Below are 72,089 nucleotides of genomic sequence, written 5' to 3' on the forward strand. Positions count from 1 at the left end.
CGGCTTGCCATGCCATTTCCACCTGGCGCCTCAGTTGGACCAGCGTTCGTGCTGGACGTGCAGACCGCGTGAGACGACGCTTCATCCAGTCCCAAACATGCTCAATGGGGGACAGATCCGGAGATATTGCTGGCCAGGGTAGTTGACTTACACCTTCTAGAGCACGTTGGGTGGCACGGGATACATGCGGACGTGCATTGTCCTGTTGGAACAGCAAGTTCCCTTGCCGGTCTAGGAATGGTAGAACGATGGGTTCGATGACGGTTTGGATGTACCATGCACTATTCACTGTCCCCTCGACGATCACCAGTGGTGTACGGCCAGTGTAGGAGATCGCTCCCTACACCATGATGCCGGGTGTTGGCCCTGTGTGCCTCGGTCGTATGCAGTCCTGATTGTGGTGCTCACCTGCACGGCGCCAAACACGCATACGACCATCATTGGCACCAAGGCAGAAGCGACTCTCATCGCTGAAGACGACACGTCTCCATTCGTCCCTCCATTCACGCCTGTCGCGACACCACTGGAGGCGGGCTGCACGATGTTGGGGCGTGAGCGGAAGACGGCCTAACGGTGTGCGGGACCGTAGCCCAGCTTCATGGAGACGGTTGCGAATGGTCCTCGCCGATACGTCCACCCGGCCTCCCACATGCCCACTATACGCCCTCGCTCAAAGTCCGTCAACTGCACATACGGTTCACGTCCACGCTGTCGCGGCATGCTACCAGTGTTAAAGACTGCGATGGAGCTCCGTATGCCACGGCAAACTGGCTGACAATGACGGCGGCGGTGCACAAATGCTGCGCAGCTAGCGCCATTCGACGGCCAACACCGCGGTTCCTGGTGTGTCCGCTGTGCCGTGCGTGTGATCATTGCTTGTACAGCCCTCTCGCAGTGTCCGGAGCAAGTATGTGGGTCTGACACACCGGTGTCAATGTGTTCTTTTTTCCATTTCCAGGAGTGTATTAGTGTAGTTACCGGGTAAAAGAATAAAAATTACGAAACAATTGGCAGTCTTTGGAGCAGTACATCATAGAAATGTACACGCTTTAATTTTCAGTAGATGATGCCCCATAGTGTCTAATAAGTATTTACTGAAAGTCTTGTTTTACTCTCATGACTCGTACCCGTGAATAATACCATACAGATGTTAAGCAACTGAAGACAACTTCTATCTCTATATTTACGTTATTATGATTTGACTACGTTGCTAGATCAACGGAATTTTAATATCTACAGTTTCTTATATCTCCACATATTGAGGGGGGAATAACATCATACAGTTACATTCTCGTGATTGCTGGGTAGACAAACGCACTTTGCGTGTTACAATTCATCTCAGACATAACCTCTTGGTTCGTTCATTTTTGTAAAATTAAAATCTATAGTAATTATTTAACAAATTTTTATGCTGCTTATACAGGGGGTCTCAGGGGAAGTGGCCACTATTCACAGGTATGACAGGGACGGTCATTCGAAACTAAACGTCCACTAAACATGGGGTCTAAAATGTACACCTTAAGAGCCTTAAGCACCTGTTCAGTAGTAGTCGTCATGTGTTTCAGAGAAGCTAAGATGAGCAAGTGCTCAGAGGTCTTAAGGTATGCATTTCAACTAAACTGGAATGTATTGGATACTGGTGCTGCACAGCGACCGTTCAATATTCAACTATAAAGAATGACAACAGTCAGTCATAGAATCCGTAATCATTGCACATCTCGATTTCGACTATAAGATAGTCACCATCGGGACATTACCAGAATAGTTATATAGGCATAACAATGTAAGAGACAACTGACGACACCATTTACATGGCATGCCATTCTAGCGTCAGTTGTCCTCGCTTATGCTCTGAAATTGTTATGCCTATATGATTCTTCTGGTAAGGCATCGATGATTGTATTGTAATCGAAATTTAGATTTGCAATAAATTATTATGGATTCTTCGACTGACTGCTGTCCTCTACATTTGAGTGTATAGTTTAGAAGCCACGCTTTCTCTTTTTTCGAATAATCGTTCCTCTCATATCATTTTCTTATCATCCGCGTCTCACTTTCGTACAATGCTACACTTCAGACAAATACCTTCATATAAGGCTTCCTAACGCACAAATTTATATTTAGTGGTAAAGTCTTTTTCAGAAACTCTCGTCTCATTATTACCAGTCTACATTTTGTATCCTCTCTACTCTGGCCATTGTCTGTTATTTTGCTGCCCAAACAGCAGAACTCGTCTATTATTTTTAGTGCGTCATTTCTTAATGTAACTCCCTTAGTATCGCCTGATTTGACTACATTATACGACTCGTCTAGCTTTGCTTGATATTTATTTTATAACATCTTTTCAAGACACTATATGTTCCGTTTAACTGCTCCTTAAAGGGTCCAACAGAATTACGACGTCCTAGGCCAAACTCACAGACGTTAGTTCTTCCCCCTGAACTTTAAACTTCCTTTGCAAATTTCTCCTTGGGTTCCTTTACTGCTTCCTCCTCAAATAATGTTTCATGTCCTTTGATTCTGGTAACTGCAGTCTGGTTTCTGTACAAGTTGTAGTTAACCTTTTTCTCCCCGCATTTTTCCCTTGCTGCAACCAGAAAAGAGTAGTGAGAACTGAAAAAAATGGCCAGATGAGAGTAGGGCTCGCGCACTGAGGGTTCCGTACAAAATTTTGTAAGAGGAGAATTCAGTAAATAATGCAAAGTTTTATTTTCGGCCAAATTCGATTGAAAAAATTTGTTGTTGTGGGGCATCGTGGAATATTCCCGCATCAGCCCCTATAGTTTCATGAAGTGTGTGTGTGTGAAATCTTATGGGACTTAACTGCTAAGGTCATCAGTCCCTAAGCTTACACACTACTTAACCTAAATTATCGTAAGAACAAACACATACACCCATGCCCGAAGGAGGACTCGAACCACCGCCGGGACCAGCCGCACAGTCCATGACTGCAGCGCCTCAGACCGCTCGGCTAATCCCGCGCGGCCAGTTTCATGAAGTTTCAATATGAGTTGGCACTATACACAGTCTTCATAATGGCTTTTGTAATGGAGGTGCGTTCCGAGCAGAGAGTTGACTTCTTTTGGCGGAAAAGCAGAGCACCTCTGATATTCGTAGGAGGTTGCCGAATGTCTACAGAGACCTGGCCGTGAACAAATTAACGGTGAGTCGGTGGGCGAGGCGTCTGTCATTGTCGCAGCAAGGTCGCGCAAACGTGTCCGGTCTCCCAAGTGCTGGCCGGCCGCAGGCACCCTGAGGAAACTGAACGAACGATTTCAGCGTGTTCGTCGCCACAGAAATTCAAACGAACCCTCTCATCCTCAATGACAACGAAGGATGCACTCCGCCGGATGATGTGGAGGTTATTGATACAGCAAGACATTGTTGACTCCGACGTCGACCAACACAGTAGTACCATGCGGGCATACAGGCCCTCCCGGTAAGGTGACGTAAGACCGTCGCACTGAACGGAGATTGTGTTGAAAATGGGGTTTTGTAACCATGAGATCTGTGAATGATGATGATGAAGCCCCATACTCCTTCACAGAGCGTAGGGGACGATGTGGGAGACCCGCACCGCTGTACTAGGCAAGGTCCTAGCGGAGGCGGTTTGCCATTGCCTTCCTCCGACCGAAATGTGGATGAATGATGATGATGACGAAGACGACACAACAACACCCAGTCATCTCGATGCAGGTGAAAATCCCTGACCCCTCCGGGAATCGAACCCGGGACCCCATGCTCGGGAAGCGAGAACGCTACCGTGAGACCACGAGCTGTGGAGTGTATAGGACACACATCAGAAAACTGATGAAGTAACGGCATAAATATCGAAGACCGCAAATTTTATGTAGCAAACATGGTAAAGGATCCTAAAAGGTAACCTTGTGAACACTGAGATATTGTGTCTGTCTCTTTTATGACCCTGCACTATCAGTGGTCCAAAACAAAGTATTAACTCTGAAATAACGAGTACAGTTATTAAACATAATACTTATTGCTATCTTTATCTCTTTCATTAAGTTTATATAGGAATTACCCAACAGGTATTAGCAATCCCAATATTTGCATTTTTTTGTTTATTATCTTACCATTTCTCAAAATATACTGGCTGCACAGACAGCTATTGCTAGCTAAATGGGCTCGTTGTGATCCATTTACCATTCAAACTTCGGTGTTTATATCATTACTTGACCACCTTCCCAATGTGTACGGTGTACGGAGCAGCAGATAAATTCACATGCAGCCCCTCCCACACAGCATGTCACATCTTGATATTGTTCACTGGACCACAGCAACCCACAATACAAGAAAATTACATATTGAAATCGCAACACCAATATATAATGTTCCAACAGCCAAAAGAAGAGTGGTTTCATTTGACAACTATTAATTATGTTAAAACTTGCATTTTCTGCACACAGCCAATCATGTGTAATAACACAAATTATTTGCTTGTGTCCAAACTTTAGTCATGCTGAACCATATTTTATCTTCCTAATATATCTGGCAATAACATGGTGTATTTCAATCATGAATAAAAAGCATTCTGCTTTCAAAAAAAAAACTTGCTGTATTACTTACTGAACCCCCCTCATGTTTCCAAATGAGTTTAGGAAAACAACTTGACGAATCACGAATGTAGTATTTTCCTAAAATTTTTAAATTAAAACAAAGAAAAGAAAGTGACATCCAATTTTTTTTAAACTGATGCTATGATCGTCACATTGTCAGCCATAATTCACATAACAGAACAGACGATGGTAGATGGACATTAATTCACATACAGAGAAAAATTTGGCATCTTGTAACATGTTGCAGTCGCATTATATACGAGTTTCCTCAACAAGGAAAGTGTTAGATATCATGATTTAATGTCGCATGGACGATGAGTTCAATGCAATCTTCAAACTCTGGTTGTGTAAGGCTAGGAGAAGAAATCGGACGCGTCCTGGTACTTGCTTCAAGTGATTTCGTCTAACCACGGAAAAATTTGAATCTGGGTGACTAGACAGTGATCTGAACCGCGTCCTCTCGAATACAAGCTGTAGATATATTTCCGCTTCCTGTACTCCTCACTCTGTATAAACAACAAGACACTCAGTACTTCAACATAAGACTGTCATGAATGTTTGATTATTAAACAATTATGCATTTTTTAAATTTATTGGCTTTTGGGAAGTTTCCACACTGACATCTCAACAGCGAAATGTCAATTATGACGATACGAACGTAAGGGCAACACAATATCTAGTTCTCGAGCGGAGAAAATCTCCGAACCGGCCGTTCACAGGAATGAACGTGTTTGCTTCTTACGTTTTGTCACTTACGTGCTAACAGGTAAGAAGAACTGCAATATCTGTGACGATGGTCAAGTATGAGGCGAATGTCTACGGAGTGGACACATTCCTTGTAATCGAAACAAGTCACCTAACGGCTGTGCGTACCATTATGTGCTCGCATAATAAATAAGGGACAGCAAGCGAGAAACAGAGATTTAATTTGTAAAATGTCAGAGATTGCATGTTTCATTCATATTAGTAAAATTTCCACGAAAAATCGATAGATGGCACCACTTTGTCAACTTTCAGATTTTCGCTGTTGGCAGCTTTTTCGATTCGTGTGCAAGTAAACAATGGTAAGTGCCTAAAATATGGCGGCAAAGCCGACCAGTGTGGCCGAGCGGTTCTAGGCGCTCCAGTCTGGAACCGCGCGACCGTTACGGTCGCAGATTCGAATCCTGCCTCGGGCATGGATGTGTGTGATGTCCTTAGGTTAGTTAGCTATAAGTCGTTCCAAGTTCTAGAGGACTGATGACGTCAGATGTTAAGTCCCATAGTGCTCAGAGCCATGGCGGCAAGTGTGAGTGAAGTGTCCAATGTTCGTGTGAAAAACAAGCTTTTCAATAAGTTTTTGAACGAGTGTGGAGATAACTCGGCTACATTGTGATAAAGACACAGAATACGTTCCTGAACATAAAAGCACCTTTAGAGTTGTTGATAATCAGGTAAATATGAATATTTATTTCTGCAAGTAAACAGTGTTAAGTTGCGTCCCTTTACATTATTTACATGAATTTACTTGACAATGTGATGCCAATAGTATTAAGGCTACTCTTAACACTACTTACTTGTCGTAGTAAGAAATCCACATTAGTTTTCTATGAAGTTTTACAGTATCTGTAAATGCAGCTATATGTTAATACCTAGCAACAGTCGGTATTACGTTATGGATCTGTTACTATGGAGTTTCTCCGTTCCACATGTTTATCATTTTCAAATTTTTTTTTTCTAGAGAAGGTGTGTGGGAGAATGTCATTGTATACGTTACCTAATAAAAACTACAGATAATGTATAGTTTTAGGCGTACCATTATTCTTAGAACTGTGCAGAATGTTAATCTTATGACCTAAACAGGAGGTATCTAGATGCAGTCAAACAATTCTATACACAGGGAATGCTGCCAGAAAGGAAGTCATTGTTTGCAAAATTGCATTTCTTAACATTCATGGACTTCAGAAAAATAGAAGGCGTGTGGAGGATATCGTGAAACGATTGAAAAATGGTGCTGTTTCACCTACTTCTGATGGCAGAGGCAAGCATACCAGTCATTCTAGAAAATATTCAAAGTATGTCATCAAAGATGTGAAAACATTTATTGACAAACTTCCAAGGGTATAGGAGTCACTACATTCGAAAAGATTCATCGCGAGAGTACTTAATTACAAAATATTCCATGCAGCTCTGTTATGACTGAAACGTCCCCTTAGAAAAATTTATACAAGACTGTGCTTAAACTGACACACAATATTTTTTAGCGCAACGCAATCTGACTTTCAGAAATCCCTACAAAGGAATGGCCCTGACTAACATTAAACTGTACCTTTCACAAATCACTTACCTCACCAAAAATCTTCGTTACTCGAACTACTGCAATACAGCGAGCGCCACTACTGCCAGCTAAATAAAAGATTCAAACTACTGAAGGCACTAACTACTGATAGGCATAGTTAGCAAATGAAAGATTTTAATAGAGAACAAACAATGTATTTACCTTAATAATCATAATATATATGCCATCCAGTCTTACAAATTTCAAGCCGGCCGAAGTGGCCGTGCGGTTAAAGGCGCTGCAGTCTGGAACCGCAAGACCGCTACGGTCGCAGGTTCGAATCCTGCCTCGGGCATGGATGTTTGTGATGTCCTTAGGTTAGTTAGGTTTAATTAGTTCTAAGTTCTAGGGGACTAATGACCTCAGCAGTTGAGTCCCATAGTGCTCAGAGCCATTTGAACCATTTGAACAAATTTCAAGTCTCCGCCATTTCTCTCCCCACATCCACCACTGCTGGCGGCTCACCTCCAACTGCGCAACGCTACGCGCTGTTCACATCCAGCTGCCGCTGCCCAACACTACAATGGCAGACAACAATGCAAACTAGCCACAGACTCCACACAGCACAGCCAGTGATTTTCATACCGAGCGCTACGTAACGTTGCCGATAAGAAAACATAAACAGCCTACTTACATGACAAATACATCGACGAATGTCAGTCGGAAAGCAAAAGTTCTGTTTCTATAGACAAATTTCGACGAATATTTACCGAGGAATTCTATATAAGTTTCAAGAGCCCTAAAATGTACACGAAACAGTGTGCTTCAATTTATATAGTACTCAAGCATGCTGAGAACTGTAAAAACGAAACTGAAATACATTCATTGCGAACAAAGCAGGAGATTCACCATCTAAAAGCAGAAGCTGGGCAATCTGGAATACGTGAAGGAATGCAAGTAGCAAAACAAGACAAAAATGTTCATTTAATCACGTTCGATTAGCAACAGGGCAGGATTTGCAACGCCTAAACTGACTACTGGACTAATGTTTTATAACCGTAAAATATGGTTCTATAATTTTTGTGTCCATTCTTGTGCAGATAGACAAGGACATTTTTTTCTCTGGGATGAAGCAACAGCTAAAAGGGGACCAGACGAAATGGCAAGCTGTTTAAAGATCTATTTTGAAAAGAATGACATCAAAGGTGAAAAGTTGATTGCGTTTTCCGACAGCTGTGGCGGGCAAAACAAGAATTGGACCTCAGTGCCGTTTTTGCTACACCTGTTAAAGTCTGGTCGCAGATACATCGAGCACACCTTTCCTCAAGCTGGACATAGCATGCTACCTAATGACAGAGACTTTGCTCCGGTTGAGAAAACTGTCACCTCACAGTATCAAAGTGTTTATGGACCTGATCATTGGGGAGAAGTTCTAAGAACATACCAGCGAAAGAAGCCATCCAAGGTAACGCGTATAACTCAAGAGTGTTTCTACAGCTTCTCTGCACTGAAACAGTTGTTCCACCAACTTCAAGCATCAACTGCTCAATCCAAATTCACTATCAGCAATTGGTTCGACTCCTATTTTCTGCTGAGCTACAAAGTACCACCCCAACATTAATGTATAGTGATACATACAGTGGTTGCCTAGAATCTGTTGCCTTATCAAAACGTGGAAGACCTGCAAGCAGTTATTTTCTGACAGAGCTTAAACAGAAATATTCTGGGCCTCTTCCTATTGAAGGATACAAGCTAAGAGAGATTTTCTCACGCTTAACATGGGTACCTTCTGTATACCAATATTGGTACTACTCACTCCAATTCAGAAGGATGTACTGCGGCCGGCCGGTGTGGCCGTGCGGTTAAAGGCGCTTCAGTCTGGAACCGCGTGATCGCTACGGTCGCAGGTTCGAATCCTGCCTCGGGCATGGATGTGTGTGATGTCCTTAGGTTAGTTAGGTTTAATTAGTTCTAAGTTCTAGGGGACTGATGACCCACGATGAAGCACGAAGAGACTGACGCGATCCACAATAATTTATTTAATAACCATCGGATCCACATCAACAACTGCGCCGAATTCTTTTTTTGTTAAGAGCAAACTCAGGATCACGACAGTATTGGTGTATCTACTTGTTTATAAAAGTAAGTGTGCGTCGGAGAAATAGATGCCGCTGTAAACACATCTGTACGCTGGAAATTTCCATAGTACGCTGTGCCGCTAGTGTTCCAACGTGGAACAAAGTGACTGTAAACTCTGGTGAGTTACGGCCACACCAGTTGGCAGTGTCTTTGCCCTTTGTATAAACTCTCATTCGTCAATCTGTCTTATCAACGAATACCTTGCCAAGGGCTTGCCTCACTGAATACACTGGTTTTCGTGGACCACCAACGTAAAGCAACGTTGGCGAGGTCAGTACTTGTATGGGTGACCGTCTGGGTACACTGCCACGGGTTGTTGGAAGCTTTCCCTTTGCTTTTGCGGCATAGAATATTGGTGGTGACGTTAAGTTCCTGATCACCAGCCGGCCGCCGTGGTCAAGCGGTTCTAGGCGCTTCAGTCCGGAACCACGCGGCTGCTACGGTCGCAGGTTCGAATCCTGCCTCGGGCATGGATGTGTGTGATGTCCTTAGGTTAGTTAGGTTTAAGTAGTTCTAAGTCTAAGGGACTTTTGACCTCTGATGTTAAGTCCCATAGTGCTCAGAGCCATTTGAACCATCCTGATCACCAGTCTTTGCACCAGTGTTCTAGTTTCAGTTGAAAATCTCTCTGCAATGTCTCATGAAGTGATGACATGTTACATTCTCGACGGTAACCGACCGTCTGTTGTGAACGTTAACGTTGGCAGTCATCTTCGTACTCTTCGAGAGGAGTAGGCACTGGGTTTCGCGCTCTCTCTCCCCTCATCATTTAACATCACACTACCCACACCAATTACAGTCACCTACACTTAACAGGTTCACTTCGCGAAGGAAAGGTGCTACTGTGCGAGAAGAACTGGTAACCAATTCCAATTAGGTCGCTGAATTTGCTCTTCGGAGTCTTCCAGCCAACAATCCTATACGACTTTGGTTTTTTTAACTAACATGTTAGCTCCACAAGTGGCATGTTCAGTCGAAATGGGAACACTGAAAGCCAAAGGAACGTCAGGAATAACGGTGATACTCATACGCGAAATGTATGTACGAAAATGGAGAGTGTTTGTGTCCAGTTTAATTTATTTTCAAGTCTGTTACAAGTAGGGAGTATCAAGGCACAAGAATTCGAATTATTTCGCTATCTGAGTTCACCTTTGGAATGTGTGTCGATTCTTTCAACGCACTTGGAAGTTTTAGTTTGCGGCGAAATGAAATCGTTTTACTCGAAGTGTATGATATGTTGTACCCGGAATTTTCGACAGTTTATTCAACTGATTGCTTGCCAGGAATTCTAGCCCCAAACTGTAGAAGCTTCTATTAATTTAACGCTGGACATCGATCTCATTAACGACAGAGTCCTAGCTGATGGAACAACGTCATTAAAAAGGGCTGATTTCTTTACAATTCCGGCATTCGCGTTAAGCAGTTTACGAGAACCTCAAGGAACATGAGACTTCCTGCCAGATCAAAACTGTGCCGGAGCAGTACTCAAACCTTTGCCTTTCGCGGGCCAGAGGTCCGCCGACTAAGCTATCCAATAATAGCTCAGGACCCGCCCTCACAGCTTTATTTACGCCAGCACATCATCTTTTATATTTCAAATTTCACAGTTCTTCTGCGTGACCAACTCTCCTGGAAGAAAGGATATTGCATAGTCGTAGTCCGGAAACCAACGGTGGGAAATTTTAATATCGACCCTACGGAATACATCTATATCTACAATATAATACTCAGGTCACTGTATCTTGGGTGGATTGAGGTCTACACAGTGTAGCATAATGACTACCCCCTCCCCCTCTCCTTCCAGTTCAATGCGCTGGTGGCACACGGGAAGACAAAATGTAGGTAACCCTCCTTATACGCCAAAAGTTTTCTCATTTTTCTCCTGGGTTCATTAGACGAATTATATGACGATAGAAGTCAGATGTCTGGCTATACGCGATTACGCCGAAGACTTTTCGAAAGGTAATATTGCAGCTTTCACCAATGCACAAAGCATTTCTTGCAACGTATCGCTTTGCTGTTTGTCGACGATTTCTTGTATTAATGAAACACACTTGTGACGAATCTTGGAGTTATTCTTTCAATCGTTCTCATCTCTTACGCCAACCAAGAAATTTTAGTGTCAGACCATCGAACTACATATACGAACGAAATATATAAGCGTTTATACAATTTTCAGTTTTAAGCCAGATAACAAATTTCGTTATAAATTCCTGTTGGTGTTGATACTTCCTCTTCTTGTTTGAATGCAGATTCCCAAGTTTGTGGATTAACCCTGCCACTAAATTCACAATCATAGCCAAGTATTCATTTACTCAGAAAAAATTATGGGAAATATGAAACCGTAATAGCGTTCGTGAAGAACAGGGTTCAAATCCAGATTCCTCCATTTTGGCTTAGGTTTCCTATGATTTCCCAAAAATATTTTTTTTTCTTTTTCCGTCATTGTCCAGCAAAAAATGCGTCGGAGTGAAGTGGAGCATTTCACACGAGTGTAGACTCACACACACGAGGATCAAGTTTCATATCCTTTTCCGGGCGACCATATCCATTCTTCCCTCGATTTTGCTAAATTGTTTAATGTAAATTCCAGAGTGATTTCGTATTCCATAGTTCTAATAGAGCAAGTCTCACATCTCTCTCCGGGCGTCCATATTCACTGATTTTCCTAAATTTCTCAAGGAAAATAACGGAATAATGATTCTCCATTGTTATAAAAGCGTCTGAAACCTTATCGTACAGCTTGAAACCAGCTCGTTAGCTTGTGAGTAAGGAGGTGAGCCTGGCCCCACTCGACGTCGCATAGCAGAATATCGACTGCTGTCTCATACACTGGGTAGCCTGGCGTGGCTTTAGACGGTTTTTCACTCTAGTTTAGACAAATGCTGTGTTGGTGGCCAATCTGTACCTCCGGGATTACGATATGTCGTTGTCGTCTTCAGTCCAGACACTGGTTTGATGCAGCTCTCCATGATACCCTATCCTGTGCAAGCTCCTTCATCTCAAAGTACCTACCGCAACCTACATACTTCTGAATCTGCTTAGTGTATTCATCTCTCGGTCTTCCTCTACAATTTTTACCCTTCACGCTGCCCTCCAATACTAAATTGGTGATCTCTTAATGCCTCACAGCATGTCCTACCAACCGATTCAACATTCTTCTGCAGCACCACATTTCGAAAGCTTCTATTCTCTTCTTGTCTTAACTATTTATCGTCCACGTTTCACTTCCATACATGGCTGCACTCCATACAAATACTTTCAGGAAAGATTTCCTGGCACTTAAATCTATACTCGATGTAAACAGATTCCTCTTCTTCAGAAACGCTTTTCTTGCCATTGCCTGTCTACATTTTATATCCTTTCTACTTCGACCATCATCAGTTATTTTGCTCCCAAAATATCAAAACTCATCTACTTCTTTAAGTGTCTCATTTGCTAATGTAATTCCTTTGGCATCACCTGATTTAATTCGACTACATTCCATTATCCTCATTTTGCTTTTGTTGATGTTCATCTTATATCCTACTTTCAAGACACTGACCATTCCATTCAACTGCTCTTCCAAGTCCTTTCCTGTTACTGTGAGAATTACAGTGTCATCCCCCAACTTCAAAGTTTTTATTTCTTCTCCATGGATTTTAATACTTAGTCCGAATTTTTCTTTTGTTTCCTTCACTGCTTCCTCAGTATGGAGATTGAATAACATCGGGGAGAGGCTACAACCCTGTCTCACTCCCTTCTCAACCACTGCTTCCCTTTCATGCCCTTCGACTTTATAATTGCCATCTGGTTGCTGTACGAATTGTAAATAGCCTGCCGTTCCCTGTATTTGACCCCTGCCACCTTTACAATTTGAAAGAAAATATTCCAGTCAGCGTGGTCAAAAGCTTTCTCTAAGTCTATAAATTCCAGAAACGTAGGTTTGCCTTTCCTCAATCTATCTTCTAAGATACGTCGTAAGGTCAATATTGCCTCATGTGTTCCAACATTTCAACGGAATTCAAACTGGTATACCCCAAGGTCGGCTTCTACCAGTCTTTCCATTCGTCTGTAAAGAATTCGTGTTAGTATTTTGCAGCCATGACTTATTAAACTGATAGTTCGGTAATTTTCACAACTGTCAACACCTGCTTTCTTTGGGATTGGAATTATTATATTCTTCTTGAAGTCTGAGTGTATTTCTACTCAGACTTTTCAGTGCCCTGTCAAACTCTTCACGCAGTATCATATCTCCCTTTTCATCTTCATCTACGTTCTGTTCCCTTTCCATAAAATTTCCATAAAATATAACCACATCGCCCTTGTATGGACCCTCTATATACTCCTTCCACCTTTCTGCTTTTCCTTCTTTGCTTTGAACTCGTTTTCCATTTGAGCTTTTGATATTCTTACAAATGGTTCTCTTTTCTCCATAGGTCTAATTTTCCTGTGGGCAGTTCCTATCATACCCATAGTGTTCTATGCCTCTACAGCCTTACATTTGTCCTCTAGCCATCCCTGCTTAACCATTTTGCACTTCCTGTTGATGTCATTTTTGAGACCTTTGTAATCCTTTTTGCCTGCTTCATTTACTGCATTTTTATAGTTTCTTCTTTCATTAATTCAACATCTCTTCTGTTACCCAATGATTTCTACTACTCCTCGTCTTTTTACCTGCTTGACCCTCAGCTGCCTTCACTATTTCATCTCTTCTTCTACTGTATATCTTGTAAGTGGGCTGTTTCGGTTTTTATGTTGGTAACGCCAGCCATGTAGTGCTCTGTACGAAAATCGCTGACTGCGCTGTGTGCAGTCTGAGGCTGGTGGGACTCATTGTTGGAATATTCGCTTGTGTAGTGTTGGGCGGTCGGATGTGAACAGCGCGTAGCGTTACGCAGTTGGAGGTGAGCCGCCAGCAGTGGTGGATGTGGGGAGAGAGATGGAAGAATTTTGAGAGCATACGATCTGGACATGTGTCCGTCAGAAAAACGAAATTTGTAAGACTGGATGTCAATGGCCTTTGAGAACTATTAAGGTAAGTACGTTGTTCTCCATCAAAATCTTTCATTTGCTAACTATGCCTATCAGTAGTTAGTGCCTTCAGTATTTAGAATCCTTTATTTAGCTGGCAGTATTGACACTTGCTGTATTGCAATAGTTTGAGTAACGAAGATTTTTGTGAGGTAAGTGATTCATGTAAGGAATAGGTTATTGTTATTCAGCTCCATTCTTTTGTGGGGATTATTGAAAGTTGCGCTAAAAAAAAAAAAAGAAAAAAATTGTGTCAGTTTAGTGTTGATCAGAATAAGTAAACAGAGAAATGTTACGTTCAGTTCTGCTCTGCTGTTTGAAAATCAGATAACGTAAGAGGTTTATCAGCACAGTAAATTTATAAATTTTTCTAAGGGGGGGTTTCAATCTTTCCGTAGTTCTTGTCAATCGTTCCCTAATGCTTTCTCTCTGAAACTCTCTACAACCTCTGTTTCTTTCAGTTTATCCAAGTCCCATCTCATTAAATTCCTACCTTTTTGCAGTTTCTTCAGTTTTTGTCTACAGTTCGTAACCAATAGATTGTGGTTAGAGTACACATCTGCCCCTGGGGCAGTCTTACAATTTAAAATCTGGTTCCTAAATCTCTGTCTTACCACTATAAAATCTATCTGAGGCCTTCCAGTGTCTCCAGGCCTCTTCCACCTACACAATCTTTTTTTTATTATTCTTAAACCAAGTGTTAGCTATGATTAATGTATGCTCCGTGCAAAATTCTACCAGGCGGCTTCCTCCTTCATTCCTTACCTCCAGCCCACATTCACCTACTGCTTTTCATTCTCCTCCTTTTCCTACTATCGAATTCCAGTCCCTCATGACTATTAAATATTTTTCTCATCTCACTATCTGAATGATTTCTTTTATCTCATCATACAGTTCTTCAATCTCTTCGTCATCTGTGGAGCTAGTTGGCATATAAACTTCTACTATTGTGGTAGGCGTGGGCTTCGTGTCTATCTTGGAACAATAATGCGTTCACTATGCTGTTTGTAGTAGCTTACCCATGTTCCTATTTGTTTATTCATTATTAAGCCTACTGCTGCATTAACCTTATTTGATTTTGTACTTATAAGCCTGTACTTCACTGACCAAAAATCTTGTTCTTCCTGCCACCGAACTTCACTAATTCCAATTGTATCTAACTTTAACCTATCCATTCCTCTTTCTAAATTTTCTAACCTACCTGCCCGATTAAGGGATTCCACGCTCCGATCCGTAGGACGTCAGTTTTGTTTCTCTTGAAAACGGCGTTCTCCTGAGTAGTCCCCGCCCGGAGATCCGAATGGGAGGCTATTTTACCTCCGGAATATTTTACCCACGAGGACGCCGTCATCGTTTAACCAAACAGTAAAACTGCATGACCCTGAGAAAAATGATGGCTGTAGTTTCCCCTTCTTTCAGCCGTTCGCAGTACCAGCACAAGAAGGCCGCTTTGGTCAGTGTTACAAGGTCAGATCAGTTACTCATCCACACTGTAGCCCCTGCAACTACTGAAAGGCTGCTGCGCCTCTTCAGGAAACACACACGTTTGTCTGACCTCCCAACCAACATATGCCCCCCCCCCCCCCCCCAGGTTGTGGATGCACCTACTGTACGGCTATCTGTATCGCTGAGGCATCCAAGCCTCCCCACCAACGGTTCACGGTGGGTGGTGGGCGGTCGGGGGGGTACTGAGTACCTCTGGGATGTTACCGAGTAAATTATTTCAGAACGTTATCGAGTGAGACTCCGTGCCTCTGGCAACCGGCCGTAGCCAATCTCCGACGGTTGAAAGCGACGTTTAGGACATCAAGAATCGGGATGGCTGCGTACCGCCTGCCGTAGCTGTCGGAGACCAACCAACGACGCGCAAATTGCGTTATATTGTCGATTGTGTAAAGTACGTATGAGAATTAAGATCTAGACAAATAGTTAACATCCATAGTCATAATTAAGGTCCAATCAAAGGTAAGGCGACAAGGACCATTTTCTCTTTCTTGTTATTAAAAAAGAATTCGTAAAGTGCAAATCGGTCAGTTATAATTGTTAACTAAATTTAAAAGTATTCGAAAATCGTATACGTAATCGAAATAGAGATACTAAGTATAAATTACAGTCTGTCATTACAGATTCTATTCATAAACACTGATGGAAAAAATAGGTAAACCAAGAAGGAGCTGTGCGGCAAAAACGAAAGTTACTAAGTGTCTTTTTGCATGTGAAAGATGATGTCTATTCAGATTTCGCGCTAGTCACATAAGAGTGGCGTTAGTTGCCCCTCTAAGAGGATGGGAATCAAGTTTGGCATTTATAAGTTTCCTTTAAGTACACTACTGGCCATTAAAACTGCTACACCAAGAAGAAATGCAGATGATAAACGGGTAGTCATTGGACAAATATATTATACTAGAACTGACATGTGATTACATTTTCACGCAATTTGGGTGCATAGGTCCTGACAAATCAGTACCCGAAACAACCACTTCTGGCCCTAATAACGGCCTTGATACGTCTGGGCATTGAGTCAAACAGAGCTTGGATGGCGTGTACAGGTACAGCTGCCCATGCAGCTTCAACACGATACCACAATTCATCAACAGTAGTGACTGGCGTATTGTGACGAGCCAGTTGCTCGGCCACCATTGACCAGACGTTTTGAATTGGCGAGAGATCTGGAGAATGTGCTGGCCAGGGCAGCAGTCGAACATTTTCTGTATCCAGAAAGGCCCGTACAGGACCTACAACACGCGGTTGTGCATTATCCTGCTGAAATGTAGGGTTTCGCAGGGATCGAATGAAGAGTAGAGCCACGGGTCGTAACACATCTGAAATGTAACGTCCACTGTTCAAAGTGCCGTCAATGTGAACTCGAGGTGACAGAGACGTGTAACGAATGGCACCCCGTACCATTACGCCGGGTGATACGCGAGTATGGCGATGACAACTACATGTTTCCAATATGCGTTCACCGCGATGTCGCCAAACACGGATGCGACCATCATGATGCTGTAAACAGAACCTGGATTTATCCGAAAAAATGACGTTTTGCCATTCGTGCATCCAGGTTCGTCGTTGAGTACACCATCGCAGGCGCTCCTGCCTGTGATGCAGCGTCAAGGGTAACCGCAGCCATGGTCTCCGAGCTGATAGTCCATGCTGCTGCAAACGTCGTCGAACTGTTCGTGCAGAAGGTTGTTGTCTTGCAAATGCCCCCATCTGTTGACTCAGGGATCGAGACGTGGCTGCACGATCCGTTACAGCCATGCGGATAAGATGCCTGTCATCTCGACTGCTAGTGATACGATGCCGTTGGGATCCAGCACGGCGTTTCGTATTACCCTCCTGAGCTAACAGTCATTGGATCTCGACCAAGGCGGGCAGCAATGTCGCGACACGATAAACCGCAATCGCGATAGGCTACAATCGGACCTTTATCAAAGTCGGAAACGTGATGGTACGCATTTCTCCTCCTTACACGAGGCATCACAACAACGTTTCACCAGGCAACACCAGTCAACTGCTGTTTGTGTATGAGAAATTGGTTGGAAACTTTCCTCATGTCAGCAGGTTGTAGGTGTCGCCACCAGCGTCAACCTTGTGTGAATGCTCTGAAAAGCTAATCATTTGCATATCACAGCATCTTCTTCCTGTCGGTTAAATTTCGTTTCTGTAGCACGTCATCTTCGTGGTGCAGCAATTTTATTGGCCAGTAGTGTACAAACCGTAACGGTCATCAGCGTGGTCGTGGTGAGCTGATGTTAGTCAAGTATGCCTTTCAGACGACAAAGATGTGATTATCAACACCACACTTAGTTTGAATGACGTCGTGCATTAGGGCTACTAGAAGCTGGACGTTCCTTGCGCGATACTGCACAAGGACTTGGCAGTAATGTAGCCACCGTACGCGACTATTGGCAGCGGTGATCACGAAAGTGTACGGTCCCAAGAAGACTGGGCGCCGGACGTCCACGTGGCAGTGTCGAGACCGAAGACCGTCGTGTTCGGCGTATGGTTCTCGCTCCTCTTACTGCATACGCAGCAGAAATTTGAGCAGCATCTGGCAACGCAGTGACACAACGAATTGTTACAATCCGATTAAATCAAGGGAAGCTCCAGCCAGACGCCCTGTAGGGTGCATTCCTCTGACCACAAACCACCCATTTGAGACTTCAGTGGCGTCAAGTGAGAGGGCCGGTCAGGGTGGAGAGGTATTATGTTTTATGATGAAAGCTGGTTCTGCCTCGGTGCCAATGAAGAACGTGTCTTGGTTAGGAAGAGGCCAGCTGAAAACCTGCAAACAATCTGTCTGCGTGCTAGACACACTGAACTTGCACCTGGAGTTATGGTGTGAGGAACGATTTCGTATGACAGCAGGAGCAAGCTCCTAGTTATCCCATACAGCCTGACTGTGAATTTGTACGTCATTCTGTTGATTCGACCTGTTGTGCTGCCATTCATGAACAGCATTACAGGGTGTGCTTTTTAATAGGTTAACACTCGCCAACATACAACTTTTGCAACCCAACATGCTCTACAGAGTGTCGACAAGTTGCTCTGGACGCTCGATCGCCAGTTCTGTCTCCAATTGAGCACATATGAGACATTATCAGTCTTCAATTCCGGTGTCATCCACAAACAGCGCTAACATTATGTCGTATTAACCGACCAAGTACAGCAGACATGGAACTTCATCCCACAAACTGATATCCAGTATCTGTGTAACACAATGCATGCACATTGTGGCGACGCAGCTTGTTTTGAAAAGTTCCGTCCAGCTGATGCTGAATCCTTTTTACATACGTAACAGAAGAAATATTGAATTTAATTGATGACAGGAGAAAATATAAAAATGCAGTAAATGAAGCAAAAATGAGATCGACAGGAAGTGCAAAATGGCTAAGCAGGGATGGCTAGAGGACAAATGTAAGGATGTAGAAGCGAGTATCACTAGGGGTAAGATAGATACTGCCTACAGAAAAATTAGAGAGACCTTTGGAGATAAGGGAACCCTTTGCATGAACATCAAGAGCTCAGATGGAAACCTAGTTCTAAGCAAAGAAGGGAAAGCAGGAAGGTGGAAGGAGTATATAGAGGGGTCTATACAAGGGCGACGTAATTGTGGACAATATTATGGAAACGGAAGAGGATGTAGATGAAGATGAAATGGGAGATATGATGCAGCGTGGAGAGGCTGACAAAGCACTGAAAGACGTAAGTCGAAACAAGGCCCCGTGAAAAGACAACATTCCATTAGAACTACTGACGGCCTTGGGCGAGCCAGTCCTGACAAAACCCTACCATCTGGTGAGCAAGATATATGAGACAGGCGAAATACCCTCAGACTTCAAGAAGAATATAATAGTTCCAATCCCAAAGAAAGCAGGTGTTGACAGATGTGAAAATTACCGAACTATTAGTTTAATAAGTCACGGCTGCAAAATACTAACGCGAATTCTTTACAGACGAATGGAAAAAGTAGTAGAAGCCGACCACGGGGAAGATCAGTTTGGATTCCGTGGAAATATCGGAACACGTGAGGCAATACTGACCCTACGACTTATCTTAGAAGCTAGATTAAGGAAAGGCAAACCTACGTTTCTAGCATTTGTAGACTTAGAGAAATCTTTTGACAATGTTGACTGGAATACTCTCTTTTAAATTCTGAAGGTGACAGGTGTAAAATACAGGGAGCGAAAAGCTATTTACAATTTGTACATAAAGCAGATGGCAGTTATAAGAGTCGAGGGACATGAAAGGGAAGCAGTGGTTGGGAAGGGAGTGAGACAGGGTTGTAGCCTCTCCCCGATGTTATTCAATCTCCATTCTGAGCAAGCAGTGAAGGAAACAAAGAAAAATTCGGGCTAAGTATTAAAATCCATGGAGAAGAAATAAAAACTTTGAGGTTCGCCGATGACATTGTAATTCTGTCACAGATAGCAAACGACTTGGAAGTGCAGTTGAACAGAATGGATAGTGTCTTGAAAGTAAGATATAAAATGAACATAAACAAAAGCAAAACGAGGATAATGGAATGTAGTCGAATTAAGTCAGGTGATGCTGAAGGAATTAGATTAGGAAATGAGACACTTAAAGTAGTAAAGGAGTTTTGCTATTTGAGGAGTAAAATAACTGATGATGGTCGAAGTAGAGAGGATATAAAATGTAGACTGGCAGTGGCAAGGAAAGCGTTTCTGAAGGAGAGAAATTTGTTAACATCGAATATAGATTTAAGTGTCAGGAAGTCGTTTCCGAAAGTGTTTGTATGGAGTGTAGCCATGTATGGAAGTGAAACATGGACGGTAAATATTTTGGACAAGAATAGAATAGAAACTTTCGAAATGTGGTGCTACAGAAGAATGCTGAAGATTAGATGGGTAGATCACATAACTAATGAGGAAGTATTGAATAGGTTTAGGGAGAAGAGAAGTTTGTGGAACAACTTGACTAGAAGAAGGGATCGGTTGGTAGGACATGTTCTGAGGTATCAAGGGATCACCAGTTTAGTATTGGAGGGCAGCGTGGAGGGTAAAAATCGTAGACGGAGACCAAGACATGAATACACTAAGCAGATTCAGAGGGATGTAGGTTGCAGTAGGTACCGGGAGATGAAGAAGCTTCCACAGGATAGAGTAGCATGGGGAGCTGCATCAAACCAGTCTCTGGACTGAAGACCACAACAACAACAACAACACGTACCCCTCCTTGAATATACTGACTCGCATTTCTCAGCCGAAAAAACTGTAGAAAAAACTGCTGTGCGCACCACAATCTCAAGGTCGCACTAAAATTGTCTTGGCAGTGGACGGAAATAGGTAAATAAAAGAATTTGTGTGCGTAATATTTCATTCTATTATGATAAGCTTGCATACATCAATTACTACCAAGCTTTCGTCGGCCGTTGTGACCGATCGGTTCTAGGCGCTTCAGTCTGGAACCGCGCTACCGCTACAGACGCAGGTTCGAATCCTGCCTCGGGCATGGATGTGTGTGATTTCCTTAATTTTAAGTAGTTCTAAGTTTATGAAACGTCCCCTTAGAACAATTATACACGATTGTGCTGATAAACCTCTTACACTATTTGCTTTTCAAACAGCTGAGCAAAACTGAGCGTACTCAAACATTCACTAAAGTGACATACAATATTTTTAGCGCAACGCAATCTGACTATCAAAGATCCCTGCAAAAGAATGGCCCTGAGTAACATTAAACTATACCTTTCACAAATAACTTACCTCACAAAAATCTTCATTACTCGAACTACTGCAATACAGTGAGCGCCACTATTGCCAGCTAAATAAAAGATTCAGACTACGGAAGGCACTAACTACTGATAGGGATAGTTAGCAAATGAAAGATATTAATAGAGAACAAACAATGTATTTACCTTAATAGTCATAATATATATAGCAGTTCAAATTCAAAGCTTCCGCCATCTCTCTCCCCACATCCACCACTGCTGGCGGCTCACCTCCAACTGCCCAACGCTACGCGCTGTTAACATCCAGCTGCCCCTCTACAATGGCAGACAACAATGCAAACTAGCCACAGACTGCACACAGCACAGCCAGTGATTTTCATACAGAGCGCTACGTAACGTTGCCAATAAGAAACATAAACAGCCTAGCTTACATAGCCCCCATGCTCCCCACAAAAAATTTTACAAATTTTTTTTGGCCAGTGGCCAATAATGATTTGATAAATTTTTTTATAATTACACTAACAAAGATATCCAATGCACACACTTATTGATACAATGTTGGTCAAAAGCTAAATTTTCTCACAGTCCATAAAGACAGTCCTGATCATTCATCATAATAGTAATTACAGTTTTTTTTCACAAAGTCTCATTAGTAAAAAAATTGCACACAGAAGTAGTGGATTTCCATGCAGTCTTGAAGAAGTAGTGGTGTCCTTCCAACGGAAAGACAGTGCTGATTCTTGACATGCTGACAGGTAATGGGCCACAATGGAGCAAACCCACAGCAGAGTCATTCGAAGTTCTGACGAATATTGGTAGGTAGGTCATCACAGAGCAGACCCACTGTAGTCCTGGTAGAGAGTATGGTATTGGTGAGTCATCAAAGGTGTAGACCCACTGCAGTCCTTGTAGAAATTGTGGACAGGCCCACTGTAGTCCTGGTAGAGGTGACGGTATTGGCGGGCCACCAGAGGTGCAGACCCACTGCAGTCCTTGTAGAAAGTGTGGACAGGCCCACTGTAGTCCTGGTAGAGATGACCAGCAGCCATCTGTTGTGACTGTGCGGGTGCACAATCACCAGTGAAGAGTCTTGTGGATAATATAGCAAGTCCATAAACCACCACTCGTGCACTCACAAAGTTTTTTGAATTGTCCTTAGAACCAGCAATGCTGTTATCCAGTCCATTGCTGAATTATTAACACACGTGCAAACACTAATGTCCATATACTATGACCAACAGAAATGTGTGCAGTGAAATGGTACTTACAAGTTACTTAATTTGATGAACTGCTGTCAATTATAATTTTATAACATAAGAATACAATGACAAAGGTACAAAATACATAATTAAAAACATAACAATACAGATAACATTTGTAGTAATATGAGCTTTACAAAAGAATCGAAATAACATATACATCAGTGTTACAGGAATTATGACATAAGTAAATACATAAAAGATCAGAAGAACGTTTGAAACATCACCTTCACATGTGAGCAACCAAACAGTATAAATAATGTCTAAACATCTTTACAAAGTAAATAACAGAGTATTAGAAAATGTCTACAACATAGCTCTCATCAGCTAAACACATAAAGACAGGAAAAACACAAATACACAAGGGTACACAACACATAGAGGAATGACACAAAAGGAAAGGACAGGGTTTGTTTTACTGCAGTATTTTGCATGGAGATCTCCCTTTGTTCATCATTATTCCCAAAAGTACTGCCACATGAAACGTCCCCTTAGAACAATTATACACGATTCTTTACATTCAGAAAGTCGCCTTTGAAAACTTCATCACCACATCTTTAAAAGACATTGCTCATGAACAAGATAAAGATCCGATTTGGAAAGACATCAAAAGTAAATGGCATGAAAAGACACACACTTAGATTCGGCATTATTACCTGGTTAGAAACAACATACTCTTCAAACGCTGCACTGTTGATGACAAGCTATGGGTACTTTGCATTCCAGACGATTTTGTTAATAAGCTCATTTGGTACATTCATTTCAGCTACGCACATTTTGGTCCACGAAAATGTTATCATATTCTTCGAACGACTTGTTATTTTAACAATATGGAAAAGAGAATTCGAAGAGTCTTGTCTATTTGTAAACTTTGTCAAAAGGCGAAACCATCTACTGTCTCCCATCGTGCTCCGCTGTTTCCTATCATTCCTTCTAAATTAAAAGAATTTGCTGCTGTTGATCTCTTGGGACCGCTTGTCAGAACATCTAATGGATTTGCGTACGTTCTAGTCGCTGTTGAACTTACGTGAAGTTGGACACGTTAGTAAAGTCATTTCAGATAACGGACCGCAATTCAGATCTGCTGTTTGGTCACGCATGCTTCGGAATCATAAAATCAAACCTGTTTTTATTTCATTGTATTCACCACATTGTAACCCGTCTGAACGGATTATTTCATAATCCGAACCATTTGAACAAACCAAGCCTTACTCTAAACTGTACCTAGTTTCATCAGTTCACACGCACACGTCATTGATAACCAAACCCAGTTTATAGTTATTCTTCACTGAAAATTTACAAACGGATTATTGCTTTAAAAATTGTTCGTTGCCGGCCGGTGTGGCCGTGCGGTTCTAAGCGCTTCAGTTTGGAACCACGTGACCGCTACGGTCGCAGGTTCGAATCCTGCCTCGGGCATGGATGTGTGTGATGTCCTTAGGTTAGTTAGTTTTGAGTAGTTCTAAGTTCTAGGGGACTGATGACCTCCGTAGTTAAGTCCCATAGTGCTCAGAGCCATTTGAACCATTTTTGAATTGTTCGTTGCTAGTATTAGTCTCATAGAACAAAATGTTCAAGTTCGCGAGTAAGCAACACGTCACGCGGTAATTAATTATTTAAATATCACTAAAAGTTCTGAATTTCACCCCGTGTGTTAACTCGAATTCTCTTCCACTGTTTACGGCACTTCTCAAGCATTTTAGCGAAATATCACAATAATAATAATTTTTGCAGAGCACATATGAATACGTCAGCTACTGGCTTGTATCATATGGCTTAGAAACTACATACACTCGAGCAATCTGACGCCATCTGCCTTACGCGCGACTCATTCAGCACGCCTGTTCACATGTCTCCCATCTCGTTAGGGACGATGTAGACGCGCTACGCCTCAACGTTTGCATGCTTCCATTCAGCAATTCCCGAATTTTATTCCTGTACATTAATTATTATTTGAGTTATAACTTTTTCCGTCAGTGTATTCTTCGCACGCGTGTTCTAAAAACGGGGCGTCGGTGTGCGGATACCATCAGTAGTAAGTAGCCACGAGCAAGGTTGAACCACCTGAAGATGTCGGACAGTTTCTCCGAGGAAATATTGTGGAATTTGCACAACGTGATCCAGCGGCAAACCCGTGAAGACCGTTTACAGTGTATTACCAGTTATGATTAGAACGAAGGCATATTTGGGTCTACCTTTATCATAAAGTATCTTGCCAATTTAGGAGCCACGCAGACCCCACATGTAAAAATTGTCTATTCAAAAAAATAGGGAAGAATGAAACACTTGCAGGTAGAAGTTAACGAATCAATAATAATTACATCTCCGAAGTTTCTTTAATTGGATCAGTCACTTTACTCTTATAGCACTATCCAACGGTGCGTTTTACGCGTGGGAGACTGAAAACTTGTGCATATCACCATAAAACCGCGAGGAGCCGCCTACTGTCAGACGACCTAACTCACCTCAAATCCCGTCAAATCCAACAACGCACGCGGGAGAACCGCACAGTGGGGGGACGTGTTTCTGTCAGTCAGCGCCGGGGCGCCAGCGGATTACATAACGGGCTTCATCCAAGATTCCAATAGCAGACAAACAACGAAATATGCCACCTCCCAGTGCACATTACAACACAAGCGGAGAGCATTATTTATACGAATGGCCGCGGACATGTAACTCAAAAATGTTTCCCGTCCACAAATGACGGAATGATTTATTTTATTCTGAATTACAAACAATCCTGTTGGAAGAACATCCGCAACTAAGCATTATACTAGAGATTGAAAATACCGCTTCGGTTGTAAATTGGTTTTATTATCCGCTACTCCCTGTTCTGCGCTCGTAGGTAGCACACCGCGCCTAGTACACGTCCACCTCGGCGCTCTGGGGCCACAGCTCAATGTAAGTGTCCTGCTATTATTTGTATATATAACTACCTAGGCAGTCGCCCGTAGTGCTGTCTGGTGTCACTTGCGCATTGACAGATTTAACAGCACCTAGCCCCACCGGCGGTTTCGAAATGTGTTTTAAAAGTTTTTTAAAACTGTTTTATAAAATGTTTTGTTTTTTAGAGGTGTTGCGGCGAGTAAAAATTATCTCCCGCATCTTGCTATTTCAAGTGCGACAGCTGAGTATGGGCTTATGATAGCCCGAAACTGATCGTGATAATAAAAGAAATTTACAACTGAAGCGCTATTTTCAAGCTCTAGTATATTGCTCGGTTGCAGATGTTCTTCTAACAAGATTGTTTGTAGTAAAATGCCCCGCAGGGCAATTGGAACTTATTACCAATTTCTGAATTTAAGCAAGACATCAGCCGCTTCTAATTTTAATAAAATGTGCCTACTATATAATGTGATCCCCAATTTTATCAGAAGACTGTTCAATAAAATTACTGATAGGTCACCATGTTACATTCAGCAGCTCATCAAAAGTGCTATAATTAAAGAAATTGGACGTTTATATTTAAAAAAAGATGTCTTAAATACAAAAGCCTATGTAACGTACATTATATTATCTAAGCAGTGACCCATTTTATTTTTGACGACGCATGTGCGAATATTATGTATCTGATTGATTTTCTGAAGGATATTACTAGTTCTCACCCCAGGAAGCTGTTAGACTAGCTCTGAGATTAGACTCTGCTTTAGAAATAGATCCTAAATGTAACTTTAATTTTTGACATACAGTTTAGAACCAAACTAGCATCGTTTTTAATCACGAGGAAATGTGTTTTTTGAACAAAGGGCTGGCCCATAGTCTCGGATCCCCATTTAATCAAAATACGGCCTCTTCGTTGGTGGCCCATACTATCGTTGCCCTGGTGAAGGCTACATCAAATAACCCCACAAAAGGCTCTGTCTGTCAAAAACTAGATAAAGCCATTGCACTAGAACTTGGCACAATAAATCATAAAAATCAGAAACACCGGAGTCCCCACAAGAAGTATGCTCACGCACGGGATCAATACATTTTGCGCGACATTAATAGGAAGCTTCAGGAGAACCAAGCCATAATTATTGTACGGGCCGTCAAAGGCCACAAATAAATAGTTTTATGCGAGGCCGTCTACGTACGAAAATCAAAGGACTTCCTCTCCATCCCTATGTTCAAAACATACTCATTTAACCCCACAGCTAAGTTCGTCGCGGAAATTAAGAAAGCACTTAAAGAAACAGACGCGTTATTCACCCTATTTCTTAAAAAACTTTAATACCGATGAATCCGAGAATGCTCACTTTGAGGGGCCTAGTGAACCTTCATAAGCCACACTCCAATCATTAACGCTATTAATGCCGCAGATTACTTATTGGCTAAGGAACTGCAAAATTTCCTTAGTGAGCATTATTTTTTCCATGATTATCGTGCCATCAAGAACAGAGAGAAGTTACACACCTCAAACGTGTAACTGAAACAAGTGATACGAATCTAGCAAATCTCGACATCGTAAGCATGTACACGAATATTCCCATTAAAGAGGTGATTCCTATTACTGAATCTAACTTACGTTTGTTCTCTCGTCTAGATTCACAAAACGTTAACGAATTCCTTCATTTGCTCAGAATTGTCCTGGACCATAATTACTTTGTCTTCAAGGACACCATATATGGACAAACGGATGGGATCCCCCATTACCAGTATAATAGCTAATATTTACATCAATCGCATCTAACACCACTTTTTTCAACCCACCCATAACACCTTCAAAGAGTAGTATGCTACAAAAGATGCGTCGATGTCATCATACTTTTATAGAACGAGACCGAGAACGAGACCGTCGCCCAGCTGCAACTTTTTCAACACAGCTTTAACAAAATGCACCACTCTGGTTTTGCAATCTCATTTTTAGATCTGGAAATTTGGTTACAGGACAGTAAAGTTCACTTTAACATATTTAGAAAATCAACTACGACTAGTTCTATTATTTATTGCTCTTTAGTTCACCCAAAGCAGCAAAAAATGGCAGCTCTTCGTGCTATGCTTTACCGCGCGGCCAGAGTCCCTCTCTCAAAAGAAAATTACCAGCGCGAGTTGGATACCATTAAATGCATAGCTCATGCTAATAGATACCAGCCAAATGTTGTTGATGTTCTTCATCAGCAAATTCAATCGAAAGTCGCTTAAAACGATCTGTACGGGATTACCCTGTCATCTACTAATAATGATTACTCTAGAAAAAATTTTTGCAGGATCCTAATGTAACGTCACCGGTTTTTCTAGTTGGTAGTTGATAGATTAGTATTGTTCGGCCCTGGCTAAAACTCGGCGAAGTCGGTACAGCGATGACACTGTTATTAGGCAAATACGAAGTTACAAAAGCACTGCTGAACTGAACTCTCGACGTGTGCGTGATATTTACTTCAGCATTCCTTTCCTGTGCTAACCTCTTCATCTCAGAGTAGCACTTGTAACCTACGTCCTCAATTATTTGCTTGACGTATTCCAGTCTCTGTCTTCCTCTACAGTTTTTGCCCTCTACAGCTCCCTCTAGTACCAAGGAAGTCATTCCCTCATGTCTTAGCAGATGTCCTATCATCCTGTCCCTTCTCCTTATCAGTGTTTTCCACATATTCCTTTCCTCTCCGATTCTGCGTAGAACCTCCTCATTCCTTACCTTATCAGTCCACCTAATTTTCAACATTCGTCTATAGCACCACATCTCAAATGCTTCGATTCTCTTCTGTTCCGGTTTTCCCACAGTCCATGTTTCACTACCATACAATGCTGTACTCCAGACGTACATCTTCAGAAATTTCTTCCTCAAATTAAGGCCGGTATTTGATATTAGTAGACTTCTCTTGGCCAGAAATGCCTTTTTTGCCATAGCGAGTCTGCTTTTGATGTCCTCCTTGCTCCATCCGTCATTGGTTATTTTACTGCCTAGGTAGTAGAATTCCTTAACTTCATTGACTTCGTGACCATCAATCCTGATGTTAAGTTTCTCGCTGTTCTCATTTCTACTACCTCTCATTTCCTTCGTCTTTCTCTGATTTACTCTCAAACCATACTGTGTACTCATTAGACTGTTCATTCCGTTCAGCAGATCATTTAATTCTTTTTCATTTTCACTCAGGACAGCAATGTCATCAGCGAATCGTATCATTGATATCCTTCATCATTTCATCTGTTACCCATGGTTTCTTCGCAGCTACCTTCCTTGTACCTATGTTTTCCTTCCCAACTTCTGTGATGGCCCTTTTAGAGATGTCCATTCCTCTTCAACTGTACTGCCTACTGCGCTATTCCTTATTGCTGTATCTATAGCGTTAGAGAACTTCAAACTTATCTCGTCATTCCTTAGTACTTCCGTATCCCACTTCTTTGCGTATTGATTCTTCCTGACTAATGTCTTGAACTTCAGCCTACTCTTCATCACTACTATATTGTGATCTGAGTCTATATCTGCTCCTGGGTACGCCTTACAATCCAGTATCTGATTTCGGAATCTCTGTCTGACCACGATGTAATCTAATTGAAATCTTCCCGTTTCTCCCGGCCTTTTGCAAGTATACCTCCTCCTCTTGTGATTCTTGAACAGGGTATTCGCTATTACTAGCTGAAACTTGTTACAGAACTCAATTAGTCTTTCTCCTCTTTCATTCCTTGTCCCAAGCCCATATTCTCCTGTAACCTTTTCTTCTGCTCCTTCCCCCACAACTGCATTCCAGTCGCCCACTATTAGATTTTCGTCCCCCTTTACATACTGCATTACCTTTTCAATATCCTCATACACTTTATCTGTTCATCTTCAGCTTGCGTCGTCGGCATGTGTTGTCGGTGTTGGTCTGCTATCGATTCTGATTAGAACAACCCGGTCACTGAACTGTTCACAGTAACACACCCTCTGCCCTACCTTCCTATTCATAACGAATCCTACACCTGTTATACCATTTTCTGCTGCTGTTGATATTATCCGATACTCATCTGACCAGAAATTCTTGCCTTCCTTCCACTTCACTTCACTGACCCCTACTATATCTAGATTGAGCTTTTGCATTTCCCTTTCCAGATTTTCTAGTTTCCCTACCACGTTCAAGCTTCTGACATTCCACGCCCCAACTCGTAGAACGTTATCCTTTCGTAGATTATTCAGTCTTTTTCTCATGGTAACCTCTCCCTTGGCAGTCTCCTCCCGGAGATCCGAATGGGGGCTATTCCGGAATCTTTTGCCAATGGAGAGATCATCATGACACTTCTTCAGTTACAGGCCACATGTCCTGTGGATACACGTTACGTGTCTTTAATGCAGTGGTTTCCATTGCCTTCTGCAATGATCGTTGATCATTGCTGATTCTTCCGTCTTTAGGGGCAATTTCCCTAGGACAAGAGACTGTCCTGAACCTCTATCCGCTCCTCCACCCTCTCTGACAAGGCCGTTGGCAAATGAGACTGACTTCTTATGCCGGAAGTCTTCGGCCGCCAATGCTGACTATTTATCAAAAATTAGGCAGTGGCGGGGATCGAAACCGGGACCGAATATGTTTTTTGATTATGAATCAAAGACGCTACACCTAGACCACTCGTCGTAATTAACTCGTTTATAGTCGATGGTTTTATCAGTTGCTAATAAAATATTAATGATAAATTTAATTCAGATCCACCTACACCAACTTTCCCGTAGTTTGGTTGTAATTTCAAATCTCTAATAAGTCGTAACATTGCGATTGCTTCCTAACGTCAAAGAGTTTTTATACATATGCGCCGAGCGCTTCAGTCAAATATTATCGCAGCACGCAGAAGATCACAGTTATGTCTCTAAACAATTTTGTAATTTGGAATCACAAATGCGTAAATTGGCACGAAAGAGTGGTTCATTGCACAATAACAGTCACTTCCTAACAAGGGCGTGAGGGAGAAGCTTTCCCAGGTGGAGAGGGGGGGGGGATTTATAAATTATCTGCTTTAAAACTATTGCCAAGTTCCAGAGTCCATTTGCAATTACGAATGAAGTTAATTGTCTATCACTGTTCAGTGCCTAGAGTTGAGTTCGAGTTATCTAATTAAAAAGTTCACTCCAATCTAGTATAAGGTAGTCCTCTATCTGAATTCTAAACTATGTTACAGTTGAAGTCAGTGTTTCGTTTCACTGCGTCATAGTAGATCGGAATTATCAAATGGCTCTGAGCACTATGCGACTTAACTTCTGAGGTCATCAGTCGCCTAGAACTTATAACTAATTAAACCTGACTAACCTAAGGACATCACACACATCCATGCCCGAGGCAGGATTCGAACCTGCGACCGTAGCGGTCGCTCGGTTCCAGACTGTTGCGCCTAGAACCGCACGGCCACTCCGGCTGGCGCAATTATCAATCCTCGAAAAAGAATCTAACTGCGCCTACATATACGAGTATTCAAACAAGTCTGACCAACTTCGGCAGCTCTCGTAACGTAGTGACAATGGATCAAATTTTCCTTAGAAATTACTCACGATTCTCAAAGAGTACTCACACGAAGTATTCTTTGAGATGGTTGGTTCTATTTTGCTAATTTTAATTATAATGATTTTGCGATTTACTATGATTTTGAGTTTGAGTTCACTGAGATTCTATCTTTCTTTTGTAAGTTGATAAATTACTAAGTATAAGGTTTTGGTTTCAATTACTGGTTATTATCCAAATAATAGTGTTAAATGGAACTTTGGATACTTGTTCACTTTTCATGAAATTTGGAACTTGTTTTGGGGAAATTTTTGGGGTATTATGTGCTATTTTTTCTTTTTTCTTTCTTCGTCTGAGGAAGTGGCATTACACCAGATGTAGGTTTTATATCTGACAGGATTGGTAAATGGCTTAGTAAAAAAGGTGTTATACCCGCCTTCTACACCCCGCATAAGGTCGGGCACCTATTGAAGCACCACGAAACCAGAGAAGACAATCGCTACGCACAATCGGGCGTCTTTCGCATCCAGTGTAGTGAGTGCCCTTCCGCATACATAGGCCAAACTGTCCGCTCCTTTAACATACGGTTCAGAGAGCATCAGGATCTTAGAAATTCCAAATCCGCTCTCACTAACCACCTGACCATTCCAAATATAAGCACAAATTGCAGCATTTTGCATATTCAACGTAAGGGCCCGGTTTTAAACATTTTAGAAGAAATAGAAATCATTCGCAGCTTTTGCCGTGATCCGTCTGGCATTTTGAACGAGGAAACTGTGCTTAAGCACGCAGTCCTGCTGGATAACTTTTCTTTTATGAAGCAGCGTCCAGCCTCATTTCCTTCTCTTTCTGGTCCCTGATTACTGTACGCGATACATATATACTACTTAATTGGGTCAGTGTTTTTTGCGGCCGTCAATACGCTTAACGAATGTACGGCATATGCCTGCTTCCTATAGTGTGGTCAGCAAGGTCCACCTAGTTCATTTCACAAAGCTGCAAAAATTCACCTCTCTCAATAAAAGATTGAATGTTTCTCATTTTATCCAATGATTATGGCGCATTATGGTACTGTCGCATTATCTGTGCCGTCACTAACTAAAAAATTTACCTTCTTTCATGATGTAAAATGCATCTCAGGTCTTATAGTAAGTAAGCCTCGATTAGTTGTCGACTGTTGTTTAGCTGGTTTTAAACTGACCCCACTTTTAATGTGTCCTTTTAGTAGCTATTAATTGGCATGTTACTTTCTGGCAGTATAGACTGTAAGGTTTCCCTACTTTCCTTGTTGATCAGTAACGAGAGCTTGTAAACAGTACTGGCACATGTGTATGGGTCTATTTTTTTTTTTTTTTTTTTTTTTTTTTACTGATGACTGTGGCTCGTTGTTCCACGTTGCCACTTATATATCCCCACTAAATTTAAACCTTGTTCGCCACTCATGTAAAAGAAAAGTTTCATTGCGCCTTACGGTTTATACACTGTTGTTGTTGTTGTGGTCTTCAGTCCTCAGACTGGTTTGATGCAGCTCTCCATGCTACTCTATCCTGTGCTAGATTCTTCATCTCCCAGTACCTACTGCAGCCTACATCCTTCTGAATCTGCTTAGTGTATTCATCTCTTGGTCTCCCTTTTTGATTTTTACCCTCCACGTTGCCCTCCAATACTAAATTGGTGATTCCCAGAAGTCTCAGAACATGTCCTACCAACCGATCCCTTCTTCTAGTCAAGTTGTGCCACAAGCTCCTCTTCTCCCCAATTCTATTCAATACCTCCTCATTAGTTATGTGATCTAGCCGTCTAATCTTCAGCATTCTTCTGCAGCACCATATTTCGAAATATTCTATTCTCTTCTTGTCTAAACTATTTATCGTCCACTACTGCCCATTAAAACTGCTAAACCACGAAGATGACGTACTACAGACGCAAAATTTAGCCGAAAGGAAGAAGATGCTGTGATATGCAAATGATTAGCTTTTCAGAGCATTCACACAAGGTTGGCGCCGGTGGCGACACCTACAACGTGCTGACATGAGGAAAGTTTCCAACCGATTTCTCATACACAAACAACAGCTGACCGGCGTTGCCTGGTGAACGTTGTGATGCCTCGTGTAAGGAGGAGAAATGCGTACCATCACGTTTCCGACTTTGATAAAGGTCCGATTGTAGCCTATCGCGATTGCGGTTTATCGTATCGCGACATTGCTGCCCGCCTTGGTCGAGATCCAATGACTGTTAGCAGAATATGGAATCTGTGGGTTCAGGAGGGTAATACGAAACGCCGTGCTGGATCCCAACGGCCTCGTATCACTAGCAGTCGCGATGACAGGCATCTTATCCGCATGGCTGTTACGGATCGTGCAGCCACATCTCGATCCCTGAGTCAACAGATGGGGACGTTTGCAAGACAACAACCATCTGCACGAACAGTTCGACGTTTGTAGCAGCATGGACTATCAGCTCGGAGACCATGGCTGCGGTTACCCTTGACGCTGCATCACAGACAGGAGCGCCTGCGATGGTGTATTCAACGACGAACCTGGGTGCACGAATGGCAAAACGTCATTTTTTCGGATAAATCCAGGTTCTGTTTAAAGCATCATGATTGTCGCATCCGTGTTTGGCGACATCGCGGTGTATGCACATTGGAAGCGTGTAATCGTCATCGCCATACTGGCGTATCACCCGGCGTGATGGTATGGGGTGCTATTGGTTACACGTCACGGTCACCTCTTGTTCGCATTGACGGCACTTTGAACAGTGGACGTTACATTTCAGATGTGTTACGACCCGTGGCTCTACCCTTCATTCGACCCCTGCGAAACCCTAAATTTCAGCTGGATAATGCACGACCGCATGTTGCAGGTCCTGTACGGGTCTTTCTGGATACAGAAAATGTTCGACTACCTGCCCTGGCCAGCATATTCTCCAGATCTCTCACCAATTCAAAACGTCTGGCCAATAGTGGCCGAGCAACTGGCTCGTCACAATACGCCAATCATTACTCTTGATGAACGGTGGTATCGTGTTGAAGCTGCATGGGCAGCTGTACCTGTACACGCCATCCAAGCTCTGTTTGACTCAATGCCCAGGCGTATCAAGGCCGTTATTACGGCCAGAGGTGGTTGCTCTGGGTACTGATTTCTCAGAATCTATGCACCCAAACTGCGTGAAAATGTAATCACATGTCAGTTCTAGTATAATATATTTGTCCAATGAATACCCGTTTATCATCTGAATTTCTTTCTGGTGTAGCAATTTTAATGGCATGTAGTGTATAATAATGTCATATCGCAGCTTCCACTCAGTTTTACCACACTTCTATAATGACCTATTCAATACGCTCCTTTACTACGCATAATGCTTTTTTGACTTATTTTGTGTATTTCTTACATAATTTTTTTTCTTTATGTTAAATGGAAACCACTAATTCAAATTATAAACAGCCGGGCTAGTGGCCCGCGTTCTTCTCTCCTTCAATAGATGGCAGCACTTTTGCCTCGCTGATTTAACAATTTGCTTCCTCGTTCGGATCCGCTACTCCCTGTTCTGCGCTCATAGGTAGCATACCGCGCCTGGTACACGTCCACCGCAGCGCTTGGTGGCCAAAACACCAATTGTAAGTGTCCTGGTGTTATTTGCATGTTTCCCTACGTAGGCAGTCGTCCGTAGTACTGTCTGGTGTCACTTTCGCATTGACGTAGGTTTCACAGCACCTAGCCCGACCGGCGGTTTCTAAATGTGTTTTAAAAGTTTTGTAAAGCATTTTTACGAAATTTTTTGTTTTTATATGTGTTGCGGCGTGTGAAAATTAGCTCCCGCATCTTGCTATTCCCAGTGCGACACCTGAGTATGTGTCCTATGAGAGCCCGAAACCGGTCTTGACAATAAAAGAAATTTACAACTGAAGCGGTATTTTCAACCTCTAGTTATTCTGAATTATTCTAATAAAATTAGCCACTAGTTCATGGCTATCTACTTAGCGTACGGTTTCCTTATTTAAACCATCGTAGTACACATATTCTGATAACGATAGTAATGTTTGACAGAGGGACGTAAGGAGAACGTTAATTTTTGTGCATAAATTTGCTAAACATACATATGTACTTATGGCTAAGTAAATTACTTTCGATTTTAACGCCATCGACAACGAAAAACATTACTGCGTATCTGTCCACGTTCGTTGACTCAATTAGGGCCTGACTATAGCAACAGTTTCCTCTACAGTTTTAATCAAATTGCGTAAATCACGTCCCGAGATTTCCTGGAACGACGCACCCCCTTTGATCGCCTACAACTCATAAGCTTCAATATACATTACATGTTCGTTGATCAGTCATTTAACTAATGTTTATTCTCTTCCTGTTATCCGATTAATTTAAGTTTTGTTGGCTGCAAGGTTACTGCTAGTTATTAAACACAGATTAGCTGCAAAAGTGAGTCCGGATATGCCATAAATTTAAAACTGTGATCTATCATATAAAATATTTGGACCCATAAATCAACCAGTAACGCAATCTCATGGCAATTTATGGAACTTTAATGAGACAGAGGTTGTTTACTTTGGGCAGCGAGTTTTAATGGGCATAACTAAAATGTTCAAACGTGTGTGAATTCCGAAGGGACCAAACATCTTAGGTCATCGGTTCCTAGACTTACGCACTACTTAAACTAGAACTAAGAACAACACACACACCCATGCCCGAGGGAGGACTTGAACCTCCGGCGGGAGGGACCGCGCAGTCCGTGACATGACGCTCCAAACCGCGCGGAGCATAACTAAAGCAGGTTGAATTTATATATACGTGAGTGCTCTTAACAAGCATCTCACTTTTGCATGAAAATTATGTAGGCATCGTGCCTTGTAGCCATGTATTATCATGAGAATGTCCACCCAGTCTGTTATGATACTATACAATCGCAAACCGTCAAATAAACACAGTTTCTACATCAAATGAAGAACTATGACTCTGCCTGCTGCATCAACTCCAACATCTCCCTGTCATGCTGAAAATCAAGCATGGAAACGCGAAGCATAATGTTACAATGTTAGACTCATGTTTTGATATTAACTGAGATAACAACCGTGCAATACTTTTACTACTCCTGACGGCAGGTAGTATGTTTAACACACGCTGCGAAGTGCAAGTATTGTGTGTATTGTGTATTAAACTGGGGACCTAGAAACGACGGAGAGGCTTCGTCCCGCTGTAGCCCTCAGTTGTTCACAACAGGCCTCAGTAGTCCACCCATCCCACCACCGCCCCACACCGAACCTAGGATTATTGTGCGGTTCGACCCCCAGTGGTACCACACTGGGAACCTCTAACACTAGACGAGTGTGACTCCAAATGTTGACATAGTGTAACTAAGGTTCAATAAAGGAAACCAGCCCGCGTTCGCCGAGGTAGATGGAAAAACCGCCTTAAAAACCATCCACAGGCTGGCCGGCACACAGGACCACTACACTAATCCGTCAGGCGGATTCGTGCCGGGGACCGGCACGCCTTCCCGCTCGGGAAGCAGCGTGTTAGATCGCGCGGCTCGCCCGGCGGGCGAATTGCAATTAAACTCGAGACGAAAGAGTTCACTGGTGAACAGCCGGGCACAATATTTCGGCAAGCGATCACGTTGCCATCAGCAGCAGCACTGACGAACTGATCGCCGAGGCGCCGGCGACGGACTTTTATCTCCTCCCCCTCATCAGGTGTTCCCCAGCTGGAAGAGGGGTCGGGGGGGGGGGGGGGTCGGGTGTTAGATAAAAGACCTGTGCCGGCCCTTCGGCGGCCAGTTCGTCAGTGCACCTGATGATGGCAAAGTGATCGCTTGCCGAAATATTGTGCCCGTTGGACAGCAACACCCGGCTGTTCACCCGTGAACTCTTTCGTAATGAAATACACCGGGAGAAATTGAAGAATCACAGGTATAAACTCGTTTAAACAGAGACATAACGGCAAGAAAAATGAATTTAAAATAACGTTTGACTGACAATCCCTATCATTGTCTCCAAACGTAGCTACCCCACGACAGCACACGTGTCAAAATTTTATCAGTGCATTATCGAAGTATTCGTAACAAAGTTCCCGAATTTACTGCTCTCCAGGGAAGTTCTCAGGCTCATATTATTCTCGGGATTGAGAGGCGGCTGGTACATGAAGTGGAATGCTCTGAGGTATTTAGCGAGTCATGGAACATATACGGGAAAGACAGATTAGAGACCATAAGAGGGGTAGCATTCTTATCAGTTGACAAAAATATTCTCTGTATTGAGATCCAAGTTTAGTGTGACAGAAGTTATCTGGTCTCATATAATAGGTCTAGGTGAAACCAAGTTAATTGTTGGATGATTTTACTGGCCAACCGATTCCGCTGTGATAATTCTAGAGTTATTCAAAGGAACTTCACGGTGTGTAGCTTGTAAATATCACAATCATCCAATACTAGATGAAGGCGAATTTAACCCATCGAGTATAAACTGGGACATCTAAGGATTTACTGCTGTGGGTACAGACAGACAGTAATGCGAAGGGCTTTTGAACACGTTTTCTGGAAACTGTCTTGAGCAGCTAGTTCAGCAGTCCACACACAATCTAAATATCTAAGATCTTGTGTCTATAAGTATGCTGAAACTTACTGACAACGTCAGTATAGAAACAGGGGTTAGCGCTCATGATGTCATTATAGTAAATATGGTTATGAGAGTTATTACATCAGTTAAGAACGCTAGGTGAGTGTGTTTGTTACAAAGAACAGATAAGCAGTTTCTTTCATCTCACTTACACAGTGAATTGATACCATTTAGTTCCTGTAGAATGGACGTAAGGAATTATGGGCAAAGTTTAAGCACATTGAAAGTAGTGATCTGGGTACGTATGCGCCTAGTAAATGGATTAACAACGGTAAAGACCCACGATGGTTTAATACCGAGATTCAATAAATGTTGAGAAAACACAGACTGTCACATTCTTGGTTCATAGGAGAACGTGCAAATGACGAGGAGCAATGATCAGTAGAGATCTATGCGTCTGTGAAAAGATCTTTGCGTGAAGCATACAACAACTATCACCGTCATACCTTAACAAAAGATTTGGCAGAGAACCCGAGAAACTTCTAGGCCTATGTAAAATTGCTAAGTGGGTCTAAGGCTTCCATCCAGTCAATTGTTTATAAGTTTGGTGTGGCAGTTGAAGATAATAAAACGAAAGTCGAACTTTTAAATTTCACACTCAAGAAATCGTTCGCGCAGGAGAATCATACACCGTCGTTCGACCATCGAACAGACTCCTGTTTGGGCGACATAGTAATAAGCATCCGTGGCTTAGTGAAACAATAGAAGTGTTGAATACAGATAAGTCACCATGGGGTTCCAATTCGTTTTTTCAAACAGTACTCTACAGCAATGGCCCCTTACCTAGCACGCATTTAACGCGAATCTCTCGCACGTGACCCATCTTTATAAGGAGGGCAAAAGAATAGACCCGCAAAATAATAGACTAATATCCCTAACATGGGCCTGCAGCACAATACTCAGCAGAATTCTCAGTTCCAAAATAATAAATTTTCTTGAGACCGAGAAGCGTATGTCCACGAATTACTATGGTTTTAGAAAGCGTCGCTCTTCCTAAACTCCGCGTGCCTTTTCTCACATGATACACTGCGAACTACGGATGTAGGGCAACAGACAGGTTCCATATTTCTATATTTCCAGAAAGAGTTTGCCACGGTGCTCCATTGCAGGCTCTTAAAAAAGGTACGAGCATATGGAATAGGTTCCCAAATAGGTGAGTGGTTCGAAGGCCTCTTAAGTTATAAAACCCAGTATGTTGTCCTCGACTGTGAGTGTTAATCAGAGGCAGGGGTATCGTCAGGAGTGCCCCAGGGAAGTGTCATAGGACCGCTACATTCTCCATATATACACAGACGACATGCCAGGATGTGCAGCAATTTGCGGTTAGTTGCTAATGATGATGTGGTGTACAACAAGGTGTCGAAGTTGAATGATTGTAGGAGGATACAAGATGAGTTTGACAAAATCTATAGTTGGTGTGTTGAATGGAGGCTAGCTATAAATGTAGAAGACGTAAATTAATGCCAACGAGTAGGATAAACGAACCCCTAGTGTTCCGATACGGCATTAGTCATTTACTGTTTGACACAGTCACGGCATTTCAATATCTGGGCGTAACGTTGCAAAGCGACGTGAAACGGGACGATCGTGTGAGGATTGTGGTAGGGAAGGCGAGTGACTGATTTCAGTTTATTGGGAGAATTATAGGAAAGAGTGGTTCACCCGCACAGCATATAGGACGCTAGTCGAACTATTCTTGAGTACTACTCGGACGTTTGGAATCCGCACCACGTCTGATAAAGACACGTGGGCTGCTAGATTTGTTACCGGTAGATTCTAAGAACACGGAAGAGTCACAGATATGCTTTGGGAACACAAATGGGAATCGCTGGAGGTAAGGCGACATTCTTTTCCAGGTACTTAATTGAGAAAATTTAGAGAAGCGGCATTTGAAGCTGACTTCAAAACGATTCTACGGCTTCCAACATATAGAACGCGTATGGAGCATGAAGATAAGATACGAGAAATTAGGGCTCATAAGTGGGCATATAGATAGTCGTTTTTTGCTTGCTCTATTTGCGAGTGGAACATAAAAGAAATAACTAGTAGTGATACCCTCCGCCACGCACCATACGGTGGATTTGCGAAGTATCTGTGTTGATATTTCGAAAATACGTGGCACACAGAGCTACAACATGAACGAAATTCCAACGAAGCATTGTCTATACATTTTGCAAAGCATTGGCAACAGTCTGTTGGTAGCGAGTGTGACTAAGTTGAATGCTGATGACCTCGCTGTTGGTCTCCTCCCCCAAATCAAACAACCAACTAACGCAAGGTGCCTCTTGAGCAACTCCGCTGGGCGGGCTGCGACCTGACTCGTCAAATCAGCCGGAACTCAAAGAATACTTATCAAACACCTCACATACTGTCACAAAGAAAAATATTGTTCCCTGTCGTTGCCTAGGTACAATTGTACCTGTACTGTAGACCTGCGTTAACTGATTCACGAAATAGCTTCTTTTTCTTGTGCCTTTGTCATCCGCGCAAGATCGACAAGGCTATTAACGGATCTGGAATGTTTAATTGAAGAAGTGGTCGGATGCCATTCCTTCTACTGCTCCGCTATCCCTGGGGCGGAATGTGTGTCCCTGACCGTCTTCATGTATTGCTATACATGTGAAAGAGAGCTGAAGTTTTCTAAATATTTGCCAATCGTGTAACTGATGCTGGACTGGGGGCCAGCATGGCATTCACATATTGTGACATGCGAAACCGCCTAAATACCATACTCAGGTTGGCCAAAATTTATATCTTCGTCCTTAAGAGGCGCAGCTCCTCGTCCCAGAAACAGCGCGTTAACAACGCGTGGGTATCGGCACGGGTCACACATAATAATTAAATAGTGAAAGTCGTAAATTAAATAGTGAAAGTCGTAAATTAAATAGTGTAATTTACCAATGTAACAACCAAATTTCAAGGCGTACAAGAAATTCACGACAGATCAGTAACATATTTTCAAGAGATATAAATTTAGGAGAGCAGCTCCAATAAGATGAACAGATGTTTGCCCAAAAAAGATCTCATTGTTTCCATAAACACATGACGATCTCCTAAGCAATCAAAATATTTTAAATTCATCGCAATTTTTCTTTTTAAAATTGTTTCTCAGCGGATTCTTATTCTTTTTATGAACTAGCTCTCTACATTAGAAAAAAGTAAGAATAATATAATAAATTTCTTTATTTCACGTCTGTGATCACAAACTTGTTAGGCCCTCAAACTAGCGTATTCGCTCACCAATGACCATATCAGATCTTCAGAAAAACGTGGGAAAAACACAAATACAACGAGTGCAATGTCTGCAGCTTAAAACAACAAAATAGGCCACAATGGAAAGTATTACCGACATACATATGACAATTATGTGGCTTAAATATGACAAAGCACACTTGTTTTTAAACACATGTCCTAATATATTCAAGCCATAGTGGCGTCGTCAAATGATAATCACAAAATCACCGCCAGCATCGTCACACGTATGTAAAATATGGTATATGCTGGAGCATCTTGTTAACAGCGGAACTGTTCAAACAAACTGCGTACAGTAGCCACAAAATATTTTGTGTCGCAAGGTCGCCAGATGTCGCTGCTGTAGGCACACACACACATTCTTTCCTCATGTAGTTGTACGATACAAAATAAAGAGAAGAATACAATCAGTAAAGTCTGTAGCGGGTTTACCAAGTGTATAAGTCATTGCAGTAATAAACTGCAATAAATTAAAACACGAGAAAAGTTAGATTTCTAAAAAGGAAGTAGGTAAGTGACAATAAGTGACGGAGTTCCCCGAATGATATAAAAATCATAAAACAAATAGCGAAAGAAGCCAAATGAATGAAACCAGAATGAAGCAAAAAATCAGGCCCTCTGTTGGCGTGAGCGCCAGAATGCCGCGTGGGTGAGAAAGTGGACAGAGGAACTACACCGCCAAAGGGCCACTCGTACCCAGGGACATGTCGTTTCAAGAAAAGAATTATAAAGCACCGTACCAGTTCATTAACAAGATTATCTAGTTAATGACATATATTATATAAACAGAGTAGGGACAAGAAAACACGGGAGTTATACGCTCAAGGTAAGAAAACGAATAAATTTGCAAGGCACTCTACAATAGGTAAAGACATAGACAAGATATACAGAAGACAGACGTTCAGCGATTAAAGTAAAACACTCCTAAACAAAGTAAAGTAGGCACTGCGTATAAAATCGCTCTGCTTATGGAACACTTGTACTAGTTCTTGTTTTTTCACTTTACAAGTTTCAAGCTCTTCTAACAAGTTGAGTGCAAGGCCTTTTTGCACCTTGTGGAGAACAAGCATTTTAATCTCAATGCTCCATGTAGAATGACCAGTTAGTAATAAATGCATTCCCAAAGCAGTTTTGCTACCTGGCTGTGAATACTCCTTAAACCTTACCCTAAAAGAGCGATCAGTTCCGCCGACATAATATTTATCACAGTTATTAAACCAAATTCTCTATACTCCAGAGCTATCAAATTTGTCGTAAGCCCTTTTCAGTTTATGTTTTACTCGCAGTTTTACGGAGTTGTTAAGTTGAAAGTCATATCTAACATTAGATTTTCTGAAATATTTCTCTATTTTCTGGGACATTTTGCCGCGAAATTTCATAGGAACGATTTTCATTCGTTCTTTATTCGTTCTATTTTCTGTTAAGTGTGCGTCTGTCAGTTGTATATTATATGTTGCTTTAGCGTATTATAAGGGCACACGATATCATTTACAGAAAAGGCATTAGCTATTGCAATTTGCTTTCAAATTCTGATATCTTTACATATTTTACTTTCGTTCAAAGGTAGACGAAGGAATCATTGAATCATTGAGATGAAGGGGGCATTTTTATGTCGTGCAGGATGGCATGAACTGGCACTGATGATACTACCTGTACACATAGGATTTCTGAAAATCTAAAACTTATGTATGTTTTAACTTTTTTAACAGTAAGATCAAGGCAGTTAATAGAGATCTCTTTTTCAACTTCGGTAGAAAAAGTTATTGTTGAGAGCATGCTGCCTATAACTTGGACAAATGCGTTAATTTCGCTGGTGTCACCCTCTGTCAGTAATAAAATGTCGTCAACATATCATTTACAATAAATCGTCTTTTTCTTTTTGCTGTGTAAACTTGGAAAAAATTTACATTCTAAATCATAGACAAAAATGTCTACTGAAGAACCATCTAGGTTATTATCCATCCCAAGCTCATCTTTGTGATACAAAATTTTTCATGTAAAGTAAAAAAATTGTAAGCTAAACAATCTAGAAATTTAATTAGTTCTGTACTTTCTGCAATACCCGATATTGTTATAGTACAGCAGATTACGTCTAATAATTTCAATAGCTTCTTTTATCGAGACAGTACTGTAGCGTTTTCTCACATCCAAAGATGCAAAAGCAGCATTATTTGGTATATGTATATCCTTGATTGCATTTGCAAACTCAGACCTATTTTTAACCCCAAAATAAGTCTCGAACATGTAAACTGATTTAGGTTTACCTTTTAGAAACTTGTTTAGTTTGTAGCAAGGTGATATATTGTTCACAACTGAATCAGACTTCCTGCTAGGAAGTTAAGCATTCATTATTGTAAGCGATTTCTTTTCATAATCGTTAACACGAAAGTGGGACCTGTCTAGGTTTCTACTCAAACGATCCTGGAGCTCCTCAGTTATATCTTTGTATATTTTTGTAATATCGTCCCCTACAAAAAATTCTTCCTTCTTCCTAATGTAATCATCTTAATATAAAATAATTGTCTTATTCCCCTTGTCTGCTCGAATGACCATTGCCTTCTCTTTCTCTAACGTCGTACTGCGATTTTTTAAAGTATGGTTCACAATTTTACGATATGTGTTTCGAAATGATAAAGCTTTATTGACCTTAACGGCTGCGTCTTCAGTTTCTAGTTTCGTCATCCTAGCTGTTTCGCATGCCGCTTTAGTTTTAACTATTACTCTCTTAATATTTTCCTTACTAACATCAGGAGTGGCCGGCCGGAGTGGCCGACCGGTTCTAGGCGCTGCAGTCTGGAAACGCGGGACCGCTACGGTCGCAGGTTCGAATTCTGCCTAGGGCATGGATGTGTGTAATGTCCTTAGATTAGTTAGGTTTAAGTAGTTCTAAGTTCTAGGGGACTGATGACCTCAGAAGATAAGTCCCATAGTGCTCAGAGCCATTTAAACCATTTTTGAACATTAGGAGTGATAATACGTTGTAAACCTTTATTCAGCAAAATATTTTCGTCATCACTCAGTTCAATACTTGTTAAGTTAGTTACGCTGTCATTGAAGCGTTGTTGCCCAATGCCATCCTTACTTTTACGACATGTACATTATGAGGTTTGACCAATTTAGGCAATATTTTGCTGTGCCTCGTATCGATTTTCTATAATAGTGTCAGGAATAATTCTGAGTAAATCGAAAAGAGGCACAACAAAAAATTGCCTAAATTTATAATTTATATGTTTTCTTCTAAAATTCGCCACAAGAGCATATTAGAATTATTGTCACTTAACTATTTCCTTTTTAACAATCTAACTTCTATCGTCTTTGATTTATTGCATTTTATTACTGTAATGACCTACACACCTGCTAAGCCCGCTACGGACTTCACTGATTGTACTCTTCTAGACATCTTATATCGTACAATTATGTCAGTGAAGAATTTGTGTGCGCCTACAATAGCGACATCTGGTGAGCTTGCGACACAAATATTTTGTGGCTACAGGACAGCAATTTGTTTTGAACAGTAGCGCTGTTAACAAGTTGTCTCTAGCATATACGGTATTTTACATATGTACGCCAATGCTGGGTCTGATTTTATGTTTGTCACTTGATGATGCCATTATGGCTCCACTATATTATGACGTGTTTTAAAACAGGTATGCTTTGTCATACTTAAACTGCCTAATTTTCATATGCATGTCAGTAATACTTCCCATAATGGCTTATTTTATTGTTTTAAGCTGCAGACAATCCACTGGTTGTGTTTTACTGCAAATCTGAAGATTTTCATTGCTGACCGAAACCGGTAGTCTGAGGACGTAACAAGTCTGTCACCATAGACGTGAAATAAAGACATTTATTCTACACTTTTCTGGATCATTGTTCTGTTCCCGATCATGTCGCAGCTTCAGTAAAATCAATATTGTAAGTATGACATACAGTGTAAACCAGAACTTCACCGAGAAAATTTATGAATATCCGTAACGAGAGTGTCAGTTTGAATCGGAGAGTGCGCTGATATGAAATTTCCTGACGGATTATAACCGTGTACCGGATCAATGCTCGAACTCGGAACCTTTATTTATCGACAACCAGATCCAGTAAAGCGTTCTTCTTCCAGTCAGTGATACCATTACATGAAGTTAATGGAAAGTGCATGGCATCAAGTACGTATTTATTGTAAGTTGCAGCGTCTGGCCTTCATACGTGAGTCTCTTATCTTATACATTTTTCTGTAATTCTCTGAGTGCTCAAATTGACAGCTCATTGCAATGCTGTTCATACTGCCACACCAAAGTCAGATCCTCTCTGCTTTTTGTTGGTGTACAAGTTTGAGAATTTTGGTACAGAACTTCTAAAAACGCATACCTCTTTTAAATTTCAAATATTTGTTGAAAGCCGTCCGCTGTGGCCGAGAGGTTCTAGGCGCTTCAGTTCGGAACCGCGCTCCTGCTACGGTCGTAGGTTCGAATCCTGCCTCGGGCATGGATGTGTGTGATGTCCTTAGGTTAGTTACGTTTCAGTAGTTCTAAGTCTAGGGGACTCATGACCTCAGAAGTTAAGTCCCATAGTGCTTAGAGCCATTTGAACCATTTATTAAAAAGGATGGTCTACAAGTTAGAAGGAAAATTACAATAAAGGTTCAAATGTCTCTGAGCACTATGCGACTTAACTTCTGAGGTCATCAGTCGCCTAGAACTTAGAACTAATTAAACCTAACCAACCTAAGGACGTCACACACATCCATGCCCGAGGCAGGATTCGAACCTGCGACTGCAGCGGTCGTTCGGCTCCAGACTGCAGCGCCTAGAACCGCGCAGCCGCTCCGGCCGGCTTACAATGAAGGACAAGATTGTTTATAATATTTCAATTCAAGGAAATATGCCAACAGTACGTACATACAGAATCTTTACAATGACATGCCATGTCACTGATGATATCAAAGTTAAATGTTAAATATTTAGAATAAATCTCCAATTTCGTCATAGTGTAAAATATCGTGTATCCGAAGTCTGTTATTCAGTAGCCTTACTTTAAACGATCTTAGTGTTTTGTTGGATCCCCTTGGTCTGTACAATAGCCTTCACTCTGTTAGACACGGTGTCGATCACTTTTCTAATAGCACTGCAGTGCATTTTCACAGTCATCTCCAGCAGATCCTGTTTTGCTGCGGGATTTATTTTCTGAACCCAAGTAGTCGCCACAAATTCTCAATTGGATTGAGTCCTGGTGAATTTTCTTGCCACAGAAGTTCTCTAATACACAGCTCAGTCTTGACAGAACGAATCTGCAGTGATAGATTTGAACGATCCGAAATGATAGAAGTGCACGATATGTAACAGCAGTAATCTTGGAAATTGTATTACAAATATAAAATAACCTAAACTCACAGTTTTCCATGTGTAGCATGGAGCCAGATTCTGTTGGAAAATCAAATGCGCATCCGGAAAAGCATCAAGTGCAGTAAACATCAGAGGGCGCCGAATCACAGCTTCGTATTGATCACTGTTCATTGTTCTCTGAACAAAGCACAGCCTTTCAACACACTGCTAAGTCATTGCTCCCCACACCATTGCCGAAGGAGCATGTACCATTGTCCACAAATGGCAGTCAGGATCTGTCCTTTATGAGGTTCGCACCTGAAGAACTGTGGCGTGTCACTCGTCATGGGAATAGACTTCCATCTCAAAATACCTCAATTCTCCACAGCTCTTCTGGACAGTTACGTGTAGTCTGACCCATTCCAGGTTCTTTTTCCTCACTGCAGCAGTTAAAAATGGCTTCATCTTGGCAACTTTAGCTTCATTCCCATTGCACAGTATTTCTCTAACAATCGATGAGCTGGAATCGACTCCCGTCGCCTCTTGCTATGCTTCTGCCAGTTCAGCTGAAGTATTAGTCCTGTTTTCGCAGCTTAGTCGACGAAATATGCTGTCTTCCAGGGACGAAGATATGTGTGGGCTCAAGCTTCGTCGTGAAGTTCCCATATTTCCTTTGGCCATTAGCTTCTGCAGGTTTAGACTCCCAGATGACCTAGAGCAGTTTAAGCTCTTCGCAATATCAGTGTTGTTTAGGTAGGCCTATTCGTTGTGTAAAACCACCATGCACTTCTTTTTTCTAGGAGCTAATAGAGTGTTCACCATGACGGTAAATGCAAAAACGTACAGTAGGAATAAAATTAAAAGAATCCAGCAATATTTTCAGACCAGAGTTAGCAAAGGCTAAACGTCAGTTAACACAGCGCTCATTCTGACGCAATGATCGGCAATATGAGATCACATTGTTGCTACCATTATCGCATGGCACCGCTCTCCTCCCACTCCCAACCCCCCAAAAAAAGAAAACAAATATACATTTCTCGGTGAAGATGTGTAACTAACAAAAGAACATCATTCCAATCAAGGGCGTGCAATGCCTTAGAACAGTACGAGCTTCAGCTCTGCGAAACACGAGCAAAATGTGTGCTCTCTTGTAAGAGCCGCGCTGTATAGGGCTGTTCAGTATTATTGTCATTCCAGCTTCTGAAGACATCCCGTGACACTACGGTACTGAATGCTTGCGCTTTCCCTGAAAGAAGCCCTACCCTGCGTTTGATAGCCCGCCGCGCACTTGCAATTTCCTGCGCCATCTCGTTTCCGTGCAGTGTTTCTATTTCCTCTGGACCGCGCTCCCAGTGGCAGGTCTATAAACCACAGCTACGACATGACACCATGCTCCACCCTGCACTGCCATGTGGGCGACAGACGGGGAAAACGTATTTCGAGATCTGCGTAAATGTGCTGATCGATCTTTCGTTTTGTTCTTGTATGCATATCTGTCACTCGATAGCTTTGAAGTTTTCTGTCTCCTGTGCCCGTTTTCATTTCTGAATACTTTCTGGTACAAACATGTTCAATAAGATTTAATTCATGCCTTACGCAAAATGTACGCCTGTGTCACAGCATTGTATTGAAGCGAATCATCGACTGTGTAAGAACCAGAAAAAGGGAGAATCGAGACGTTTCAGATATGATGTAGCAGAAGAAAGATATAAACAAATGAGGAAAAAGGTAGTTGACCGCAGAATATACCACGTACATGGGGTAAATAGTGACTAGAGGAAGAGACGATATGGTACATGCGTTAAGACATCACCCAGTCATGCCGTATAAAACAAAAAATGTAGGAGGAAATCGCGATTCAAATATAACTAGCAAATAGTCGACAGTTAGGTGGAAATGTTACTCTCAGATGAAGAGAGGTTGGAATAGGGAATGAAGCTGTCACATGCGCCACACTCAACTCCCAAGACAAGCCATCTCCTCTCCTCTCCCCACACTGTACCCTCGGCCCTTCCCTAAAACACCCCTTTTCGATGGAGGTACGTTAGAAGCCCGACCTTGATCCGTTCAAGCGAACCATCTTAACAAATGGTTCAAATGGCTCTGAGCACTATGGGACTTAACTTCTGAGGTCATCAGTCCCCTAGAAGTTAGAATTACTTAAATCTAACTAACCTAAGGACATCACACACATCCATGCCCGAGGCAGGATTCGAACCTGCGACCGTAGCGGTCGCGCGGCTCCAGACTCTAACGCCTAGAACCGCTCGGCAACTCCGGCCGGCCCATCTTAACATTTGTAAGTCATGTAAAGAAATCATTTGGAACTTAAAGCCCATTGGCAGGCAGAGACTGCAGTGTCGTTCGTCCTTAATATATCCATTATCTCGAATACTGTACCATCTCCACCACTGTTTCAAATAAAGTGAAGGGTCTCACATTTTCCCAGTATTCATCATGTGATGTGCATTGGTGAAAACAAGCAGAATAACGTATTGTGTATATGCACTCTGTTCACTGCTGTAATGGATAAAGACTTGCGAAGATATATATTCTACGACTTTATTACCAAAGGGAGCAGTATATGTGGAACGGCGAACTCGGTAGCTGCACCCTGTCTCGATCGTCATTAAGTATCAATACGATTCATAAGTAACTGGTAAATTATCATCGAGGTATACTATTACGAACAGTCGATCACTGCCGAGGGTAACTGAAATAACATCGCAGGTAATCAGTGGAAGGAATCATTTGTGAGATTCAAAATGTTACCAGCAGCACAGTTAGAACAATGACAGTGCGCAAGAAGTAAAAAAAAAAATTCAGTGTTGCTGCACATGATGGACAAGATCGTTGCTATGGTTAATGTTGACAGGAATAGAAGTCCTGTAGAGCTGTTGGTCATAAAAAACAGTCCTGAAGTAACTCACAGACACACACACACACACACACACTCTGCTAGTTTCTGTGCGTCCTTGCAAAGCGTGATAAAGTTTTTACAGTTGAACAAGGCTGTAGTGATCACGTGATAGTTTGTCAGATGACTAATGAGCGTTATTGCCGTGTTATTTACCCGGGAAAATTTTTTTTGCTCCTAACACAAATAGTAAATTTTAGATTCAGTGCAGTCTTCGTTTTTCAGTTTTTCACTCCAGAAGAAGTAACCAAAAAGAATGCTTTTAAACGCCTTATAAGCAAGCTCCTTTGAGCACTTGTAATAACAACAACAACTGACTTTTTCGGTTAATGTTGATCTGTTTATAACATGGATCTATTAAACGTGGAATAAACAAAGGGGTACCGGACACATTTAGCAACGGTTGTCAGGTTGCTGGAAGCTGCATGCTAGCGCTTCTTTCGAAATAGATCGAATATATTGATAGGAAGGAAATACAACTGCCAATACACGCCGATGCGATCAGTACAGCTCCCTTTGAAGCGCTAATAGGATTAGGTTTCCATTCATATGGTGCGCAACCGCACTGATGTAATTACACGTATGACATTATATACAGGTTTGCTAATGACGGTACTCACCTGTTAACGGGCTAGCACACTCGTAATTCGCTTTTTATTAGACCATTATTTCAAACCACCAATCAGAGTAAATAAAATCTCTGCATCCGTAGTACAAGTACCAATATATTATTTGCGCCAGGTTGTAAGAATATTATTTTCTGACTCCATGATGGTAAACTGAGGTCAGTTCTATTCTGACACTGAAAAGCGCAATGGAAAGTAAATCACAATCTTTCACCTGATGCATCTGTTGGTTCGTAAAGTCGGTTTTCAAATAAGCGATAGTTAAAATACTGGCCAGTTAAATACTGGCCAGTTTTTTCGTACTTTTTAAGCAACAAGAAAACGACAACAAATTCAATTTTTGTTGTTCTTAGTGGAAGTGGAACGTTTGTCTGTATTTATACGCCATCTTGTAGATAGCCTACGATTCTCCTTCACCGGCACAGTAATGAGCCAATAACGATGTATTTTCTACAATGTACTAAAGAAATTACACAAACTTTCCCTTAATTGTATCAAAGAAAGTAAGAAGATATGCTAACTTTAATTAACGATGGATTTTATTTTCATTAAGTCTCTTACTGTTAACTTTTTACGTGATATGGCAGAATATGAAGCTTCCCTCTAATAACTCTGCAACAAGAAAATTTCCTGAAGTAGCCTGTTTATAGATTTATTTCTGCGTCACACAGTTGCCCTAAAACACGACTTTTCTCCTCTATTGATAGGAAGACCTGTATGGAGTTTAGAATAGGAGGAAATGTTTTCCAATCTATTTAATATTAAATATTACGATTTTCTTTCTGTACTAGAATCTAATTAAAATTTCGGTACTCTCGCGCACTATTTCCATGACATGGAAACTTGTTAGTGTGACATTTCTCAGAGAATGCCCTTGTAAATCTTTAAATAACATGAGAAATGGTTAATGTGAGAAAATCACTTCTAGCCTTCTTTCAGAGTATTCAGAGCCCTTAAAAGAATTTATATGATCATCTATTATGTAACTGAGAATTGCAGTGTATATTTTCGTCAAGTACAATAATATTTTATAAAAGTACCGTTGGTGATCTTAAGTTAGTTTATTCTTGAAAATAACAAAGTAAAGATATTTTCCATCGTCCATTATATGTACTTGCTAACATACGTATGCTTAAAGAGGTGCGTGTGTAGCGTTAATGTGTGCCAAACTTCGAACACATATTCACAACTTCTCCTTAAACTTCTATAGTGGTCGAAATTTTAATTGCTATATATTAAGCTGAACGTGAGTTCGGCATTTTCGTGTTAAATAAACGGTCTCACAATATTTTAAAATCAACTCTTTTTCAATTTATATATAAAGACTAGCTGACAAACCAGGTATTGCCCGGATGTTCATTTTCTCAATTTTCTGTTAGCAGTGAAAAAAAAATGACCAGTGTTTGTAGTGTTGAGTATCTGTACGTTTGGAGCAGCTGCTTCGCATGCCTAGAATGCAATTCTGGTAACGTCTGTATGACAACGCCTCTTCATAGCTCTACAGAAAGCTACCGCTTTCGCCTACAGCCATTTGCACTTCGCAGCTGGCAGCTGTCAAAAGCACTGCCAGGTGTTAGGGATTTCCTGAAGCTGACTGTAGGAGTAAAGAATAAATATTAAAACTTCTTGCATGATGTGGTATTTTTTCATGCACCCTAGTTTTATGACGTCATATCTCTTTCACTCAGCCTAGTTTTTTTTATCTCTTATCTCTTGAACTATGTATCGCACAATGATATATTTCTGTAGGTGTTCAAAAATCGTTCAAATGGCTCTGAGCACTATGGGACTTAACATCTGAGGTCATGAGTCCCCTAGAACTTAGAACTACTTAAACCTAACTAACTTAAGGACATCACACACATACATGCCCGAGGTAGGATTCGAACCTGCGACCGTAGCGGTCGCGTGGTTCCAGACTGTAGCGCCTAGAACCGCTCGGCCACTCCAACGGGCCACTGTAGGTGTATTCAGCGGCATATGTGTATAGTGTCTGCGAAATATGTTGCGAATAGAATTAGTAGAAAAAAAAGTAATAAGTTTAAATGTCATCCTTAACGAGGCACTTTTTCACACGCCTCAGTGTGTATGACGTCATGCGTCCTGAACTATTACAGGTAGGTGGTTCTTACGCCAACAGCGATTGTTGCCTGACAGTAAGGGATATGTGTGCCAAGTTAGTTTGATGCCGGTCGAGTGGGTCAGGGGGAGATGTGGTACACATACACACACACACATACACACACACACACACACACACACACACACAACACGCATATCGATTTTCATAATTGTGTGGGTTAGGAGTGCTGGACACAAGACTGTCAGGAGACTGGCTGCAATTATTTACTTTTAGAAACAAAAGTGCTTTGGACCATGGTTATCCAAATACGAGGGTCACTCCAAAAGAAATGCACACTATTTTTTAAAAAATCCATCTTTTATTCTACATGTTTGAAAGTTTTACAGAGTGTAAATACATCATTTAGGAACAATATTTTCATTTATCCGCATAATTTCCATCCCTCTCAATTGCCTTACGCCATCTTGGAACCAGCGCCTGTATACTCGCACGGAAAAATTCTGGACCAACCTGTTGGAGTCACTCTTTGGCAGCGTGCTCAAGGGAGTCATCATCTTCAAACCTTGTTCCACGAAGAGAGTCTTTCAGTTTCCCAAAGAGATGATAGTCACATGGAGCCAGGTCAGGACTGTAAGGCGGGTGTTTCAGTGTAGTCTATCCGAGTTTTGTAATCGCTTCCATGGTTTTTTGACTGACATGTGGCCGTGCATTTTCATGCAACAGCAAAACATCCTGCTTTTGCCGATGTGGTCGAACACGACTCAGTCGGGCTTGAAGTTTCTTCAGTGTCGTCACATATGCATCAGAATTTATGGTGGTTCCACTTGGCATGATATCCACAAGCAACAGTCCTTCGGAATCGAGACACACTGTAGCCATAACTTTTTCAGCAGAAGGTATGGTTTTGAATTATTTTTTTTCTTGGGTGAAATTGCATGATGCCACTCCATTGATTGCCTCTTCGTCTCTAGTGAAAAATGATGGAGTCATGTTTCATCACCTGTCACAATTCTTCCAAGGAATTCATTTCCACCATTCTCGTACTGTTCAAAAAGTTCGCTGCATACCGTTTTTCTTGTTTCTTCGTGAGCCACTGTCAACATCCTGGGAACCTACCTGGCATAAACCCTTTTTAACGCCAACACTTTCAGTATTCTGCAAACACTTCCATCCCCTATCCCAACGTAGCGTGACAATTCGTTCACTGTGATGCGTCTGTCAGCGGTCACCAATTCGTTAACTCTCTGCACATTGTCCGGAGTGTGTGCAGTACGAGGCCTGCCGCTGCAAGGACAGTCCTCAATATTACCGTGCCCGCTTCCATCACGTAACCTGCTTGCCACCGACTAACTGTACAGCGATCGACAGCAGCATCTCCATGCACCTTTTTCAACCTCTTGTGGATGTTTCCCACTGTCTCGTTTTCACGGCATAGGAATTCTACGACAGCACGTTTCTTCTGACGAACGTCAAGTGTAGCAGCCAACTTGAAGACATGCTGTGACGGCGCCACTCACGGGAACAGGTTGAACTAAGTTTGAAAACAAGCAGGAAGGATGTATCTACACACTGTAAAACTTTCACACATGCCGAATGAAAACTGTATTTTTACAAAAATAGTGTGCATTTCTTTTGGTGTAACCCTCGTATAATGTACAAATAATTGGCCCCTTAGCAAGTATAGGAACATAACGACACTTTTTTTTAATCGTGCTTGCTATGAGGCAAACAGGACTGGCAGGCGAACTTTCATAAGAGAGCTGTCACGTCCGTTTACCTGGCGATGGTCAGGCTGTGGTCGTCACGGCGGAAGACACGCTGCAGCTGGCTGTCAGCATGGCCAGCTAGTGTCATAAAGTCAACGGGCGAGACTTGTGCGGTGGTGGCCGTAGCTGGATGTACCGCACTGGCGGCGCGGCGGAAGTCGCCCAGGAGCCAAGTGTCAGCTATCGACTCTCGCCAGGGAATACATCATGGTGACGAGTCTTCTTTCCTGCCTGAACGACAAGTGTCCTTCCCCTCCTGTCTCGATTACACACGTCGTCCCAAGGCGATCTGTTTGCGTTCCTTGGGTTTGGCCATACTCTCCATACGTTGGCCCACATTTTTCTTCTGGACAATTAAATAATTGTTCATTATCATTGTAAAATATTTTTGTACCACCTACAATTCACATGCTAGGAGGGAAGTATACGTGCAGACTTCATTCTGGATGGAATTCCTTAAGTACAAGTGTTCTGTCCTTTTGTTACCTTCTTCTCCTCTGCCAATATCTCCTTCCACTTAATAGCTTGACAGTTCGTCGAGTCTGCGATCGTTCCCACAGGCACACGCTCAAAAGGCTTTTGTAAAAAGAGTCCCCATCTAGCACACTGGCAACGTCGTATCACACTGGAAACGTTGTTACAAGCTGCTTGAATGTTCACCCTTCCAATTCTTCTCATCAACACAGTAAAACAGTCTGGTGGAGGACTGCTTGCTACACGGATGCGTGTGGAGAGTCCTCCTCCACCGGCGCATGCCTTTGGCTCCCATAGGAGCTGCCAGGATTTGGGGGGTGGGAGCAGCCAAGTCCCTATCCTTTGGTGCATTATCATACGTTGGCCCACATTTTTCTTCTGGACAATTAAATAATTGTTCATTATCATTGTAAAATATTTTTGTACCACCTACAATTCACATGCTAGGAGGGAAGTATACGTGCAGACTTCATTCTGGATGGAATTCCTTAAGTACAAGTGTTCTGTCCTTTTGTTACCTTCTTCTCCTCTGCCAATATCTCCTTCCACTTAATAGCTTGACAGTTCGTCGAGTCTGCGATCGTTCCCACAGGCACACGCTAAAAAGGCTTTTGTAAAAAGAGTCCCCATCTAGCACACTGGCAACGTCGTATCACACTGGAAACGTTGTTACAAGCTGCTTGAATGTTCACCCTTCCAATTCTTCTCATCAACACAGTAAAATAGTCTGGTGGAGGACTGCTTGCTACACGGATGCGTGTGGAGAGTCCTCCTCCACCGGCGCATGCCTTTGGCTCCCATAGGAGCTGCCAGGATTTGGGGGGTGGGAGCAGCCAAGTCCCTATCCTTTGGTGCATTTTCATTAATGATAAATACATTACAATAATGTAACTACGAACGAAGTACAACGACTTTTCTTGAAAACTGTAACGTCCAGGAGAAATTTCGTGACTGAATTCGATCTCTGCAAGAAGTGTAGAGCAGTAATATGCCAAGCTCAGTCAATAAAGTGCTGTCAGATGAATGGGGAAATACAAAATCAGACTCCAAGGGTGCAATATCAGTAATGTGAATGACTTCAAATTATGTGGAATTATTTGTCATCAGTAAATTTTTTCTTCATGTAGCATTTTCTGCTGTTTTGGAACTCAGTAGATACAAAAATGTTATATGAAGCGATGAGCCGTAACACGTATTACGACGAACTATGAGTAACTTATTACTTCTGTGACTCGCAGATAAGAACAACATTAAATGAAGGGCTTACTTTAATAGTGGTACAAGTCCATTTTTGTTCATATTGAGATACAGAGTCCTAAAGGTAAATGAGCGCTGAAAAATCTGCAGTTGAGATACCAGAAATATCCAAGCATATGGCTTCTTGCTAGAGATGAACCTTTCCTTCTGTTTGTTTGGATCATTAATTTCAGAAGCATTATAGACAGAAAAGTGAAGGTAATGGACATGTACCACTATTGAAATAAGCCCTTCAAATATTGCTTAGTAAATGTTTACTTATGAGGACCACAAAGTCCATTCTGTGTTGAAATTTTTGTCGAAAAACTTTTGAAAGTTATGATCATGAGTCATTTAGGAGCCACTTTTTATATAGTGTACTACAAACTCGCCCATTCTGGATTCGGAAATCCTAATTTTCTGTGGAGCCATGCCATTCCTCTGAAAATTTTCCGTCAGTTGAGAGCAAAAGTTTCGTACACCAACTTTATATTTGTGCGCTTTGCGTTGGAACTACGTAGCTGTTGTGAGAAAATCGCCTAGAAACCATATTAAAGCAGACTAGTTGTCCAGAGAAGTGATAGTCTGTTTACTTAGGTCAGTAGGTTGGCTGTTACATACTATAAGGGGCAGTCAAATGAAACGAGACAGACTGGAAACAAAGTACATAAACTGTTTATTACTTCAGAAGAAATGGCCGTAAATCTTGCGGTTACCTACTGAAGCAAGATTGCACTCAGGCGTTCATCTCTTGGCACGAAGCAAATCTAAGGCCATGAATGTTTTTATTCAGGGCTCCAGAAACATTCAAAAACATGGAAATCGCCTGGGTTCAAATGCCTCTGAGCACTATGGGACTTAACATCTGAGGTCATCGGTCCCCTAGAACTTAGAACTACTTAAACCTAACTAACCTAAGGACATCACACACATCCATGCCCGAGGCAGGATTCGAACCTGCGACCATAGCGGTTGCGCGGTCCCAGACTGAAGCGCATAGAACCGCTCAGCCACTTTGTCCAGCAATCGCATGGGGAGAGATCGGGACAGTGTGAACGGTGTATAAGGGCTTCCCAGAGAAACTTCTACAACGTACTCGATACAATCTTGGCAACTTGTGGGCTGGCCATTTCACTGGACTCGTTTCCGCAGCCGAGATATTTTAGCATGACTGTATAATGGTGCTTGACTCAGAGACAGCGGGATCGAATCCTGGTGGTGGAAGAAGTTTGCAACGCTAGTACATAGCCGGGAAGAGAGTAGAGAGGAAGTCGTAGTTTACTGAGCACTAGATTGTGTGTCGATGTCCTGGCTGCCTCACAGTAGTGTGTCACGTGACACTTTTGATGGGTTAGTCCCCTTTGTGATATTCATTACGAGTTAACTACACCGACGTAACTTCAAGAAGGAGCTGAATGAGATAAACAGAATTTTTGATATTCACGGTACACTCTTGAAATGATCGTACGGGAATATCCTCGCGTCATCGCTGCCTCGGAGATGCTGCGTCGCATCGCTCGTGCACCGACTGTAACACCACGTTCAGTCTCACTTAAATCTTGATAACCTGCCTTGTAGCAGCAGTAATCGATCTAAAAACTGCTCCAGGCTCCCGTTTTATGCAGGCGTTGCCGACCGCAGCGCCGTATTCTGCTTGTTTACATGTCTCTGTATTTGAATACGCATGCTTACACAAGTTTCTTTGGCGCTTCAGTGTAGTAAAGTATATTCGTATCACATGATCGGCTAGGAGTCACTCAGAAGGTATGTTCAGTCGCCTTTTTGCAAGTTCTTATCTTACGCCATTTATCCTACCAGTGAATGAGGACTCAAAGTTCAACGAGGAATCCGAAACTTGTCATTCCTAGCACGTCTGTGGTCTAACTGGGATTCAGTCCTGCAACCATATGGTTTCCACACTTGTACTTTACCACTATACCACCGTGCCTGACAGTGAGTGTGCAGTCCTAAAGCATCGACTGCACACTGACCAACACGGCAATGTGAAAGGGCGTCAAGAAGGCGAGGCTCCGCGTGCCAGTGGAAAGAATGGGCAGGGACACACCTCCAGGATGGCAGAGTGTAGCACCCCCTGTCAACGCTGGCTTAACCAGCCACCCATCGCTGGTCGGACTCAGTTCGGTCGCGGACTTTAGGAACATCAGTACCGATAGGAAGATGGTACTTAGCCGGCAAAGTACTTGCGTGTAGGAGGCACAGGAAGCACCATCAAGCCACCTCATAAAGAGAAGTTATGTTTCTTTCTTTTCCAGAAATGAAGCGTTCCATTAATCTGAAAGTATTTTGCACAGATCATTTATGATTCTTCCCACAGAGTAATGTAACTTCTCTTCTTCCTTGTTTGCGTCGGTGCTGACTCCCACAGTAGTGGACACAACGGTGATGACCGTAGGAAAATATAACCCCCTAAGCATCGCTCCCGCAGCGATCAAGAAGAGCTCAGTGCACAGACATTTATGCGAGCTTCGTACGAAAATGGAACACGATGACACACAAACAAGTGGTAGAATACCATGCACTTCATAGAGTTTTGCAGAGCATAAGTAGATGCAGAAGTAGATGTGGTTAGTAAACATCTTGTTCCTTATGGCGATTCAGCATCCATGCAGCCGGTTCTTTGTGGATCGCATACAAATTACGGAGGCGCTCCCTGGAACATATTCACACCCTCTTCACCGAGCGATGTGGCTCAGTGGCTAGCACACTGGACTCGCATGCGGGAGGACGATGGTTCATCCCGTGTTCGGCCACCTGACTTAGATTTTCCGTGATTTCCCTAAATCGCTCCAGGCAACGGCCGGGATGGTTCCTTCGAAAGGGCACGGCCGACTACCTTCCCCGTTCTCTCCTAATACGATGGCAAAACAACCCAACCCAACCCACACCCTCTTCGATTACGTGCTACCACTTAAAAAATGACAAAAAATCACGGGACAGCGATATGCACAGTGAACTGACAGAGCTGTCATTTGTACTCATGTTATCCATGTGAAAATGTTTCCGACATGATTATGGCCGCACGACGGAAATTAACAGACTTTGAACGCGGAATGGTAGTTGGAGTTAGACGCATGGGAAATTCCATTTCGGTAACCGTTAGGGGATTAAATACTCCCAGATCCACAGTATCAAAAGTGTGCAGAGAATAACAAACTTCAGGCATTAGCTCTCACCGCTAACAACTTAGTGGCCGACAGTCTGCATTTAACGACAGAGAGCAGCTGTTTGTCAATGCTGACAAACAAGCAACAATGCACGAAATAACCGCAGAAATCGACGAACTTATCCGTTAGGACAGTGCGGCGAAATTTGATGTCAATGTGCTACAACAGCAGACAACCGACGCGAGTGCCTTTGCTGTCATCTCGACATCAGCTGTACCGCCTCTCCTGAGCTCGTGACCTTATTAGTTGGACCATAGACGACTGAAAAACCTTCAGATGACTCCCAGAGTCAGTTGGTAATAGCTGATGGTAGGTCTCAAGTGTGTCGCAGACCGATGAAGCCAGGGACGCAGGCTGGTGGTGGCTCCATAACGACGTGGGCTGTGTTTACATGGAATCGATTGTGTCCTTTGTTCCACCTGAACCGATCGTTGACTGAAAATGATTATGTTCGGCTGCTTGGAGACAATTTGCTCTCATTAATGGACTTCATGTTCCCAAAAAAGGATGGAATTTTTATGGATGGCAATGCGCCATCTCAGTGGACCACAATTGTTTGCGATTGGTTTGGAGAACATTCTGGACATGAAGCGGATGATTTGGCCACCCAGATCGTCCGACACGAATCCCATCTGACATTTATGGGACATAGTCGAGATTTCAGTTTGTACACTAAATTCTGCATCGGTGACAATTTCGCCATTATGTTCGGCTAGAAGGCAGCATGGCTGAATATTTCTGCAGGAGCTTCCAACGACTTGTTGAATCCGTGACGCGTTGAGTTGCTGTACCACGCTGCGCAAAAGGAGGTCCTACAAAATATTAGAGGGTCGTTCCGAAAGTAAAGCCTCCCATTTTTTTGTGAAGACTTTGGATATCCACACCAAATGTCATTGGTGTAGTACTAATGCTTGTACCTTCCTCTTTCATTTGGATATGGTAGTGTTGTTCTGTGGTACGTGGCGGCACTGGAGGAGTCTTAAATGGAAGCGCCTATAAAACAGCCATGTGTGATTGAATTCCTCACAGCTGAAGCAACTGCACCGACTGAAGTCCAACAACCCTTGCTAAATTTGTATGGAGACAATGTAATAGACGTGAGCAAAGTGAGGCCATGGGCACGGTATTTTCGAGGTTGCGAAAAGGGTGTGCATGACAAGCCAGGGCCTGGTCGACCCTGCACAAGTGCCATCCCTAGCAGTAAAGGCCGTCTTGATTAACTCATCCTTGCTAATCGGCGGACAGCGACCAGAGAATTGTGTGCAAAACTGGACGTTGGCTGTAATCCCTTGGAAACAATGTTGGAACATCGGTCATCGCAAAGTCTGTGCGAGATAGGTCCCGTGGATACTTACAGAAGTACAAAATACTCATCGAATAGAAATTTGTCGGGACCTGCCGGACTAATATGCAACTGAAGTGACAATTTTCTGAATAGCATCGTCACTGGAGATGACAGTGGTGTCACCATTACGAGCCGGAATCCAAAAGACCGTTCATGGAATAGCGACATGTGAATTTCCGGTCAAAGAAGAAATTCAAGACACAGCCGTCTGCAGGCAAAGTGATGTCCTCAGTCTTCTGGGATAGCAGGGTGTAGTTCTTTTAGATGTCCTGGACCCTGGAGAAACAGTCAATTCAGCACCCTACAGGACGACACTGACCAATGTGAAAGCCCGAATTTCCAGGGTAAGGCCAGAGAAAAAGGTCAACTTTGACTGGCAACGAGATAACGCCAGGTCCCAAAGCAGTTTTGCGACCACGCAACTCATTTCAAAATTCTACTGGACTATCTCGCCATATCCACCGTACAGCCGCGATTTAGCGCCTTCAGACTTCCACCTCTTTGGGCCTCTGAAAGATGGATTACGTGTTAAACTGTCTCAAGACTGAGATGCTGTTTTTGAAGCTGTAAGGATGTGTTAAGCCTCAGATGGTTCCGGTTTTTACACGAGCGGCATGGACGCTGTGGTTCATCGTTGGCAAAAGTGCATAACGAATGGTGGTGACTGTGGAAAATTGACAGTTTGTAGCTGAAATATAGCTCTATTTAGCTGTGTTGTTGTGATTTATGTATCTCCTGTAGTTTCTGTGAATAGAAATAGGAGGCATTACTTCAGAAACGATCCTCGTAGGAGGTATCTCGTAACTTCTGCACCTCGGTGTGCTGGAGCTCCGTTCGTATCATGTGTGGTACTATACCATACTGAATTCTCAGCGTCAACTTTTATGTACAAAAATGGTTCAAATGGCTCTGAGCACTACGGGACTTAACATCTGTGGTCATCAGTCCCCTAGAACTTAGAACTACTTAAACCTAACTAACCTAAGGACATCACACACATCCATGCCCGAGGCAGGATTCGAACCTGCGACCGTAGCAGTCACGCGGTTCCAGACTGAAGCGCCTAGAACTTCACGGCCACACTTTTATGTACATTTTATGTCATTATTCTGTATTGTCATGAACATAATCTTGGTATAAGTCATAGGATTCCCTCACAGCGTCGCAAATTCACACAGTGATATACAGGGTGCTCCATTGATAGTGACCGGGCCAAATATCTCACGAAATAAGCATCAAACGAAAAAACTACAAAGAACGAAACTCGTCTAGCTTGAAGGGGGAAACCAGATGGCGCTATGGTTGGCCCGCTATATGGCGCTGCCATAGGTCAAACGGGTATCAACTGCGTTTTTTAAAAATAGGAACCCCCATTTTTTATTACATATTCGTGTAGTACGTAAAGAAATATGAATGTTTTAGTTGGACCAATTTTTCGCTTTGTGATAGATGGCGCTGTAATAATCACAAACGTATTAAGTACGTGGTATCACGTAACATTCCGCCAGTGCGAACGGTATTTGCTTCGTGATACATTACCCGTGTTATGCGAATGGTATTTGCTTCGTGATACATTACCCGTGTTAAAATGGAGCGTTTACCAATTGCAGAAAAGGTCGATATCGTGTAGACGTATGGCTATTGTGATCAAAATGCCCAACGGGCGTGTGCTATGTATGCTACTCGGTATCCTGGACGACATCATACAAGGGGGGGACCGTTCGCCGGATAGTTACGTTATTTAAGGAAACAGTAAGTGTTCAGCCACATGTGAAACGTCAACCACAACCTGCAACAAATGATGATGCCCAAGTAGGTGTTCTAGCTGCTGTCGCGGCTAATTCGCACAACAGTAGCAGACAAATTGCGCGAGAATCGGGAATCTCAAAAACGTCGGTGGTGAGAATGCTACATCAACAGCGATTGCACCCCTACCATATTTCTATGCACCAGGAATTGCATGGCGACGACTTTGAACGTCGTATACAGTTCTGCCACTGGACACAAGAGAAATTACGGGACGATGACAGATTTTTTGCACGCGTTCTATTTAGCGACGAAGCGTCATTCACTAACAGTGGTAACGTAAACCGGCATAATATGCACTACTGGGCAACGGAAAATCCACGATGGCTGCGACAAATGGAACATTAGCGACCTTGGCGCGTTAATGTATGGTGCGGCATTATGGTTCAAATGGCTCTGAGCACTATGGGACGTAACGTCTGTGGTCATTAGTCCCCTAGATCTTAGAACTACTTAAACCTAACTAACCTAAGGACATCACACACATCCATGCCCGAGGCAGGATTCGAACCTGCGACCGTAGCAGTCGCGGCATTATGGGACGAAGGATAATTGGCCCCCATTTTATCGATGGCAATCTAAATGGTGCAATGTATGCTGATTTCCAACGTAATGTTCTATCGATGTTACTACACGATTTTTCACTGCATGACAGAATGGCAATGTACTTCCAACATGATGGATGTCCGGCACATAGCTCGCGTGCGGTTGATGCGGTATTGAATAGCATATTTCATGACAGGTGCATTGGTCGTCGAAGCACCATACCGTGGCCCGCACATTCACCGGATCTGACGTCCCCGGATTTCTTTCTGTGGGGAAAGTTGAAGGATATTTGCTATCGTGATCCACCGACAATGCCTTACAACATGCGTCAGCGCATTGTCAATGCGACAGCAGCTAAAACACCTACTTGGGCATCATCATTTGTTGCAGGTCGTGGTTGACTTTTCACATGTCGTAACTATCCGGCGAACGGTCCTGACACTTGGATGATGTCGTCCAGGATACCGAGCAGCATACATAGCACACGGCCGTAGGGCATTTTGATCACAAAAGCCATACCTCAACACGATATCGACCTTTTCAGCAATTGGTAAACGGTCCATTTTAGCACGTGATACCACGTACTTACACGTTTGTGACTATTACAGCGCCATCTATCACAAAGCGAGAAAAGTGGTCCAACCAAAACATTCATATTTCGTTACGTACTACACGAATATGTAATAAAAAATGGGGGTTCCTATATGAAAAAACGCAGTTGATACCGGTTTGACCTATGGCAGCGCCATCTAGCGGGCCAACCATAGCGCCATCGGGTTTCCCCCTTCAAGCTAGGCAAGTTTCGTTCTTTGTAGTTTTTTCGTGAGATATTTGGCCCGGTCACTGTCTATGGACCACCCTGTATATGTCACGCAATGGCGTAATTCGCTTGTCAACTAGATCTGAGAGTATGTTTTGTTTACACCAGCTTTTAAAAGAATCATACAGCATGTGTTTCATTCTAATGGATAAACTGGAACACGTGACATAGCTCTCTGACAGCTTTCAACTAACCGTGAACATCAGATGAGCCTGAATAAGATCCCAGCAGTCGGGTCGAAAAGCTTGTGGAAGATATTGGAGAGGAAAATGACGTCGCCTAACAACATAGATTTACCTTCAGAAAGGAAATGATCCCTATCCTTTCTCCAGGAATTGCGGTTAATCGTTTACTAAAGCCGCAGGAAACGTAAATCAAAATTATGTGACGTCGATTTCAGATCCGCTCCGTCCGAAAGCGAGTCAGCTGTTTTATCCTATACGACACGATCTTAAATGTTAGCACATAACCAATACCTAGTCGCTACACGTCACACTGTTGTGACGGATATCGATTTCACGGCAATAAAAGTGTTTTAAAACGTTTAAAATGAGTCGTTATAGTTATTTGTCTGTGCCGCTACTTGTTACTGTAAACAGCCCTGCCACTTCTTCGACCTATTATATGATTCTCCTGCAGCAGGGATAAAGGTCTTTCCAATGTTCTTGCAAGCTGTACATTAATATCATTTCTTTATGCACCAATCCGCCGTGAAAATTCTAATTCTATAAATAACAGAGGCATTTCTAGCTTCAGTTGCAGTGCAATGCCTCTTTGTATCTTTTACCAACAATTGACTGAAGAACTGAGTTCTTCGTTTTCAAATTTAAAATTAATTGATGATGATGCTTCGAAATGTAAATTTACTTAAAGATATTCACGTGGCCGAGCGGTTCTAGGCGCTTCAGTGCGTAACCGCGCGACTGCTACGGTCGCAGATTTGAATCCTTCCTCGGGCATGGATATGTGTGATGTCCTTAGGTTAGTTAGGTTTCAGGAGTTCTAAGTTCTAGGGGACTGATGACCTCAGCTGTTAAGTTCCATAGTGCTCAGAGCCATTTCAACCATTTGAACCAAGATATTCAGGTGAGAGATAAGACAGATAATTGTTCCTTAAACTGAAGTCACTAAGACAAAGAAAGCGTGACAAAATTGTTATAACCATTTCAGTGAAAGAATACTTTATATTGAGATAAAGGAGAAAGTTACTAGCTGTGGGACATTTACCTGCGAAATTAAAGAAAATTTTCGTGCATTTACAGTTTACTTCTGCCGTTTAATATCACTTACAAAACAAATCGAACAACGTCATGAGCTGCCACATCCGTGGATAAGAGCACCTTTGATCAAAATAGTCTTCAGAAGCTGTCGCTGGAAATGAGCTTTCCCGACGGCAAACAGCGCACTCCCATCCTCCGTGTGAGACGTCGTCGACAGGTCGCCGGGAACAACCACTTGTTGACAAAACTTCTCGGTGGCGGCGTGTCACTTTCAGCGGCGAGGGTTACGGAGGCTGGAGATAGGAAACGAAGAGCGAATACAGTGCCTTGCCAACTTAAAGGGAAAGCGTGCGACAGCATTCCTCAACTGCCGAAACAGTTTCCCTGCTCCATTTCTCTAATTTCAGTCACTTCCATCTGTCGTATAGACTAGGATTTTATTTTTAAATAATGACGAAAGAGGATAGTGTAGTAGTCTACAGGAATTGTAGACCCTCCCATTACAACGACAAGGGGAAAAAATATCTGTGTCGAACGGAAATGGCATTTATACCAATGATATATTTCGTTTTAGTTATTGTGATATCTGTTTATGTATTATATAATTAATTCGATTTTCAACTTGGTCTGGAAAAATAATAGTCTATACACATTTTGGAAATAAACATGCTGTGTGTGTTACATTTTAAAGTGCAATGGCATGACTTTTTTTTTCTTTTTTGTGTCTGCAAATCAGTCTTCTAAGCGTAGTTGTGCACATGGACTGCGTTCTTTACTGTCAAGAGTCAATAAATCTGCGGTTTCATTAGAACGTGGTGAAGCTTCTTTTGAAGATGATCGCCATTATTAATCTCAAAAATAGATTTGAGAGGCAAAAGCGGCAGACAACGTTTGTCTGTCCTGTTTACAAAGAAAACTCTGGGATCTTCGAGAGTACTGAAACGGGTGATGGCGTCTGTGGAATCATCATCGTGAAATACCTGAACGTAACTGCAATGCTACAAAGTACATAGTCTACCGTTGTGTCTCCTAGTTTCCGGAATAAAAGCATAGCAGCACTGCTGTGTACTGAGACTGCTCTTTAAAACTCGAACGGAAGACTATTAGTGTAGTGGTAATTATGTATCTGGACACTGAATACATTAAGCAAATTAATGTAGCATCATTAATTATAGAGTATTTATATTACTTTAGTGCGTATGTACACATTGACGTTAATTTCTCGTTTTGTGTTATGAATTTTTCTAAGAATATCACGTATGAAACGGTATTGCACTGCCGTTTGCTTTGCATTAACATTGTTAAATCCTCCGATACCTGTTTTTCTTCCTCCACTTCACTAAATATCATTATTTAACGGTCTAAATTCGGTGATACCTACCCCCGCTTCCTCTTGTGATACCAGTTAAACCTAACTTTCTTGCTTGTAAGGAAACAGTAAGCTGGTTCCGCGATATTACAGTATTCAGATGAAAATTAGACAAGTTAATTCTCACGCAGACGGAAGTTTTCTTTGCGTGTTTGTTTATTTATGTATTTTACTCACTTGCTTTACGTTGTATGAAATGTGAAAACTTATGTATAAAATACTGTACACTTGTGTTTTCCGCAGAATAAGTGCTACGCTCAGATAAATTACCATCAATGAACACTCCGAGGGTCGAGGAGATGGCGACAGTTGACGGCTGAAGGACAGTACTTGTGGAGTAATCGGTACTGGCGTTTGTTCGATTGACCAGTAGTTCGATTTGCGCTAAAGGCGCAAAGAGCTATAGCAATGAACACTAATAAGTAATTATCTGTATGAAACATAGTCTTCGAAGGGTAACGTTTTGCAGTAATTGATAAAGTGAGTGTATATTGTGCGGCCACGCTTCCACGAGGAAGAACGTTATTTAAAAAGTTCATTTATGCAAGCACTGTCGAGGAAGGAAAAATATGTGCGAAAATTTGAAGCGCATACGCAAAGTACATCGAATTTAGTGTGGTTCGTAATAATTAAACGAACACCCGTATGTTCAAATTCAAACTGACTGAGCGATCTACAAAAAAGCTGCATTTAGTTTCTAGCAAAATAAAAGAGAGAGAATGCCAATGTATTACATAGACTAGAATTTCAGAAACTGCCCAATTAAAGCGGTCACCATTCATTTACCAAATATCTATAATCATAAAAGAGATTTTTGTTATGTTTAAGAACGAGGACTTGCTGTACTGGATGCGGCAGAGACACTGAAACCAGAGATTTCACTATCACTCGCCGTCTCCATACGTCAAAAGGCAGGTGCAACATGTGCATTGTGTGTGTTAAACTGGGGACTTAGAAATCACGAAGAGGCTTCGTCCCATCGCATCTCACAGTGGTTCACAACCCCACAACAGGCCACAGCAGTCCATCCACCCCACCGCCGCCCCACACCAAACCCAGGATTATTGTGCGGTTCGGCCCCCCAGTGGGCACCCCCCACCCCTCCCCCCACCACCCACCACCTCACTCACTGGGTACGTCTCATACCAGACGAGAGTAGCTCCAAATGTTTACGTGGTAGAGTAATTATGGTGTACGCGTACGTGGGGACAGTGTTTGCGCAGCAATCGCCGACTTAGTGTAACTGAGGCGGAATAAAGGGAACCAGCCCGCATTCGCCTTAAAAACCATCTACAGGATGGCCGGAACACCGCACCATGACACTAATCCGCTGGGCGGATTCGTGCCGTGGACCAGCACACCTTCCCGCCGGAAGCAGTGCGTTAGACCGCATGGCTAGCTGGGCGGGCTAGGTGTAACTTGCATTCATCTTTGATCAGAGCAGAAGAGAAACGAAAAACGAACGGAGTCACGCATGCGTTCAGAGTGTAACAACTATCAATATTTTTAATTAACTGAATCAACATAAAGATTAAAGATTTTTCTCCCACATTTAACGAAACAAATTATCTTAAAAGTATTCTTGTTGTGGGTTGGGAGGAGAGCCAACACCGGGTACTAGAGGAAGCCGAAAGGCACGCGTTTTAGCTCACGCAGGCTGGCGTGAGGTCTGGAACAGGACAAGGAATTCAGACTTTAGAAAAACGGACGTAGCTGGTGGAATACTTAACTTTAATCCATAGATGATGAGCGTAGCTCTTGACTGTACATGACTCAGTATCAATAGTAACTGGTAATGGCGCCTTGCTAGGTCGTAGCAAATGACGTAGCTGAAGGCTGTGCTAACTATCGTCTCGGCAAATGAGAGCGTATTTTGTCAATGAACCATCGCTAGCAAAGTCGGTTGTACAACTGGGGCGAGTGCTGGGAAGTCTCTCTAGACCTGCCGTGTGGCGGCGCTCGGTCTGTAATCACTGATAGTGGCGACACGCGGGTCCGACGTATACTAACGGACCGCGGCCGATTTAAAGGCTACCACCTAGCAAGTGTGGTGTCTGGCGGTGACACCACAATTCTCGCAGGCGAAATTACTCAAGTATGAAGTGTATTTGCTTGATGGTTTTATAAATGGCTTAATCGGGGTGATGCTGAAAACTGATGCTCCATTAAATAGCCTAAACGTAAGCAGTGTCGCCAGGAACAGCATGTACAGTGGGGTATATTGTTTTGATTCTGAGAACTGATACTCCACTAAATCAATAACCGACGGCTACATCGGGGTGATCCTGAAAAGTGATGCTCCATTAAATAGTCCAACCGTAAGCAGTGTCGCCAAAAACAGCATGTAAAGTGGGATATATTGTGCTGATTCTGAGACCTGATACTCCACTAAATAGTACTAAAATTAACATTGAGGTCGGAAGCAAATATGATAAGCCTCTAAGAATGTTGCGGGCATGTTGTCCTGAGAAATATTTCCTAAAACAAATTCCCTACATTGCACCACTTCCAATTTAATTTGCACTAAAGTTCGCCGATCATGTCTTTGAGACCGCAATTTCAAGCTGCCTCCCAGAGACAATGTCGCGTTCTTCAGTCGATTTCCATAAACGGAACAAACATAGCTTTCACCCAACCATCTTGAATTTCTCATATTTTAACCGGTAATGAGCATTTCAACTAGTGATAACTCACGGACCCACAGATGACTATGCGACACCGCATTTGAACGCATGCAAGTGCTTGAATTTGCTCGCGCAACGACCTGATTGGCTAACGTCAATGCTAATTAAATCGTAACGGTGCAACGTACCGATATTTTTTTTCGTATACCAGAGACAGTTTACAACAGAATGGAATATAGGAATGCCATCAACAAAATACAGGGATTCAAAGACCGAACGCAATCAAAGAAGACGGGAACAACCTGGTCGCAAGAACGTAAAGAAGCCCACTCAAAAAAAATGAAGAAGTACTGGGAAGAACGCAAGAAAAAGCACAAGAAATGACTGATGCTTAGCGTAGTCCAAAGTTGACTGTAACGAATAATAATAATAATAATATTTCTCGTCAGCACAACCTCTCTGCAACAACCTTGTAAACTATTCAGACTGTTTCTGACCACCCTGTATAGACCTACTTCCTTGCTCCCAGTGATAGGGAAAACTTCAAGACAATTATAACTCACAGACAGCAACAATTCACGGAAGACAACGATATAACTCCACAAGAACGTGCCACATTCGGGAGTAACTAAGGCCAAGTTGACCCAGTTCTAAGATTCACCAATAACGCGATAGGGGCATACAGTATGGCAGACGCAAAAGTACCACTCTTCTTGGACATCGAACGCTCGTTCGGTAAGTTGCGGCTGCTCTCTACAGTGACACGTTTCAACTTCCCAGGAGAAACCCTGCAGTTAATTCCAAACATTATCCGCGACAGGTAAGTTCAAAGAGATGATCAACTGTCGACATGTGGCACGTCAGGCGCAGAGATACCATAGGGAATGGTCACAGTTGTACCAGTGTACTAAATCTCTACAGTTTTCACTGCAAAGCCTCGATGGTGTAGTGAAGGAATAGCCATACACCCTAATGACACTGCACGTAATTGTCTCACCAGACGTGCGACAGAATTAATGAGCGGGCTATGGGCTACGTAAACATGCTCGACTATTGACTAAGCAAAGGAAAGAAAATACCTAACCATAGAAAGCGTTTTCGTGATCTTCCAACACCGGAAATCCCTTAATTTGGAAGCGCAGAAAACACAAACACTAAATATTCATCACTGTAGACAAGTTATCACGCCACAAACACGAATAAAATACCTCAGAAAGCACTTAGATTTGCTATTAAAATTGCGTAAAAATACAACAGAAAAAGTAAGACAGATTGAAAATTGAGTAAAACTAGAACGGCTAGGGAACGTAGAATGCGGAACACAGAGTCACTACCGTCATTGTTTACTTATAAAATACGAGGGTTGGAACAACAATTTATTTACAGTTAGTACAAAACAGATACATGTTTCAAAGTTTTACTAACCTTCAAAGTAGTCACCAGCATTGTGTGTAAACCGTTGCCAGCTATGTGGAAGTCGTAGGATACTGTTAGCAGTGCCAGTTGTGTTGACAGTTCAAGCGATGCGGTCTATTGCCCGACGAATTTGTAGCAGTTCTGAAGCGAATGCCGTGAAGTGTTTCCTTCAGTTTAGAAATAGAGTTGAACTTACGAGGGTTTAAATCAAGGGAGTGCAGTAGGTGGTATAGCACTTAGCAGCCCCATCAGTCAAGCTGGTCGTAGGTTGTGAACAGGATAGAGACAGGAGTGATGACACTGTCTGCGGCACCCAGTCATCATTTTGCAGGACAATTCTCAAGCACGTACAGTGCAAGCTGTTACTGATTTGTTTGACTGATGGGGCTGCTAAATGCTATACCACCTACTGCACTCCCCTGACTTAAGCCCTCGTGCGTTCAACTCGATTTCTAAACAGAAGAAAACACTTCACGGCATTCGCTTCAGAACTGCTACAAATTCGTTGGGCAATAGACCGCGCCACTCGAACTGTCAACACAACTGGCACTGGTAAGAGTATCCTACGACTTCCACATCACTGGTAACGGGTTATACACAATACTGGTGACTACTTTGATGGTGAGGAAAACTTTGAAACACGTATCTATTTTGTACGAGCTGTAAATAGTTGCCACAATTAAAATTCCAACCCTCGTATTTGTTCGTCCAATACTTAAATATTGGGTACGGGTAATGTCATCCAGTCAAAATAAGATGATCATGTCTGCCGACAGTAGGATGCTACGATAGCTGGAGACCTAGAATGTGACTTTCCAACTGCCCATTACATGATACTCTCCATAAAAAGAACATACAGAATAGACTCAAGGAGCAATGCGCTACGTTTGGGCTTAGCATATTATATACACTGGACATCTCTCCTTCAGCACGAACTTGGGATCGTCAAGAACTCACACTTCAGTTACACACGGTCTCCCAGGAGGAGAGGTCAGTATTCAGAGATACGATACGAACGATCATTCTAACCAAAAACGTCTAGTAAACATGGGCTCTAAAACGCATGCATCAACAGCTATGAATATCTCTTCATCTTAGATGCTCAGAAAGAAATCTTTTCTGCTGCAAGCTCTTTGCTTTCCGTATGAAGTAGTATAGGCCAAAACCGGAAAAATTACGTATTGAACATGGGCTCTAAAACGCGTACCTTAGGAGGTTCAGCACATATTCAGTAGAAGCCATGTGTTTCACAGTAACGAACATTGACAGATTCTAATAGCTCTTGAGGTACGCAGGGTCCATGTTTACCGAACTTTTTTTCTTGGTTTGGTCTATACTGCCATCTATGAGAAGCGATCAGCTTGCAGTAGAAGAAATTTTTCTCGCTGTATCGAAGATGAAGATATGCTCATAGAGCTGAAGATACGAATTTTAGAGCTGTTTACTAGACTTTTTGCTTCGAATAATCGTTCCTGTCGTATTCCTGAATACTAACCTCACACCCTGTACATACGACCTTCACGTCATTCTCGAAGCTACATCAGACAAATTTCACCAGTCACTTGTAAAGAATGAAGAAATAAACGATATTCTTCATAGTTCAGTTACACCAACCGGAACATGGGATGACGTAGCACAGAAAAGTAACTGTCATCATTACATTACCTAGCATATAAAAGATGTGACTCCATTACGGCAGTAATTATTACTACAGCAATCAGCGTGCATAAAGCAACACGACACAAAATGCATTGAAATAAGACAAACAAGGCAAGGTGACGTCTCTCTGCGTGGAGGTTAGTCATCATCCGTAAGGAGAATTCCGTGATTAAGTAATAAATATACATCTTCCTCCCATCCAGCAGCTTTACATGCTGTTTTCTAACCATATAAGAACTCGAAATTAAAAACAAACATTGCCACAATACCATTACATACAACAAGCTGAAAGGACTCCCCACGACCTCAGCACGTCGTGTCCCTTAGAGATGGAGTGGAAGATAAAAACTTTGTTTAAAGGGTTCCAATGATAGACAACAAAACTGCTTGTCCCTCGCAGCTTGCTGTACATTAACTATAAAATTTTTGTAGCCAGCATTAAGCTCGTTTACATTACGTTCACAGTGAAATGTAGCATATTAAGTCTACAGTCAGATAATATTAAAAATCATTAAAACATTGCAGGTGAAATACACATTACCTACAGAGGACATATTTATCACTAGTAAGGAAGAGAAGTAAACAAATCATGTGTGAAATATAAGACACTGAGAATAAATAGTAACTAGAAATGACACTGGGAAGGTTAACAGAGAGCTGCCAGTGCCCCTTTAAAGCTGTGCCGCCCTGGTATGCAGCGCATAGTTTCAGCGCTGTATCCCATCAGTGCTGGACATGCATCAGCTCCGGTTTGAAGTGGCTGTCGACTATCGGTACGCGCCGCTGGCTCAGTCAACGAGAAACCCTATCTCCGACTACACAGTTGATGGTGCACGACACACACATCGCTGCCAGGATAGTCCCAGTCACTGAAGCTGATATGATGTTAAAGAGAATGGCGCCTCGCGTGCCTCTTTCCCCGTGCAATAAGCAGAGATTGTCACGTTACTCGTATGGATAATCTCAGGCTAGATGCAAGAGCTGCAC

This window comes from Schistocerca cancellata, chromosome 1, assembly GCF_023864275.1.
Source record: "Schistocerca cancellata isolate TAMUIC-IGC-003103 chromosome 1, iqSchCanc2.1, whole genome shotgun sequence".
NCBI classification, from domain to species: Eukaryota; Metazoa; Arthropoda; class Insecta; order Orthoptera; family Acrididae; genus Schistocerca; species Schistocerca cancellata.